Consider the following 72,089-nt stretch of genomic DNA (forward strand, 5'->3'; position numbering starts at 1 on the left):
AAATAATCTTAACATGTTACGATTTAGAAAATTTGTGTATAAGACAAAAATTATCATTCTATGAACCTTCGAGGAAAGCAAATTTAGTATTCATACTAATTTTCAATATTTATTTAATTAATTTAAATTTAGTTTAGCTAAATTTAATTTTGATGAAGAAAATTAGTTGGTTTGCCTGAGAGGTTCAAACCCCATAGCTAGCATTATAACAAAACACAAAACAAGTTGAAAATGTGTGTTATTTTAGTTTATAAAAAGTATTGATAAAGAGCCACAAGATGTGGTATCATAGTACCCTCTTGTGGTACTGGGGTTCCATTCAACCGATGTGCATTTTTCAAGCTAACCTCTAATAACTTAGATAAAATAAATGTTAGAAATATGTGGTTAAGTGCACTGAAACGAACCCTTAATGGGTGACTTACCCTCCTATAAGAACAGTGAAGAGACTTATGGACCTGATAGGGCTAGATTGTCCAAGCCATAGAATTGGCTAACTTTATGGTCCAACTAATTCACATCAAACGTCGTACCTGGATGTGCAAATCTAGTGTAGTGGTATCATAGTACCCTCCCACGGTACTGACCGGGGTCAATCTTCTAATGACTTACAGAAGAACCCCTAATGGGTGACTTACTCTTGTAATAGTTATGAAGAGGCTTAGACTTATGGGTTGTCTTCTAATGACTTACAGAAGAACCCCTAATGGGTGACGGGGTCAATCTTCTAATGACTTACAGAAGAATCCCTAATGGGTGACTTACTCTTGTAATAGTTGTGAAGAGGCTTAGACTTATGGGTTGTCTTCTAATGACTTACAGAAGAACCCCTAATGGGTGACGGGGTCAATCTTCTAATGACTTACAGAAGAATCCCTAATGGGTGACTTACTCTTGTAATAGTTGTGAAGAGGCTTAGACTTATGGGTTGTAATAGTTGTGAAGTAGGAGGTCTAATGGGTGACTTACTCTTGTAATAGTTGTGAAGAGGCTTAGACTTATGGGTTGTAATAGTTGTGAAGTAGGAGGTCAATCTTCTAATGACTTAAAGAAGACCCCCGAATCGGTGACTTAGTCTTGTAATAGTTGGGAAGAAGCTTAGACTTATGGGCTTGATAGGACTAGATTGACCAAGCCATAAAATTGGCTAACTTTATGGTGCAACTAAAACACACCGTACTTCCCCACATCTAGTGTAGTCATATCATAGTACCCTCCCACAGTATTGAATCGGCTAATTTTATGGTCCAACTAAAACACACCTACTTCTCGTGCAAATCTAGTCTAGTGGTATCATAGTACCCTCCCACGGTACTGAGGGGTTGGATTTCACGGATGTGCATTTTTCAAGCTTACTTGAAGGTGAATCGTACCTCTAATAGGTGCATTTTTCAAGCCCCTAACAAGTGCAATTTTTAAGCTTACTTGTAGGTGAATTGACTGTAATAGTAGTGAAGAGGCTTAGATTTATGGGTTAGTTTGACCAAGACATAGAATTGATAACTTTATGGTCCAACTAAGCACACATACTTCCCTCCTGGATATGCACATCTAGTGTAGTGGTATCATAGTACCCTCCCACGATACTGATCGGGCTTCGATTCCTCTAAATGGCTAAATTTATAGTCTAGATTGACATAGACATAAAATTGGCTAACTTTATGGTCAAACTGAAAGACACAGTACTTCCCTTCTAGATGTGCACATCTAGTGTAGTGGTATCATAGTACCCTCAAACTGAAAGACACAGTACTTCCCTTCTAGATGTGCACATCTAGTGTAGTGGTATCATAGTACCCTCGAACGATACTACACAGTACTTCCCTTCTAGATGTGCACATCTAGTGTAGTGGTATCATAGTACCCTCGAACGATACTTATAGGGCTTCAATTCCCCTAAATTGCTTAGTGCACCTAAAAGAACCCCTAACGAGTGACTTACTCCTTAGACTCATCGGCCTAATAGGGCTAGGTTGACCAAGACTTGGCTAACTTGGTCCAACTAAAACACACAATACTTCTCAACTGGATGTCCACATCTAGTGTAGTGGTATCATCGTACCTTCTCACGGTACTGACCGGGAAATTTTCCCAAAGAATCCCTAATGGGTGACTTACTCTCCTGTAATACTAGTGAAGAGGCTAAGACTTATGGGCCTAATATGGCTAGATTGACCGCCATAGAATTGGCTAACTTAGTGGACCAACACACAATACTTCCCTCCTTGATGAGCACATTTAGTGTAGTGGTATCATAGTACTCTCCCACAGTACTAACCGAGGTTCGATTTATTGGATGTGCATTTTTCAATCTTACTCGAAGGTCAATCGACTAATGACTTTTATAAAATAAAGAGATTACAAATAAGTGGCTAACGACACCTAGAAGAAACTATCATGGGTGACTTATGGGTCTTATAGGGAATTGGCTAACTTTATGGTCAAACTAAAACACACAGTACTTCCCTCCTAGATGTGCACATCTAGTGTAGTGGTATCGTAGTACCCTCCCACAGTACTAACCGGGATTGGATTCCCCTGTGCATTTTTCAAGCTTACTTGTAGGTAAATCTTCTAATAACTTAGATGAAATAAAGAGATCCTCTAATGACTTTGATGAAATGAAGAGATTAGAAATAAGTGGCTAAGTGCACTTAGAAGAACCCGAGTGACTTACTCTCTTGTAATAGTAGATAAGAGGCGTAGACTTATGGTGTTGATAGGGCTAGATTGACCAAGCTATAGAATATGCTAACTTTATGGTCCAACTAAATCAGACACTACTTCCCACTTGGATGTGCACATCTAGTGTAGTTGCGTCATATGAAGGGAATGAATTCTTCATCCACGTAGCGGAAGCATTGAGAACCGTTTTGATTTTTATTATGTATTAAAACAAAAGAAATAAATATGAGTATAAGAGCTTGAGGTTTCCTTATTTAGATTTACACGTTTTAATTAGTTAATATACACAGGTTTTATGAGAGATTTTTAAATAAAAGCTTGAGGTTTCCTTATGTAGATTTACACGTTTTAATTAGTTAATTAAATATCTTCCTTTGACCATTTTACAAACAGCAGGTCGAATGGATTAACAATTTAGTAGGTGGCTATTCTGAAGGAAATGACACATGTTTAGTTGGCCACTCTACAGTTATTTAAATAGGTGAAGGAAATGACTCATTTTAAGCAAAAGTCAAAATTGCAATTCTCTCTCTCTCTCTTCTTTTCGCATTTTTATTTTCTTCCAACAACTTCCGTCAAACGATTTCTTCTCACCGAAAAGGATTTGACTTGCCGATTATCCTTGCTGATTGTCTAAAAACAACAGAAAAACATTTTATTGGCAATGGTGAGAGTATGAGAAAAGAAATCACAAACAGTCTCACCTTCCTTCATATGAAGGGTCTCAAAGTCCTTGCGCAGAGCCTGTAGTTGTGCTCGTTTCACTATTGTATTTCCTTGGAATTTTTCTTCACTGAATCTCAAATTCCTTTCGAAGTTTCTTTATCCAAAATAGTCTCCAAAATTTAGTGATTGATGGCATGGAAAAGGTAGTTCTTAGCTCTTAAGTCTTTCAATTTTTGATCTACTACCTCCTTCTATTCATATGAGTAATCAGCATCATCTGCTACAGCAGAAATCCTAGACTCAACTATTTGCCAATATTCTATAGAGCGAAGAAAGTTCTCAATTAACATGCTCTAATGATCGTAGTGACCAACAAATTTTGGTATTGCTTGTCGAACAAAGCTACCTTCAGTAGTCATCTTTAACTGCAGCTGAAAGAGTCAAGGNGAATTGAATTTAATGAGTCATAATTATGTCATTGATTGTAGCATTATAGTTGACTTAATATCGCAATTATATACTTGCTATGATGTGTGATTATAATGCAGTGCGATATGATGTTATCTTGATTTCTAGAACCATGCCACCTAGAGGATGCAGAAGAGGAAGATGAGGAAGACGACAACCACCTAATAGAGGAATAGGAAGAGGTGGGAGTGAAGAGAGCCTACTTCGGGATTGTCGCCCCATTCCTCAATAATGCTCGACTTCACTATGACACATGTATATGCCACAGTGTAGCTTGCTTAGGCCACAGGGCCCAGGGGTTGTGGAGAACTAGTACCATTCCTTCCCATATAGTAGATTTTGAGAATATCCAATCTTTCTCGAGTAGACGTCATTTTGGCAAGCAGTTATACGTCTCCGTGAAGCGTCCGTTGATATAAAGACATGTGTCAGATATGGATACATCCAAACACATTCCTTTGGGAGCTACATCCTTTATTAAAACGAACATCTGGATCACTCTTGTCATTATAGAAACAAGGTAATTTAGGTTTAACTACCTAACATCTATGTCTAGCAAGATGTATTTGGGAAAAAAAAATTCAACAATGTCATTATTCTTTTTGTAAGTTATTAGTATTCGTTACATTAATTTTTTTTTTTTTAACAATTAAAGGCTGATATAACTCAACTAGTTAGAATATGTTGCTGTTAACCACAAGCTTGAACGTTACTTTCAACTTTTGACAATTCTAACCTCAAGGTTGTAGAGGTAGAGAAAACTCGTAGAGCATGTATGGACCTCCAAGTTTATGTCAATAATAAATCTTGAAACTCAATCATAACCTCAAAAAATTACACACAACAATGAATCTGCTTAATCTCGCTCTCATTTGAATCACAAAGAAACTATATATACAAAGATGCTATTATTTGAAACCTACTTGTAGAACTCTCATCAAATCTTATATCTTATTCAACCTTATCATGGTTGTGTTCTATGCGAGTCTAGAGATAGCTAATTTCATCATTGGGTAATCTAATCCTATTAGTTTAATTGAACCTCATCCCTCCTACTCAAATTGTGTAATTCACCCCCTCAAAGTTAGTTGGAGTTCTAGATGCACTCAGTTAATTGATCTCTAATCTTGAAACTCTAACAATAAATTATGAGCATACAAAATAATTCAACGGCGTGAACATGCACTCCAAAAAATAAAATTTGAAAAATTCTTCTAATAACATTTATATCTACGTGATAGAGTCATTTATACTTTGCCAAAAGTCTCAACTTCAATTAGAGCAACAAGATTCAAAATCAGAGTCGCGGGAGTCCTTAGACGTGTATTATCTCATAGTCATTTTTCTTGGAAGTTTTAGTTTATTCCTACAAGTATTTCTTCAAAAAATATTCAAATAGTTACTTAATTGCTCGGACTTGTTTGGGAACTTGGTTCCCTGTGAGAATATTTGCTAAAACCACCCCACCTAAATGGTACTATGACGGAAAATTTTGAGAAAATTTTGGGTTTGTTATTCGAAAAATTGTTGGTTCGTTCTTGAAATTTTTAATTTTTTATCCAAATTGCCCAAAGAAGTGGAGAACACCTAATTATACCGTTAAAAAATTAAATTTTAATATGAATTATAGAGTTACGAAAATGGAATAAAAATGTAGACAGAATCTTAATTTTAGAGCTCGAGAATCTGCGATGTGTGTTACAAGCTTGCTCAATCAAAGCATACAATTCCATCATGGCACCTACAAATAGGTCTTAGGGACAGGTTAGGGACAACGTTGAGCTTCCTACAATGTTTTTTGTGAGTTTTAGACTTTTGGTTACCATTTATCTTGAAATTCCATAAAATCAACGCTCTCTCGAAATTTTCAACTTTTAAAACTATCTTTTCTATTCTTTAGAACTATTTTTTCAATTATCAAACTATAAAGCTTATTTTTCTAATTTAATTTTTTAAATATTTTTTATTATTATTATTTTTTTCTTCCCAACATTGTGATTGAAAATTTAAAAATATTCTTTTATTCACTGTTTCAACTCCATGTCCTAATCCTTCACTCCTTCCTTCTTTCTACATATCCTTCTTTCTATGCTAGCTCTAGTGACATTTTTTTCTCCTCTTTTTGTCGTCGATGTCGATTTCTGTCCTTTTTCTTCCTCCCTGTTTGTCTTCCTTTCTTCCTCTCTGTTTGTCTTCCTTTCTTCCTTTCCCAGAGTTTTGTGGCTTAAATGTGTCTATAATCACAAATCTATGAACGTTTAGAAAACCCAAAATCTTGACCTCGTTTACCGACGACATATGAAAAGGGCACAAAATGTACCTTAGGTTGATGTGCAGTCGTTGAGGATCTCTTTAACTGTATAACTCGATTATTTTGACGTCGGGTTGATCGTCTTGTGTCTTTGAAAAAATTTGGATCTCTCTCTCTCCCTATGTTTCTTTCCTTTCTCTTTTCTCTTCTCTGCAGGTATTTTGGGTCGTGTGGCGATGGCTGAAGGTCAAGGGAAGCATCTGTGGTACACTAAGCTCACTTGTAGCTCGAAGTTTTCCTAGAAAGAATCCATTTAATATGACTTAAGTCGGAGTTACCTCATTCCTAACCAAGCTTAATATGACTTTAGTTCATTGCTAAAAGTAAAATTTAGTTCCTTTCTCATTGCTAGCAAAATTAATATTATTATATTTAATAGTTAAAATTTTAAATTACACTATAATTGATGAGTTTGTAAAGAAATTTACCGTAGGAATGTCATGACTTGAAATATACTATAAATTATATGGAATTAATATTAATATTCTTAAAAATATATAGATATCACCTCTCTTAATGAATAAAAATTGTATTACAACCTCTTTCATATGGATTTGCAGGAGTTAATTTAAAAAGTTCAGGATGTCTTGGGCTACATCCAGGATTAAAGTTGTCTTTCAAATGGTCATAACCGATGTATTGTGTTGCATTTGTTATCTCAATCATGTCAATGCTAACAAGGAGAACCACAATTAAAATAATCATGATTCCCTTCGACATGATGATTATCGATAACAAATACTAATACAAAAATAAATTTTGGAATGACTTGATCCGAGATATATAGAGTTGTATTTATATATACACAATTAGTTACTTTTAGTTTTTTATTTTTATCCCTTCAAAATCTAACCCAACAAAAACACGTTTAAATGGAATGGTTAAACAAGTTTTTAATGTTATTTTATTTCTTCAATATTGGAACACAAGAACTCATTTCCATTTTTAAGTAAATTATTTTCTAAAAAAGAAACTTAAAATAAATGCGATCTATCAAAGAAGTTCAAAGATACCACATTGATAATAAAATGAGAATGATGTGAATAATTTTTTGATATCCACGTAGAGATCTAGTGATATAATATTTTTTAAAATAATAAAATATAGTCAAGAATTACGAGAGCCAATACATGATTCAAACCTATTTCAAATTGGATACTCATATTCAAGAGCCAATAAAATATAGTCAAGATGCTTTGATACTCTCTTGCTAAAAGTCAGGTAAGTTTAGAAACAATAGCATAAGGTCAAAAAATTCTAACTAACTCTAAAAAAATATTTGTTACAATAGCTTACTAAAAACACTATCGTAGTCATTCTACGATGTTTTTCATACGTCATGACAGTCCATGTTATTAAAAGTCTAGAACTTTTTATCACGTGGGTTTTGGGCCTCAGGTCACCGATGGGGTTGACCCAAATATGACGGATCCTTTATTCTTGGCCCCATTCCTTGCGACATTTCTCTCTCCTCTATTTGTCATTTTGGATGCAAATTTTTGTCTTTTTTTTTTTTTTTCCTCTCTATTTGCCTTCCTTTCTTCCTTTCCTGGAGTTTCGCAGCTTAAAAGTACCTATAATCACATATCTATGAACGTTTAGGAAACCTAAAATCTCGACCTCGTTTACTGATAACGACTCGTATGAAAAGGGCACAAAACGTATCTTAAGTTGATGTGCGGTCGTCGAGAATCTCTTTAGCGATATATCTCGGGTGTTTTGACGTCGGTTTGATCATCTTGAAGTTGTTATCATGATCACTTGATAACTACTTTTCTTATTTTCATTTTTTCCCTTAATAGTGATTTAAAATTTAAAAATATTATTGTACTTACTTAAATATTTGAGTGTTACAACTCGTACTATATTATTTTGAATTTATCCTTCCCACCTTTTCATTTATACTAAAAATAAATAAATAAATATTTTTTTTAACTACTTCACTTTTTAAGTTTATTAAGTTTAAAAAACAACCACTTTTATCATTTAATATCATTTAAGGAACTTTATTTAACATTTATTAATTAAATAATTATAAATTCTATAGAATTCTAGGAGCTCACAAAAAAAAAATTGATGTGTTAAGAGTTTTAAGGTTTGTTTTAATTAAGCCAAAAAAAAAAAAAACAGCATCCAAACATGTAACTTTTCGTACGTTTGTTTTAAAAATTTAAAATAATCTTAACATGTTAGGATTTAGAAAATTTGTGTATAAGACAAATATTATCATTCTATGAACCTTCTAGGAAAGCAAAATTTAATTTCAATGAAGAAAATTAGCTGGTTTGCCCGAGAGATTCCGGGGGAAGACTTAAGATCTTTTGCACAGAATTACGCATGGGTTCGGAACCCCATAGCTAGCATCAGAAATATGTGGAGACCGTCTAATATTTTTTCAATTTCCACAATATATAATTGCTTTAAAAAACATCTAACTATTTATATTATCCGAATGTGTATATCTGTTGTTTAATGTTAGAAATATGTGGCTAAGTGCACTGAGAAGAACCCCTAATGGGTGACGAGGCTTAGATTTATGGACCTGATAGGGCTAGATTGACCAAGCCATAAAATTGGCTAACTTTATGGTCCAACTAATACACATTGTACGTCCCACCTGGATGTGCACATCTAGTGTAGTGGTATCATAGTACCCTCCCACGGTACTGACCGGGATTTGATTCCTCGGATGTGCAATTTTGAGTAGGTCAATCTTTTAATGACTTAAAGAAGAACTTCTAAACCTACTTGTAGGTCAATCTTCTAACGACTTAAAGAACCCATAATGGGTGACAGGTCAATCTTCTACTGACTAAAGAACCCATAATGGGTGACTTACTCTTGTTCTTGTAATAGTTGTGAAGAGCCTACAAGCATACTTGTAGGTCAATCTTCTAATGACTTAAAGAACCCCTAATGGGTGACTTACTCTTGTTCTTGTAATAGTTGTGAAGAGCCTACCAGCCTACATGCAGGTCAATCTTCTAATGACTTAAAGAATCTATAAGGGGTGACTTACTCTTGTAATAGTTGTGAAAAGGCTTAGACTTACAAGCTTGATAGGACTAGATTGACGAAGCCATAGAATTGACTAACTTTATGGTCCAACTAAAACACATAGTACTTCCCACTTAGATGTGCACATCTAGTGTAGTGGTATCATAGTACCCTCCCACGGTATTGATTAGGGTTTGATTTTCTAGATGTACATTTTTCAAGCTTACTTGTTGGTCAATCGCCTAATGACTACAGCTCACTCTGAAGAGGCTTAGACTTATGGGCTTGATAGGGCTAGATTGACCAAGCCATTGGATTGTCTAACTTTATGGTCAACTAAAACACACCTACTTCCCATGCAAATCTAGTGTAGTGGTATCATAGTACCCTCCCATGGTACTGAGGGGTTTGATTTCACAGATGTGCATTTTTCAAGCTTACTTGTAGGTGAATCGTACCCTAATAGGTGCATTTTTCAAGCTTACTTGTAGGTGAATTGTACTCCTAGTAGGTGACTGTAATAGTAGTGAAGAGGCTTAGATTTATGGGCTAAATTGATCCAGACATAGAATTGCTAACTTAATGGTCCAACTAAAACACACATACTTCCCTCCTGGATGTCACATCTAGTGTAGTAGTATCATACTACCCTCCCATGGTCCAGACTGGGGTTCGATCCCCGGATATGCATTTTCCAAACTTACTTGTAGGTCAACTAAGTACACTTAAAACAACCCCGAATGCGTGACCTACTCTTCTGTAATAGTAGTTTGGAGGCTTAGACTTAAGGGCTAGATTGGCCAAGAAATAGAATTGGTTAACTTTATGGTCAAACTAAAACACATAGTACTCCCCTCCTAGATGTGCACATATGGGCCTGATAGGGCTAGGTTGACCAAGCCAACTAACGGGTGACTTACTCTCCTGTAATAGTAGTGAAGAGGCTAAAACTTATGTGCCTAATATACTTTATGGACCAACACTCGGTACTTCCCTCCTGGATTAGCACATCTAGTGTAGTGGTATCCTTCGCTCTTGGATGAGCACATCTAATGTAGTGGTATCGTAGTACCCTCCCACGATACTAACCGAGGTTCGAGTTATTGGATGTGCATTTATCAAGCTACTTGAAGATCAATTGTCTAATGATTTTTATTAAATAAAGAGAATAGAAATAAGTGGCTAAGGGCACCTAGAAGAAACCATAATGGGTGACTTATGGGTCATACAGGGAATTGGCTAACCACCCATTATGGTTCATATAGGGAATTGGCTAACTTTATGGTCAAACTTAAACACATAGTACTTCCCTCTTGGATGTGCACATCTAGTGTGGTGGTATCATACTACCCTCCCACGGTACTGACCGGGATTGGATTTCCCAGATGTGCATTTTTCAAGCTTACTTGTAGGAAAATCTTCTAATAACTTAGATGAAATAAAGAGAAGAACCCGAAGGACTTACTCTCTTGTAATAGTAGATAAGAGGCCTAGACTTATGGGCCTGATAGGGCTAGATTGACCAAGCCATAGAATATGCTAACTTTATGGTCCAACCAAAACACACACTACTTCCCACTTGAATGTGCACATCTAGTGTACTAGTATCATATGAAGGGAATGAATTCTTCATCCACGTAGCGGAAGCATTGAGAACCGTTTTAATTTTTATTATGAATTAAAACAAAAGAAATAAATATGAGTATAAGAATTCTATTTTGTAGAAACCCTAGCTTGCAAGACTTTTTGAAGTAATCAAACCATGCAAACGTTCTTCCACATTCCACAAGATCTTCCTTGCTATGATTCGAACACAAAGCCAAGGCTTGTGGGAGCCTCTTGAAAGAAAATCCCAAAGGGATTGGAGAAGAAAAAGAGTTTCGAGAATTCTCTAGAGATGTAATTACATTCTCGAGAGAAAGTGGGAGAGATTGATGTGTCTTTTGCTCAACCCAAGGGTCCTATTTATCGGGACTTTGAGAATATTTGTCAAATAATATATTAGGATATAATACCTTATACAAATCATATTTAGATATTATATGATATCGTAATATTTAATTATTCGAATCTCATTCAAATTTAAAAAATATTTTTATTTAATATATCAAAATATATTAATTGGTTTAATATTTAATGGTATTAAATACAATAAATATATTTTTCCTTTAATATTTATAATATATTAAATATTAATTTGAACTCTTCAAATTAATATATTTTTCTTTATTTATATTTAACCTATCTAATATATTAAATATTAATTTCAACTCTTCAAATTAAAAATATTTGAAGAACGAAATGGAGAATGAAGAACGAAGCAATCAGGTGTTGAGAAACAACTATAGGGTGTGGACTATTGAGACGCAAGGTACAGACTTTAGAATTAAGTCCATGACATGGTTGTGGACTATTGAGACGCAAGATACAGGCTTTAGAATTAAGTCCATGACTCTATTGTGAGAAAAGGGTAAGAGAGAGAGGGTTCAATGGTAACTATGGAGAGATGAACAGTGGAGGAAGAAGATGTCAGAAACAAAGAATGCAAGTTTCTTTATACCAAGAAAAAAAGAGGGGCAGAGCGAAGACACTTGAGTTTGCCTATGTGTTCTAGTACCATTCGAATATTTTGAAATTCGAATGGGAAATAAGTTTCAAGAGACTACAAATATTTTGAAATTCGAATGGTAAATAAGTTGTCCTCCTCAAAGGATAACTCTATGTAGATTGGCTTATAATTCATGAAGATTGAATCTAGAGTTTCATGGATGTCAAATCAACAACTTTGATAAAGAAACCAGCTTGGATAGCCACTATAATTCATGAAGATTGAATCTAGAGGACAACCCCTTTGGGTTGAGCAAAAGACACATCAATCTCTTCCACTTTCTCTGGAGAATGTAATTACATCTCTAAAGAATTCTCGAAACTCTTTCTTCTTCTCTAAACCCTTCGGGATTTTCTTTCAAGAGGCTCCCACAAGCCTTAGCTTTGTGTTCGAGTCATAGCAAGGAAGATCTTGTGGAATGTGGAAGAATGTCTTGCAAACTAGGATTTCTAGAAAGGTAGAATTCTTAAACTCATATTTATTTCTTTTGTTTTAATTCATAATAAAAATTAAAACGGTTCTCAATGCTTCCTTACGTGGATGAAGAATTCATTCCCTTTATATGATACCCAAACACTAGATGTTCACATCCAGGTGGGAAGTAGTGTGTGTTAAAGTTGGACCATTAAGTTAGCATATTCTATGGCTTGGTCAATCTAGCCCTATCAGGCCCATAAGCTTAGGACTCTTATCTACTATTACAAGAGAGTAAGTCACTCAGGTTCTTCTAAGTGCACATAGACACTTATTTCTAATCTCTTCATTTCATCTAATCATTAGAAGATCTCTTTATTTCATCTAAGTTATTAGAAGATTTACCTACAAGCAAGCTTGAAAAATGTACATCTGGGAATCCAATCCCGGTCAGTACTGTGGGAGGGGTACTATGATACCACTACATTAGATGTTCACATCCAGGAGGGAAGTACTGTGTGTTTTAGTTTGACCATAAAGTTAGCCAATTCCCTATCAGACCCGTAAGTCACCAATTATGGTTTCTTCTAGGTGCCCTTAGCCACTTATTTCTAATCTCTTTATTTCATAAAAGTCATTAGACGATTGACCTTCAAGTAAGCTTGAAAAATTCACATCCAATAAATCGAACCTCGGTTAGTACCATGGGAGGGTACTATGATACCACTACACTAGATGTGCTCATCCAGGAGGGAAGTACTGTGTGTTGGTCCATAAATTTAGCCAATTCTATGGCGGTCAATCTAGCCATATCAGGCCCGTAGTCTTAGCCTCTTCACTACTATTACAGGAGAGTAAGTCACCCATTAGGGGTTCTCCAAGGAAATTTCCCGGACAGTACCGTGAGAGGGTACTATGATACCACTACACTAGATGTGGACATCCAGTTGAGAAGTATTGTGTGCTTTAGTTGGACGAAGTTAGCCAAGGCTTGGTCAACCTAGCCCTATCAGGCCCATAAGTCTAAGTAGAAAGTCACTCGTTAGGGGTTATTTTAGGTGTACTTAGCCATTCAGGGGAATCGAAGCCCGATTAGTATCGTGGGAGGAAACTATGATACCACTACACTAGATGTGCACATCCAGGAGGGAAGTATATGTGTTTTAGTTGGACCATAAAGTTAGCAATTCTATGTCTGGGTCAATTTAGCCCATAAATCTAAGCCTCTTCACTACTATTACAGTCACCTATTTGGGTTATTTGGGGTACAATTCACCTATAAGTAAGCTTGAAAAATGCACCTATTAGGGGTACGATTCACCTACAAGTAAGCTTAAAAAATGCACATCCGTAGAATCGAACCCCTCAGTACCATGGGAGGCCCATAATGCTGGCTATGGTGTTCGAACCCATGCGCACTTTCGTGTGGAAGATTTTAAGTCTTCCTCCTTAACCTCTCGGGCAAACCAGCTAATGGGCACACTTCTATGCAGAAGATCTAAATTTAAATTAATTAAATAAATATTGAATATTAGTATCAATACTAAATTTACTTTCCGAGAAGGTTCATTCAATGATAATTTTTGTCTTACTAATTTTCTAAATCGTAACATGTTAAGATTATTTTAACTTTTGTTTTTTGAAAGTAATTTATTATCTTAAACTAAGTCAGTTGTATCACTTAAAACCTACGAAAAGTTACATGTTTGAATGCTGTTTTTTTTTCGGCTTAATTAAAACAAACATTAAAACTACTAACACATCAATTTTTTCCTCCATTAATTATGTAGAATTTATAATTATTTAATTAATAAATGTTAAATACAGTTGCTTAAGTGATATTAAATGATAAAAGTGGTTATTTTTTTGAAACGACCCAAAATTTTCTACTTAATTTAGGTCGCTACTGTATACGTACTATAAACATTGAATGCGGAACACTTCATTTAAATTCCATAAAACATAACCTTTAACTTAAAACACAGCTATGGACTTACGTGTTTTGAAAACATCTTTAAAACGACACAACAAAAGATTCGAAATAAAATAAATAAGCGTTTAAGTTTAAAACATCCTATTCTATCCTAAGTCTAAGAATATAAATGTCACTATCCTATGCATGTGCCATGATCTTGAGTTGCGATGCCGTCGTCAGCCGTACAGAAATGCCTTGCCTTAACCCGAAAAATGTAGTAGCATATGGCTTGAGTATTTAAAGAAATACTCAATAAGTGACCCCACTATTGGGGTTAAATGCAACAATCACATGCAATGAAATGATGGGACCTATCTTTCATTTCGTTTCGTTTCATTTCGTTTTGTTTCGTTTCGTTTTCCCTATGGTGCAATCCTAACGATAATCGTGGACGTGTACCATATACTCTACACGCAGCCCATACGTGCGAGTATGGGCTCACCAGCTAGTTCGCACACCGCTGGGCCACTGTCCTTAGCCGGTGGGCATGCTCTGGGGGTTCACCGGGACCCGTTAAAACTAAAATCGTCACGGCAGCGCTATGTCCCATAACGATCGTTGTCCTGCCATTTGGATGTACGCGTCCGTACCCTCGTGATGGGATAGAGGTATCCCCCCAAATGCATGGTCACACAATATGCATGAGGTCCCACTAGTCCTACAGTCATCATTTAATGAACATAACCCCATGTCACGTTTTCATGCTTACATGCCATTCTCATTCTCATTTCGTTACACATCATTCATATTCCTAGCGGGGTTATGTATCATGCAATTTACCGTATTTCATGTCATACAATTCATTCAGTTACATTCCAATACTCATACAACAAGCCATAATCGTACAAAAGCCACACATCGTCACATGCATTCATATCACATCAACTAGACAGCATAAATAACATACATTCACGTTCACATGATTTCGTACTTAAGCACAATAATCTAGCATACAATGTATCATATCATAACCAAGTCATAACGTAAACACTTCATAGTCATATCGTTCTCTAACTTACCATAGCCTTAACGTTCTTATACCTATCACAGACATATCATTACGTGACGTACCTTAGTCATATCGTCATAAGAACGTACCCTAACGCTATCATTCTATCAATCTATCACAAATCTACCTTTCTACCCATAACCTCATCGTATTCTTTCATCAATCTCTCCTATCCATAGCACTCCAGTATGTAACCTAACTCTAACGTTTCATGAACGTTTCTTACTCCTATCGTTACATTTCGTTTTGTGCATCCTTCTCGTACCTTATCTCAAACATATCCTTGAGCACATCGTACCATAATTATTATCATACAAACCACATATTATAACATAACATAACATATAGGAAGCATATCGATTCACAGACAATTCACACATATTAATATATATGACACGTACAGAACCACAGGGCACGTGTCAACATCAAATATAACCATGCCGATAGTAAGGCCACTTACCTGGCTAACTTAAGTCGTTGTCACGTATATATCCTTACTGAAAGTTTGATTCCGTCCCTTGAAATCCAAGTCAACCTATGTGAGCCCATGACATCAGTTTCAAGTTTGAACTCTATACAATTATTTGTCTAATTTACCTTGTTAAAATTCTGATATTTACCGTTAGACAGAATTTAATGGAGTTTCATGCCCTCGATATCTCCTGTTATATTTTTAAATTCTGTTTAACAAATCTTCCCTCAATTTTCCCTCCTCCCTCTTTGTAATTATATTCATTCCCATCCTGTAAATAGATTCTCAGTTCTGTAAACATCTGTAAATAAGATATTACTCTAACTCTATATTTATTTTCATTCTGTAAACAAATATTATTGGTCAATTTTAATTTGGCTACAGATGGATGGATCTGCCAACTAAAATTTTATTGATAATAACCTTATTTCCTCTAACTTCCGATGCTAACGAAAATCTAATTAATTGAATATGAGATCTGATTATTAAGATCTGGTAAAATATGAAAGAAGATTTGACCTCAATTAATTTCTTATAACTGACAAAAATCTCTAAATCTACCATATGCTCAAGCCATTTTGCCTTCTTCTCAAATCTGATGTTCTGTTTCTTTCTTTCTTGGCAATTGGCGTAAGATGGGTGAGATAATTGTGGGAAGGGATGAGAGGTTAGTGGAGAGAGAGGTTGGGAAAGATTTTTTTTTAATAATCATAATCATAATAATTAATTAATTATTATTATTATTTTAACTATGTTTTTTTTATTTGTTTATTTATTTTTGGGCTATTACATTTTTTTTTTAAATTAATAAAATTAAAAGTGAAGTAGTTAAAAAAAAAAAAATTGGGAATATAAATGAGAAGGTGTGAAGGATTAGGACTAAGTGAGTAAAAGAATATTTTTAAATTTTGAATCACATATGTTAAGGGGAAAAAATGAAAATAAGAAAAGTCGAGTTATTAAGTGATCATGATAACAAATTCAAGATGATCAAATCGACGTCAAAACACCCGAGTTATACTGGTAAAGAGATTCTCGACGATCGCACATCAACCTAAGGTACATTTTGTGTCCTTTTCATACGCATCGTCGTCAGTAAACGAGGTCGAGATTTTAGGTTTCCTAAATGTTCATAGATATGTGACTATAGAAACTTTTAAGCCGCGAAACTATTGGAAAGGAAGGAAGGAAGGCAAACAAAGAGGCAAAAAAGGACAAAAATCGCATTGAAAATGACAAATAGAGGAGAGAGAAATGTTGCAAGAGAATCGCGCAAGTAATCGGGTGAAGAATAAAGGATCCGTCATATTTGGGTCGGCCCCATCTTTGACCCGAGGCTCAAAATCCGCGAGATAAAAAGTTCTAGACTTTTAATAACATGAACTGTCATCATGTATGAAAAACATTGTAGAATGACTAGGTTAGCATTTTTAGTAAGCTATTGTATCTAATATTCTTTCCGAGTGTTAGTAGAATTTTTATAATCCTTTATGCTATTGTTTCTAATAATTTTTGGAGTGTTAGTTAGAATTTTGAAGGAATAAAAATAAAATCTAAAAATAACTAATTGTGTATATATAAATGCATCTCCACCATTTTGATCAAGTCATTCTAAAATTTATTTTTGTATTAGTTTTTGTTATCGATAATCATCATGTCGAAAGGAACCATGATTATTTTAATTGTGGTTCTCTTTGTTAGGATTGACATGATTGAGATAACAAATGCAACACAATACATCGGTTACGACCCTTTGAAAGGCAACTTTAATCCTGGATGTAGCCCAAAACATCCTGAACTTTGTAAATTAACTCCTGCAAATCCATATGAAAGAGGTTGTAATACAATTGAACGTTGTAGAGGAGGTTATTCCAGCGATAATGATGAAAAAGTTGTTGTAGACGATAATGCATCGAGTAGCCCAGCAATGGATCGTGACGGAGAACCTAGTGTAATAAACTAAATTATTGTTCTTTTATTCAAATTTTTTATTCATATGGTATTTTAAAGAATATTAATATTAAATTCATATATTTTTAAGAATATTAATATTAATTCCATATAATTTCTATATTTCAAAGTCATGACATTCCGAAGGTAAATTTCCATCCATCATAGTGTAACTTAAAATTTTAATCATTAAATATAATAATATTAATTTTGCTAGCCTCAAATTAATAAATAATTCAAGGATTTATTTTGTGGACATTTAAATACTCTTCACTGAGAGAAGTACCTCCTCGACAATAGATGAACTAAATTTTACTTCAGCAATTAATAAGGTCGATTTCAGCTTGGTTAGGAATGAGGTGACTCCGACTTAAGTCATATATTAAATATATTCGTTCTAGGAAAACTTCGAGCTACAAGCGAGCTTAGTGTACCACATAAATATTTGGTTGACACACCACTAGATGCATACAAGAAACATGAATTCAGGTATTGAATGGTTAGGTCAATCTCTTCAATTTATGACTGTTTCTCAAAGATACCTGTTTCCATTACCGATTCATTTTATGGAGTATATTACATAAATTTTGTTGTCAAAGTCGCAATTATATATCGCTTCTACTTATATTTATTCGACCATTTGCCCAATTTAAAAGTGATTTTTAGTGGCTAACTAAGATGAATCAAGGCCAAAATTGTCCGTTTATATCTAAAATTGGAGAAATTATTTTTGAAAGCTACCACAAGGGTATAGACACCTCAAATTGTTGTACCATGAGATATATGAGAGAAAAATAATAAAAGTATTTTAATGATTTCTTAGGCATGTCATTTTTAAAATATAATGACATTGTTGTGTAGTAGTAGTTTCACAATTAATTTATTTTAAAATTGACACAAATGTACATGTATACATACATATATAACTTTAAGTTTATGTTGCTAGAAAATCTTTATTTTTGGTGCATTATTTCATGCATTTTTCATATTAGATTTGAGTATGTGGATCAGTATTAATATATTTACATCGATAATTTAGGTATGGAGTACGGCCACCATTAGAACGAAAGGATCTCTCGCATATCGGCGAGTATTACCTTAGGGCCCTTCTCATGTATCATAGTGACTTGAGGCGCCCCTCATGCAAGATCGATGAAGGATCGAGATATACATGAAACCTAGAGCCAAGAAAAAAAAAGTCCTTAAGTTTTGAACCTAAGAGGGATTGAGTACTCCTTAAAAGAAGTATACTGAGAGTAGTTGAACAATGACTTACCAAGTTGGTATAACCGTTTAGCCATGAGTGATCGTTAAAAATAGTTATGAGCACATAGCCTAAGTTTTTGTTCATAGGATTAAGTCGTACGAGACCTACAAGTAGATTGTTTGCTGAGTGATTCAGTGACTTACCAAGTTGGTATAGGTGTTTAGTCATGGGTGATCGTTAAAAATAGTTATGTGCACATAACCTAAGTTTTTGTTCATAGGATTAAGTCTGACGAGTCCTACAAGTAGGTTGTTTGCTGAGTGATTTATACTTATCCCATGTTATTCTTCTTTTTCTGAGATAGAGTATAAACCACTGTCGACGGTGGGAGCAAGCTGAGCCTGCTGCAAGGGTACTCTTTAGATCTAGCCATCTTCCTAAGCCATCTTCCTACTTGTCATTTTATTTATTACTTTTTGAAACTGATGTATTTTTAGAAAACTGTTTTTATTTGACTTTGCTTTGAGTATATTACCTTTGAACTATTTTTATGTCCCTTCTTGAACTATTTTTATGACCATTTTTTAATACATATTTAAATTTTAAATTCCTCCTGTCTCTTATCTTACAAAAGAAAATTGTACGGTCCTTTTTACCATGGAGTATACGTGGCTACCTGTGATTCGAGGTATTGAAAATCGGGCCTAGATAGTCAGTGTGTAGCCAGTGTGTAGTCAATGTGTCGCCTGCAATTTGGCTCATAGTGTACCGTCAATGTTTTTCGGCGATCGTCGAAGTTTTCCTCATGCAAAAACATGCTCCACGGCACGCCAAAATTGCCCAGCCATCGCCACACGACCCAAAATACCTGCAGATAAGAGAAAAGAGAAAGGAAAGAAATAGAGGGAGAGAGAGAAATCCGAACTTTTTCATCGAGACATAAGACGATCAACACGACGTCAAAATAATCGAGTTATACAGCTAAAGAGATCCCTGACGACCGCACATAAACCACGCATCGTCGTCGGTAAACGAGGTCGAGATTTTGGGTTTCCTAAACGTTCATAAATCAATCTCCTAATGGAGGAATGCTCAATTATTCTTTGTTGTAAGATTCGGCTATATCAATTTGAACAGCATCAGCCACAACTATAAATATTGAACACCACTTATTCATGAACAAAGTAAGTTTGATGAAACTATGTATCAAAGGTGTTCCGGAATGAGGTGTGGAGAAGTGTTTCCTTCAAATATAGTTCCAATTAAGAATGTCAATGAAGAAGAATTGCAAAAGGTTGGAAGGTTTGCTGTGGAAGTGTATAACAAGAATGGTGAACGTCTCATATACTTGTGTGTGGTGAATGGTCTGTCTTATACGATTAATGGAGGTAGAATAAGAATTTTTATTATTGTGATAGAAGCTATAAATGAAGATGATATTCCTTGGTCATATATTGCAAAGGTGGAGTACTATGTGTTTAATCCTATAATGTCCCGACTATCATTATTTGAAGATGTCCTCAAGGAGTTCAATAAGCATTAGACTGCTCTCCCTGCTTACACTAAGCCCTCTCTCTATTTATGGAGGTGTTAGTGTCTCTTAACTATTAAAATAGCATAGATCACAATAAAATAATCACATAATTTTATATATACACTTACCTTTTCATTTGGTCAAACTCAATTATGCATATTAAGGTGTTAGTGTCATACACTTACCTTACCTCAAAATAATCACATACTTCTCTATGTATGGAGGTGTTAGTGTCATACACTTACCTTGTGGCTAAGTGAATAGATCTACAACCGCGACCAACCTGCAAGCCAAGATCCACTACACAAAATAACCGAAATCTGCAACCTGCAAGCCAGCCCAAATCTGCAACCTGTAACCAACACGCCTGTAGCAAGCAACCCGTAATCAGCGCCTCATTGTGCCACATGTGGCGCTTGTAGCAAGAAACTCCCGTTTACGCGGCTCAGTTAGCTCGCTTGGCTTTTACTTGGCTCTGCAACTAAGAAATCAGTCCCTCAGCTCGATAGAGGAAATTTTGCTCAATTTTCATCGTTCCGACCATTTTCAAGATAAAATTGATCTTGTTTAAGAAAATTAAGGTAAATATGAGGTTCAATTTTACGATTCAAGTTAAATTGAGTTAAGGAATTTTAGTTACTAACGAAACAAGATAACATTATAATAAAAAATGACAACCGACAATACTTGGAGAAATTTCAAGGGACGAAAAGCAAACGTACTTGAATATTAGGGAAATGTCAGTTAAGGCCAACCAAGTAGGTGACACTTCTATTGATTTGGTTATAAATTGTATGTTTTATGATGACATGTGGACGTGGCTTCGCATGTGTCGTATACTCATATATTTGGATGATAATGAAATGATGTGTACGATATGATATGTGAATGTTATGTTATACGTGATCAAATGATATGTTTACAATATGATGTGTTAAGATATTATATGCTTGACGACATGCTCGTGATGTGATTTTTGAATGTTATGATATATGATGTGATATAATATGTACATAATATGATATGATATGTTAGAAGACATGATAGTTTATGATATGTTTGAAGACATGATAATGCATAACTTCGATAAATGCATGAGAAATTATGATAAAATGATATAATATAAAGAAAAATGTTAGAGTTGTTATACATGTAATGAAAGCCACAGATATAATATAAAGCCATGGATACCCCTTCTTCTTTTATGATGGTACAGACGCGTACACTACGAGGCAAGGAAACAATCATTATATTTATTATAATACTACAATGGTTGCTATTCCTAACAGGTGTCAGACATTAACAACTCCTAAGGAATGCTCACCCGACAAGAAAGAGGCCTAAGAGGCCTGCGAACCGACTGGTGGGTCCATACTCACATGTGTTGACCGTGTGTAGAACAGTAAATACACACCCAGTTAAATTGCTTAGGATAGCCGTGATAAATTTAATGAAGATAAGTTTGCAGAAGGAAGGAAACTTAGTAATTTATTAGGTGAAGAATGACTATATTTATCGCCAGTACAATGTTTAACCAAAGATAAAAATAAAATTCTGACTGAAATCAGAATATCATACCAAAACAAAGAATCTGACCTAAGATCATATCTATGATCTGATATCGGCATAAGATCGTATCAGTAATCTAATATTAAGAAACTAAAACATAAAAAGAGCAACTAAATCTTTTTCAACATTCCTTCCTAGACTGATGATGCACTCTTTAGATCAAACTTCAGGATCTTGATAGACACCAAGCAACATGTATAGCATCTCAAACACAACTCGAGTCAAAGGTTTTGTCATGATATCAAACTCTTGCTCTTTAGTATGACAATGTTGTAACATCACAGTTTCACCTTTACTAAATCACGGAGGAAGTGGAAACGATCATTAATGTGTTTGCTTCGATAGTGGAAGACTGAATTTCCGGTCAGCTTAATAGTGGAACTATTATCACAGTACACCATCGTAGCTCCAATTGGGATATGATAGAGCTTTTCCAGCATCCTTCTTAACCATATGGTTTGGCAAGCACAAGCTGCAGCAGCAATGATTTCAACTTCAGTAGTGAAGAGTGTGACTACGAGTTGCTTCTATGAGGACCATGAAACAGCTCCTGAACTTAGCAAAAATGAATAACCTGACACACACTCATCTCAAATCTTTTCTCTATTGACATGCTCTAGTCCAGCATCTGATACAACTTAAAAGCAAAATTCACTACTAGTGATTCATCTCCATCGCACCCAAGTGACTCGCACATCATCTCCGCTAGTTCCTGTTTCACCATGTTGAATTTGAACCCGACGTCGTGTTCTTTCGCCAGCTAACTCTGTGACTCGCCGACCTTTTTTAACCTCTCATCTCCACCGTTGTCCGCCACAACCGCCGTCAATTTCATGACAACCTTCTCTTCCTGATGACCTAAGAGAAGGGGAATTAGATTCATATGCTGACCTCCCTTCCTGATATTAAAATCCACACCGTGTAGTTTTCGATCATCTTCCTCTATCGCCTCAAGAATCGCAAGATTCATCGCAATGAAAGCAAGCTTAAAGCAACCAGAAACATCGTAAAGCGACTGAGTCGCTACCGAATGTTCATTGCCAAAAATCTACACCATAGGTGGCGAAAATTTTGTTAGATTTATCCACGATTTTAGAGCGAAAACCATATACTCTGCTAATCTCTACATAGAACTACCTCTCGCATTCGAAATCTTAACAACCGGTGCAAGAATCTCACCACAACCTCCAATTTACCCTTAGAAATGGTCGTTGCAACCTCGATTACAGACTGTTTTCAAGAATTGGAAGACGGAGAAGCCACATAGGACGACATAACGAAGAACAAGAAGATGAAGCAGAGGTAGTTGGTGAAGACAAAACTGGCTTCTGATTTGGCGGCGCTGTCAAACTAATTAGCTTATACATCGTCTCACACCAAGCACTAGTCGAACTCGTAATCACAGACGCAGCATCACTTCCATCATTGTCGTCGCTATCTTTAAGAAGCTATTTCTCCAACTCCTAAAGGAGTGATTCATCATCTTCTTCTTTGAGTCCAGAATCTACAAATCCGGAGGTCCACCGCCAGTGAAACCTAACTACATCTCTGCTAATCCTCTGTCTGATGTACTTTTTCAATCCTTCAAATCTCCCTTGATCACATAAGCAGAAGGTTGTGCCACATAAACCTCCTCATCCGAGCGGTTTTCTCTTTCTGCCACTCCGTTTTGCTGTGGTCTGCAAGTTGTAGTGAATTATCGATGTATTCCATGATTTGAGCACAACTCAATAAACTCAGTAGATGTGAACTCTCGACCTCTATCAATTCTCAAACCTAAAATATTTGTCCTAGTTTCTTTGTCCACCTTTCTTTTGAAAAGTTATAACATTCTGAAGGCTTTCTATTTCAAACAAACAATATGTTGAGTCCTCCTTTTGTTCTACCATCTCTTCAACAGATGACAACATATGACATGAGAAGCAATGGTATAGGAGTTTCAGTACATGAGCTTGTGATTCCTTTCCCTTACTCTTCTTGGGACATTCATACTTAAAATGACCAAGGTCATGATAGTTAAAACACTCAACATGAGTTTTGTTAAAACCTAGTCTCCCATATCCTCGTCCTCTACCTCGAATTGTGCCACCTCCACGATTTGTTCTCCCTGTATTGCTGTCAACAGTGATCTTCAATGTCTACTCTTCCACATTATGTCTTTGCAATTCATTAATGGTCATGATGTCCAAATCGTTGGATTCTCTATTGCAGCAAGCTATGTAATCTAACTTTGAAGTCATGGAGCGCAGGATTTTCTCAATAATGCTAACATCACTCATCTTTTCACCATGAAAACGCATTTTGTTGGCAATGGTGAGAGTATGAGAAAAGAAACCAGAAACAGTCTCACCTTCCTTTATATGAAGGGCCTTAAAGTCCTTGCGCAGAGCCTGTAGTTGTGCTCATTTCACCATTGTATTTCCTTAGAATTTTTCTTCATTGAATCCTAAATTCCTTTCCAAGTTTCTTTATCCAAAATAGTCTCCAGAATTTAGCGATTGATGGCATGGAAAAGGTAGTTCTTAGCTCTTAAGTCTTTAAATTTCTGATCTACAACCTCCTATTCATATGAGTATTCAGCATCAAGCAGAAATCCCAGACTCAACTACTTGCCAATATTCTATGGAGCGAAGAAAGTTCTCAATTAACGTGCTCCAATGATTGTAGTGACCAACAAATTTTGGTATTGCTAGTCGAAGTGCCTTCAGTAGTCATCTTTAGCTGCGGTTGAAAGAGTCAAGGCTCTGATACCAAATGATAAATTTAATGAAGATAAGAAAGAGACAAGACTCTGATACCAAATGATAAATTTAATAAAGGTAAGTTTGAAGAAGGACGGAAATTCGGTACTTTATCATGTGAAGAATGACTATATTTATAGTCAGTACAATGCTTAACAGAAGATAAAAATAAAATCCTAACAAAGAGCAGAATGTCATGCCAAAACAAAGAATTTAGCTTAAGATCAAATCTATGATCTGATACGGACATAAGATCATATTAGTGATCTAATATTTAGTAACTAAAATATAAATATAGCAACTTAATCTTTTTCAACAAGCCGCCTAAGGAATATAGACTGATATGATAAGTCCCGTTCATGATTGTATGTGCTTGCATCTAACCCTAATAGTGAGGTCACTTATTGAGTATTTCTTAAAATACTCAAGCCATGTGCTACAATTATTTTTCTAGGCAAGGGCAAGGCTCTTGTGTATGACTGATAGTGGCAACTCAAAATACCATGACACATGCATAGGTTAGTTTGCAATTTAAATTTCATAGACTATAGGTTAGAATAAGTTAATATGCACTTAATTTTGTAGCATATAGGTTAGTATAAAGCATTTCTACTTTATGTTATTTCTATTTTTGTTACTATATTTAAAGACCTTCTAGAAAACATGTAAGTCCATAACTATGTTTTTATGATAAAGTTTTAAGTGAAGTATTTTTGCATAACATGTTTATGATATGAATACAGTAGCAACTTTAGATTAATTAGAAATCAAGGGTCGTTACCATTGGTATCAAAACTCTAAGTAACAGATCCTTTAGACTAGCCTATGATGTAGGCTTGGCATGTTCCATGGTCCAACTGTTAATGCCCTGTCTCCGTCAATGTGTATACCATGCATAAGAAAAAGAAATATTTTAAATGACACTTAGTGTGATTGTTTCTTAGTATTAATTGTAATATAGAATTGAAGTTAATGAGGCATAATTATGTGATTGATTGTAGCATTATAGTTGACTTAATATCGCAATTATATGCTTGCGATGACGTGTGATTATAATATTGTGCGATATGATGTTATCTTCATGTCTAGAACCATGCCACCTAGAGGACGTAGAAGAGGATGACGAAAACCACCTATTAGAGGAAGAGGAAGAGGTGGGGGTGAAGAGAGCCTACTTCAGGAAGGTTTAGTCACTAGGACGAAAGCAACTGCACCGCCTCAAGTTGTACCAGCAACTGCGCCACCTCCAGCAACACCAGCAGCTGAGATAGACTTGTAAGGATCGGGCTGTCTCGATGACTCCAAAAAGGACGGGTAAATTTTTCTCAAAATAAAACAATTAAAGTTTAAAACATAATTTATATTATAATAAAATAGTGTGCACACATTAGTAATTTAAAGTACGGCATAAGGTTAAAAAAAATAAAGGAACGGACACAAAACATTTTAAAACAAAAGGGTTGAGAACAACGGGTGAGGCTTGTCTATGGCACTTGCTCCAGAATCCCCTATCGACCTCGACCAGCTCCTTATTATTTGAAAAAAAAAAGGAGATTAAGGAATGAGTACAAAGACTCAGTAAACAACCCAGTTGTAGGCTCTTAATCGTGTCCTTGATATGCAAGGGTATCACACTCTTTCTTGTCTTGTTTTTGTGTCTTGTTCTTATTGTAAGTACTTAGGCCCCCTAGTTCTTGTTCTTGACTTGGGGTTCTTATCACGATCTATTCTGAGGACCTTGGTCGTTGGATTCTGAAACCTTGGCTATCCTTTAAGGGCCTTAGTACTATGATTTTTGGTTCTTGTCCTTAGAACTAATGTCTTGATCCATGTTCTAGTCCTTTATATTTCTCTGGTTCTTGGTACTTTCTAGGTTCTTGTTCTGTTATTGGTTCTTTTCCCAAGACACTCCCCCTAGGATTTACGGCACTAGCCATGCACCTGACAACCTGTGCACAAGGCTTCATGTGTTCACAGCAACACAGTCTTAACCTATGTCCAAGGCTTTATGCATTCCAAGCGACGTAGTCTGAACCTGCATCTTAGGGATTGCCCTTCGATACGATCAGGATGCCATGTTCATGTATGTGCCCGCATCTTATGGTCGGTGCATACATGAACATGGCATCCTGAAAATTTTTGGGTACCCATAACATGGTGCAGGACATCTCATCTAGGTGAGGGAAATGAGGCCAAACATGACATCCTGCAAAGGAAACATGGTGTAGAGCATCCCATCTAGAAGAGGAAACTTGGGCCTCTGAAAGCACTGCATGGTCGGAGGTCATGACTCACTTTGGACATGATTAGAGTATTACCTATCATTCTTGAGTTTCTGAGTCTTAGGACCTTAGCCCCTTCTTCTTGAGTGGTACCTACCATTCATTTTACTTGGATAGTTGTAGAGCTTGTATGGTATTGTTCTTAGTTCTCAATCTTGTAGGTTTCTAAAATTCTTGATTCCTTGAGGCATAAGTGGTAACAAGCATTCCTAATCATATGAACCCATCATAATAACTAGCATCAGTTATTATAGAAAGTCATAGATTCATAGTGATATCCTTAGAGTGTTCTAGAAGGGTCTTGAGTCTTGAGGTGTTTCCTTCAGGCGTTTCTTGGGTCATAACTAGGTTTAAGTTTCAAACTTCCTCCAATCAACTTAAAATCTCAAACATATCTACATTTCCTTCAGCACAAACCTTTTAAAAAGTAGCAAATCATTTGGAGTACATATAGACCTTAAATTATCATGAATAGTCCTAGGGGCATTTTGGTCATTTTACCCCTAATTCTTGGTTTTGCTACTTAACGTGTCCCAATGGCTTTCAAACTTCACCACATCATGAAAAATCATAAAATAAGGTCTACTTCAGAGTTTCATAGCATTTGGAGGTCATCTAAGTCATGAACGGTAGGTAGATATCCTTAGGGGCATTATGGTCATTGTGTACCATTTCTTTGTTTACCTACTTATCCTTATCCATTGACCACTAAAATTTCATATACAACCTCAACATGCTGAAATATGCTTAGCATTAAATATTTCATAGGAAGCGGAGTTCATCTAGTGGGTTATTTTGACGTTACCTAAATCTCGAGCAATTTTATTTGTTTAGGGCCTTAACTCACGGTTCTTTGAGATTTTATTTCATTTTTACCCTTAATTCATAGTTTTTTTTTAGGGTTTTTATGGAAATCCAAGTGATTTTTACAAGTATTTCTTAAGAAAAGTCCAAGGTGGCTACTTACCTCGTTGTCGACGTTTAGGACTTTCGTTCTTGAACTTCCAGTATCCGAATTACCTCAAAGTTTCTTCCACAAACTCGAGCATCAATCCACAAAAAGGTTCATGGTGGGACGTAATCGAGCATAGTGATGTTGAAGAATGTAAGGATAAGATGACTCTTGCTACTATCAACCAAGTAGTCTCGAAGGACGTCCTTCTCATGTTGGTTGAGAAGGACTCGACTAAGGCAACGTGGGAGATGCTACAAATAATGCATGTGGGTATTGAACGTGTCAAGGAAGAACAGGTGCACATCTTGAAGAGTGAGCTCGAGGCTATCTACATGAAGGACGGTTGTGGGGAAGACTTAAGATCTTTTGCACATAGGTGTGCATGGGTTCGAACCCCATAGTCAAATTTGAATAAAATAAGTAGTAAAGATGTGTGTTGGTATGTGGAGACTGGTCTTTATTTAAAAACGTCTAACTAATGTGCACTAAGAAGAACCCCTAATGGGTGACTTAGATTTTTATGGGCATAGAATTGGCTAACTTTATTGCACACCGTACTTCCCACTTCATGTGCACATCTAGTGTAGTGGTATCATATTACCCTCCCATGGTACTAACTGGGGTTTCATTCCTCGGATGTGCATTTTTCAGGCTTAGTCTTATGGGCCTCATAGGGCTAGATTATCCATGCCAAACTTACTTTATGGGCCCTGCTTGGTACCCTCCCATGGTATTGACCGAGGTTTGATTTCCCGGATGTGCCTTTTTCAAGCTTACTTATATGTCAATCGAGTTATGGGCATAGCGCTAGATCAACCAAGCCAATGAATTGGCTAACTTTATGGTCCAATTAAAACACACCGTACTTCCCACCGTGCACATTTTGTTGTTATGAAGGTATAAAATAGAAATCATATTTAGTTTTAGATATACTTTAAGATTACCTGTTCAATCGAGCTCAATCTAAACTTCTACTCACAAATTTAAGTAACCTTAATTGTATCAAACAATTAATGTGTAATTTATTACTACAATAAGATTACATGTTCAATAAAGCTCAATCTATACTTCTACTCACAAATTTAAGTAACCTTAATTGTATCAAACTACTAATGTGTAATTTATTAGTAAAACTAAAAAATATACCTACAAAATGTTTGTTCCACTAGCAATAAATCAGTACTAATTGTTTCACTAAAACAATGTAACCATTATCCAAAGCTATCTCCTAATGGAGGAATGCTCAATTATTCTTTGTTGTAAGATTCGGCTATATCAATTTGAACAGCGTTCAGCCACAGCTATAAATATTGAACTCCACTTATTCATGAACAAAGTAAGTTCAATGAAACTATGTATCAAAGATGTTATCGAATGAGGTGTGGAGAAGTGTTTCTTTCAAATATAGTTCCAATTAAGAATGTCAATGAAGAAGAATTGCAAAAGGTTGGAAGGTTTGCAATGGAAGTGTATAACAAGAATGGCGAACGTCGCATTTACTTGCGTGTGGTGAATGGTCTATCTTATACGATCAATAGAGGTAGAATAAGAATTTTTATTATTGTGGTAGAAGCTATAACTGACGATGGCATTCCTTGGTCATATATTGCAAAGGTGGAGTACTATCATCATTTGAAGATGTCCTCAAGGAGTTCAACAAGCATTAGACTACTCTCCGTGCTTACACTAAGCCCCCCCTCTCTATGTATGGAGGTGTTACTGGCTCTTAACTACAAAAATGGGGTAGGCCATAATAAAATAATCACATAGTTCTATATATATATATACTTGCCTTTCTTTTTTCCTTTTTTTTTTCCTCAAATTTTGTCAAACTCAATTATGCATATTAAGGTACTACCAAGCTTCCTTCAGCGTACGGTTCAGTTAGCTCGCTCGACTTTTGCTTGGCTTTGCGACTAAGTAATCAATCCCTCAGCTCGGTAGAGGGAATTTTGCTAAATTTTCATTGTTCCAATCATCTTCAAGTTAAAATTGACCTTGTTTAAGACAATTAAGGTAAATATAAGGTTCAATTTCACGATTTAAGTTAAATTGAGTTAAGAAATTTTAGTTACTAACGAAACAAAATGAACGTTTTAATAGAAAATTACAATTGACAATACTTTGAGAAATTTCAAGGGACAAAAAGCAAACGTACTTGAATATTAGGGAAATGTCGGTTAAAGCCAACCAAGTAGGTGACACTTCTATTGATTTGGTTATAAATTTTATGTTTTATGATGACATGTGGTCGGGGCTTCGCATGTGTCGTATACACATATATTTGGATGATAATGAAATGATGTGTACGATATGATATGTGAATGTTATGTTATACGTGATCAAATGATATGTTTACAATATGATGTGTTAAGATATTATATGCTTGACGACCTACTCGTGATGTGATTTTTGAATGTTATGATATATGATATGATATGATACGTTAGAAGACATAGTTTTAAAATTTTAGTTTAATCGACTTAAAAGTACTTTTTTGACGACCACTTTTATCATTTAATATCATTTCACCAACTGTATTTAACATTTATTAGTTAAATAATTATAAATTCTATCAAAATTAAATTAATGGAGTGCATCTAGAGTAACAGCCCACGAAAAAATTGATGTGTTAGTAGTTTTAATGTTTGTTTGAATTAAGTCGAAAAAAACAGAATTCAAATATGTAACTTTTCGTAGATTTTAACTAATACAATCAACTTAGTTTAAGTGCATAAATTATTTTCAAAAAATAAAAGTTAAAATACTCTACATGTCCATGTCAATAATAAATCTTGAAACTCCACGATAATCTCAAAAAATAACACACAACAATGAGTCTGCTTAACCTCGCTCTCATTTGAATCACAAAGAAGCTATGCATACAAAAATGCTCTTATTTAAAACCTACTCGTAGAAATCTCATCAAATCTTATTTCTTATTCAACCTTATCAAGGTGATGTGTTCTATCTAGGTTGCATACATCTCTACTTATAAACACAATTGACGCTTCCTTAGTAGCACTCTCTAATATACCACGGACCTTAAATAGGTTAGTCGTATTCCTCTATACTTAGTAGACCCTCATTATTCAAGATAAATTCATAATCATATGTTGAAATCTAATGGTCCATACATAGTACTAGCAAGCCCATATGATCATAATCGACTACATTGTTTCAAAGATAAAAAAAAAAATATATATATATATATATAGTAAGGCAAAGGCTAAGGCGCACTAAACATGCAAATATTATTCTAGGTCATACTATAAAATCTAACAAATAAATTATGAGCATACAGGATAATTCAACCACGTGAACATGCTCTCCAAAAAATAAAAATTGGAAATTTTTTTGAATAACATTCATATCATCATGATAGAGTCATTTATACTTTGCCAGGAGTCTCAACTTCAATCAGAGCAATTAGATTCAAAATCAGAGTCGCAGAAGTCCTTAAACGTGGATATCAATTTGAGTAGCGCTCAACCACAACTATAAATATCGAACGCCAACTATTCATGAACAAAGTAAGTTTGTTGAAATTATGTGTCAAAGGTGTTCCAAAATGAGGTGTGGAGAAGTGTTTCCTTATAATCTAGTTCTAATTAAGAATGTCAATGAAGAAGAATTGCAAAAAGTTGGAAGGTTTGTGGTGGAAGTGTATAACAAGAATGGTGAACGTCTCATTTACTTGCATGTGGTGAATGGTTTGTCTTATACAATCAATGGAGGTAGAATAAGAATTTTTATTATTGTGATAGAAGCTATAAATGACGATGGTATTCCTTGGTTATATATTGCAAAGGTAGAGTACTATGTGTTTAACCTATGATGCCCAACTCTTATCAAATATATTTCTCTAGTATTCATACTTATTTTCAATATTCATTTACTTAATTTAAATTTAGTTTAGCTAAATTTAATTTTGATAAAAAAAAACGAGAGAGGTTAAGGGAGAAGACTTAAGATCTTGGGTACATGAGTGTGCATGGATTTGAACTCCATAGCCAGCATTGTAGATATAATATAGAAGTGATTGGCATAATCTACTAATATTTTTATGTTGTTTAATGACTTTTATGAAATAAAGATATTAGAAATATGTGACTAAGTGCACCTAGAAGAATCCCTAAGAAACCTTAATGGGTGACTTCCCATTTGGATGTGCACATCTAGTCATACTAGTACCCTTCCACGATACTGATTGGGGTTCGATTCCCTAGATGTTCATTTTTCAAGCTTATTTGTAGGTCAAATGTCTAATAACTTAGATGAAATAAAGAGTGCACCTAGAAGAATCCCTAATGGGATTGTAGGGAAGAGACTTAGATTTATGAGCTAGATTAACCAAGACATAGAATTGCTAACTTTATGGTACAACTAAAACACACACTACTTCTCACTTGTATGACACAACTAGTGTAGTGCTATCATAGTACCCTCCCACGGTGTTGATCGGGTTCGTTTCCTTAGATGTGCATTTTTCAAGCTTACTTGTTGGTCAATCTTCTAATGACTTAGATGAAATAAATAGATTAGAAATTAGTAGAGAAGTGCACCTAGAAGAAACCCCTAATGGGTGTCTTAATAGTAGTAAAGAGGCGGGTTAGATTGACCAAGCCATAGAATTGGCTAACTTTATGGTTCAACTAAAAGACACAGTACTCCCCTCTAGGATGTGCACATCTAGTGTAGTGGTATCATAGTACCCTCCCACGGTACTAATCGGGGTTCGATTCTCCAGGTCAATCTTCCCCGATGGGTATGTTACTCTCCTGTAATAGTAGTGAAGAGGTAGCCAAAAAGACATAGTACCCTCCGCCATACAATAACTTTATGGTCCAACTAAAAGACATAGTACCCTCCGCCATACAATAACTTTATGGTCCAACTAAAAGACACAGTACTTCCCTTCAAGATGTGCACATTTAGTGTAGTGGTATCATAGTACCCTCCCACGATATTGATTGGGGTTTGATTTCCCGATATGCCTTTTTCAAGCTTACTTGTAGGTCAATCTTCTAATGACTTTTATGAAATAAAGAGATTAGAAATTAGTGTGGTCCAACTCAAAGACACAATACTTTCCTTCAGGATGTGTACATCTAGTATAGTGGTATCATAGTACCCTCCGACGATACTGATCGGAGTTCAATTCCTCGGATGTGCATTTTATGAAATAAAGAGATTAGAAATTAGTGGAAAGTGCACTTAGGAGAAGAGAACTCCTAATGGGGGTGTCTTACTCTCCTATAATAGTAGCGAAGAGGCAGGCTAGATTGACCAAGCCATAAAATTGGCTAAATTTATGGTCCATCTAGTGTAGTGGTATCATAGTACCCTCCCACGGTACTGATTGGGGTTTAATTCTTGGGAAGTGCATTTTTCAAGCTTACTTGTAGGTACAATCTTGTAATGAAATAGAGAGGTTAGAAATTAGTGGAAAAGTGCACCTAGAAGAACTCGTAATGGGTGTCTTACTCTCCTCTAATAGTAGTGAAGAGGCGGGCTAGTTAGTTTGTTTTTCAAACTTACTTGTAGGTCAATCTTGTAATGAAATAGAGAGGTCAGAAATTAGTGGAAAAGTGCACCTAGAAGAACCCGTAATGGATGTCTTACTCTCCTCTAATAGTAGTGAAGAGGCGGGCTAGTTTGACCCTGAAATAGAGAGGTCAGAAATTAGTGGAAAAGTGCACCTAGAAGAACCCGTAATGGGTGTCTTACTCTCCTCTAATAGTAGTGAAGAGGTGGGCTAGTTTGGCCAAGCCATAGAATTGGCTAACTTTATAGTCTAACTAAAAGACACGTAGATGTGCACATCTAGTGTAGTGGCTAACTTTATAGTCTGTCTAAAAGACAGATGTGCACATAGTTTGACCAAGCCATAGAATTGGCTAACTTTATAGTCTAACTAAAAGACACATAGATGTGCACATCTAGTGTAGTGGTATCATAGATAGCCCTGATCGCTACATATGACTAACTTTATAGTTTAACTAAAAGACACAGATGTGCACATCTAGTGTAGCCTAACTAAAAGATACAGATGTGCAGATCTAGTGTAGTGGTATCATAGATAGCCCTAATCGCTACATCTTTGTAATACTAATGAAGAAGGCTAAGACTTAGACTTATAGCCCTAATGGCTATATCTACGTAATAATAGTGAAGAAGCCCGGATGGCTAGATATGGCTAGATCTCCGTAACAATAGTGAAGACGCCCTGATGGCTAGATCTCCATAATAATAGTGAGGCTAGATCTCCGTAATAATAGTGAGGACGCCTTGATGGCTAGATCTCCATAATAATAGTGAAGAAGCCCTGATGGCTAGATCTCACTAATAAAAGTGAAGAATGCTTAGACTTGAAGAAGAATGCTTAGACTTATAGCTCTGATGACTAGATCTCACTAATAATAGTGAAGAATGCTTAGACTTGTAGCCCTGATGGCTAGATCTCACTAATAATAGCCATGATGGCTAGATCTCACTAACAAGTGTGAAGAATGATTGGACTTATAGCCGCTCGGTCACACTACTTCCCACCTGGATGTTCACATTTATGGGCCTGAATTGGCTTGGCTTACTTTATGGTCCAACTAAAACATACAATACTTTATGGTCAACCTAAAACACACAGTACTTCCCTCCTACATGTGCACATTAGTGTAGTGATATCATAGTACCCTCCGCTAGTACTGAAATATGTTTATGTTCACTTTATCATAATTTTACTTAAATCTGCCATCTTAATAAATTTCTACTTGAATATTCGCTAGCAAGTTTTACATGTGAATCTTGCAAGATTTACCTCTCTAATAGTCGAGCAACCTTCTCCCTTGCGAACTACTAAAATACTATGTAGACTCTTATCAATTGAAGTAGGTTCACTATTAAATAGTAGTTTGTAGACCCTCTAACAGATCCCCTAATGTCATTGCATAACATATATATCTAGGGTAAAAAGACAAGAGTCAACAACAGTACATCTTCTAGTACCTCTACTACAACACAAAATTTGTCAAATTTATCAACTTCATTATCACCAAACAACAACTCTTTTCTTGAAGAATCTTCGGTTGATACACCACCAAGGAAGTATAAATCTTTAGTTGTCATATATGCATCATGTCAATGTTCTCTTACTCTTTTAAACTTTATAAGTTATGAGGAAGCAACTGAAAATAGAATTCAGAACGCAAAACACTAGCCTCTCGTTTTGGACTCTTATTGTAATTTTGATGATTTTGAAACATATTATTAGTAAAGATACAAAAAAAGAAAAAATAGAAAAAATAGAAATCACTGTTGAACCATTTTTGGGATATTGTTCATCATGTTACAAAACTTTGATATGATTTTAAGGACTCTAAGAGACTCTTGAAGCGTATCAAATACTCTTTGACTTACTTTAAGAGAATAAATTATTTTTAAAAAATAAAGGTTAAAATAATCTTAACATGTTATTATGATGGTATGAACCCTCATCAAAACTAATATATTTCTAAGAAAGCAAATTTAGTATTTATATTTATTTTCAATGTTTATTTAATTAATTTAAATTTTAGTTTAAATTAATGAAGAAAATTAGTTGGTTTGCCCAAGAGGTTAAGGGAAAGACTTGAGATCTTCTACACATAAGTGTGCATGGGTTTAAACCCGGTAGCCAGCAGGAGACTGCCTTAATTCAAAAACTATTGATTCTTTTATTTAATTTTAGGGCAATATCTTTAGTTTTTAATTTATAACAAGCTAATGAAAAGTGAAAAGTCAACGGCGCACAATTAGTGTAGTGGTATCATAGTACCCTCCCATAATACTAACTGGGGTTTAATTCTCTACATGTGCGTTTTTCAAACTTACTGGTAGGTCAATTGTCTTAAGTGCACTAAGAAGAACCCCTAATGGATGACTTACCCTCCTATAATAATAATGAAGAGGCTTAGACCTTTATGGGCATAGAATTGGCTAACTTTATTGTTGAACTAAAACACACCGTACTTCCCACTTAGATGTGCACATCTAGTGTAGTGGTATCATATTACCCTCCCATGGTACTAACCGGGGTTTGGTTCCTCGGATGTGCATTTTTCAAGCTTAGTCTTATGGGCTTGATAGGGCTAGATTATCCATGCCAAACTTACTTTATGGGCCCTGCTTGGTACCCTCCCACGGTATTGACCAGGGTTTGATTTCCCGGATGTGCATTTTTCAAGCTTACTTATAGGTCAATCGAGTTATGGGCATAGGGCTAGATCAACCAAGCCAACGAATTGGCTAACTTTACCGTCCAATTAAAACACACCATACTTCCCACCGTGCACATTTTGTTGTTATGAATGTATAAAAAAGGAAATCATATTTAGTTTTAGATATACTTTAAGATTACCTGTTCAACCGAGTTCATTCTAAATTTCTACTCACAAATTTAAGTAACCTTAATTGTATCAAACTATTAATGTGTAATTTATTACTATTTTAAGATTACATGTTCAACCAGTCTCAATCTAAACTTCTACTCACAAATTTAAGTAACTTAATTGTATCAAACTATTAATGTGTAATTTATTACTAAAACTAAAAAATATACCTAACAAATATTTGTTCTACTAGTAATACATCAATATTAATTGTTAGACTAAAACAATGCAACCATTATCCAAACCAATGAATTTGATACAAAGTTATCTCCTAATGGAGGAATGCTCAATTATTCTTTGTTGTAAGATTCGGCTATATCAATTTGAACAGCGTTCAGCCACAGCTAAAAATATTGAACTCCACTTATTCATGAACGAAGTAAGTTCAATGAAACTATGTATCAAAATGTTCCTGAATGAGGTGTGGAGAAGTGTTTCCTTCCTATATAGTTCTAATTAAGAATGTCAATGAAGAAGAACTGCAAAAGGTTGGAAGGTTTGCAGTGGAAGTGTATAAAAGGAATGGCGGACGTCTCATTTACTTGCGTGTAGTGAATGGCCTGTCTTATACGATCAATGGAGGTAGAATAAGAATTTTTATTATTGTGATAGAAGCTATAAATGATGATGGTATTCCTTGGTCATATATTGCAAAGGTGGAGTACTATGTGTTTAACCCTACGATGCCCCAACTATCATCATTTGAAGATGTCCTCAAGGAGTTCAACAAGCATTAGACTACTCTCCGTGTTTACACTAAGCCCCCTCTCTCTCTATGTATGGAGGTGTTACTGTCTCTTAACTATGAAAATGGCATCGGCCATAATAAAATAATCACATAGTTCTATATATATATATATACTTACCTTTTTCTTCCTTTTTTTTTTTTCCCTCAAATTTTGTCAACTCAATTATGCATATTAAGGTACTATCAAGCTTCCTTCAGCTTACGCGGCTCAGTTAGTTTGCTCGACTTTTGCTTGGCTTTGCGACTAAGAAATCAGTCCTTCAGCTCGGTAGAGGGAATTTTGCTCAATTTTCATCGTTCCGACCATCTTCAAGCTAAAATTGCCCTTGCTTAAGATAACTAAGGTAAATATAAGGTTCAATTTCACGATTCAAGTTAAATTATTTTTGTTACTAACGAAACAAGATGAACGTTTTAATAGAAAATTACAATCGACAATACTTTGAGAAATTTCAAGGGACGAAAAGCAAACGTACTTGAATATTAGGGAAAAGTCGGTTAAGACCAACCAAGTAGGTGACACTTCTATGATTTGGTTATAAATTGTATGTTGTATGATGACATGTGGTCGTGGCTTCACATGTGTCGTATACACATATATTTGGATGATAATGAAATGATGTGTACGATATGATATGTGAATGTTATGTTATACGTGATCAAGTGATATGTTTACAATATGATGTGTTAAGATATTATATGCTTGACGACCTGCTAGTGATGTGATTTTTGAATGTTATGATATATGATATGATATGATACATTAGAAGACATGATAAGTTTATGATATGTTAGAAGACATGATAATACATAACTCCGATAAATGCATGGGAAATTATGATAAAATGATATAATATAAAGAAAAATGTTAGAGGGGTTGTTATACATGTAATGAAAGCCACTAATATAATATAAAGCCACGGATACCCCCTTCTTCTTTTATAATGGTACAGACGCGTACACTACGAGGTAAGGAAACAATCATTATATTTATTAGAATGCTACAATGGTTGCTATTCCTAACGGGTTTCCGACATCTACAACTTCTAAGGAATGTCCACCCAACAAAAAAGAGGCCCAATAGGTGTGCGAACCGACTGGTGGGTCCATACTCTCACGTGTTGCCCGTGTGTAGAACAGTAAATACACACCCAATTAAATTGCTTACGATAGCCGTTATAAATTTAATAAAGATAAGTTTGCCGAAGGAAGGAAACTAGTATTTTATTCTATGGTGAATGACTATATTTATAGACAGTACAATGTTTAACCAAAGATAAAAATAAAATTCTAACAGAGACCAGAATATCATGCCAAAACAAAGGATCTGGCCTAAGATCATATTTACGATCTGGTATAAGATCGTATCAATGATCTAATATTAAGAAACTAAAACATAAAAATAGCAACTAAAATGCAGTGTTTAGATCAAACTTTAGGATCTTGACAGACACCAAGCAACACGCGCAGCATCTCAAACAAAACTCGAGTCAAAGGTTTTGTCATGATATCAAACATATGCTCTTTATTTTGACAATGTTGTAACATCACAGTTCCACCTTTACTTAATTCACGGAGGAAGTGGAAACGATCATCAATGTGTTTGCTTTGATCGTGGAAAACTGAATTTTCAGTCAGCTTAATAGTGGAACAATTATCACAGTACACCACTGTAGCTCCAATTGGAATATGATCGAGCTTTTCCAGCATCCTTCTTAACCATATAGTTTGGCAAGACAAGCTGCAGCAGCAATGATTTCATTTCAATTCTATGAAGTGCACAATGGCGGAAAATTTTAGGTTCTTATTCGAAAAAATTGTTGGTTCGTTCTTGAAACTTTGAACTTGTTATCCAAATTGCCCAAAGCAGTGAAGTGGAGAACACCTAACTATACCGCTCAAAAAATTAAAATTTAATATGAATTATAAAGTTACGAAAGTGGATTAAAAATGTAGGCAGAATCTTAATTTTAGAGCTCGAGAATGTGCTATGTTTGTTACAAATTTGCTCAATCAAAGCATACAATTCCATCATAGCACCTACACATCCGTTTTAGAGATAGATTAGGGACAAGGTTGAGCTTCCTACGATGTTCTTTGTGAGTTGTAGCTTTTAGGTTACCATTTATCTTGAAATTTGATAAAATCAAGGCTCTCTCAAATTTTCAAGGTTAAAGAAACTATCTTTGCTATTCTTTAGAATTGTTTTTTCAATTATCCAACTATAAAGCTTATTTTTCTATTTTAATTTTTTTAATTTTTTTTATTAGTTTTTTTTTATTAGTTTTTTTTCTTCTCCACACGATTAAAAATTTAAAAATATTCTTTTTATTCGCTTAAATATTTGAGTGTTTCAACTTCATATACTATATTGCCTTGTCCTAATCCTTGACGCCTTCTCATTTATACTCTAATCAATTGGGATCTCAAGAACATGTGGTTCCAACTCTCTTATGATGTGGAAGATTGACAACTCTAAACTATATAAGGCATCTGTCGTGTCTTCAAAAGGATCACTTGATAGCTAATCACGTTGGCTTTGTTAGATAAAACATGAGTTTTTCAGTTTTTCTTTATTTAGATTCACATGATTTCCGAATACCTACGTTTGACCATCTGACAAACACGTCCAATGGATCACCAAAATTTTAGACGGCAATTTTGTAGGGAGTGGCACAGATTTAGTTGGCCACTCTCCACCAATTTTTAGGATCATTTATATTTAAATAGGAAATCTGTTCAAAATATCAAATAACCTGATTTCGAGAGCAGACAAAATTTCAGCCATTCTCTCTCTTTGTTATTTTACGCATTTTATTTTTCTTCCAACCACCTCCCGTCGACGATTTCCTCTCACCGAAAAGAAAAGGATTTCCCTAGCCGATTATTGAAATCCAACAAGTGGTATCAGAGCCTAGTTGAAGCCATCAGTGTATATCATTGCGGAGGAGCCAACCTATCAACAATCAAGTTGAATAGCTCAAGTGGTTAGAGCGTTGACCTAACAACACACAGGTTTAAGGTTCGAGTAGAAAAAAATAGGCTTGCTCACTCCTCCACATTAGCTAAAAACGCTTGTGAGAGACTCTTGAAAGAAAATCCCCTTGCTCAACCTCTTTATTTATTTAATATATCTCATATATTAAATATTAATTTGACATTTCAAATTAATATTATTTTTAAATGTCAATTTGAACACTTCAAATTTTCTTTCAAATAAGTTGAACCTTTAAGCTTACTATGAGCTAGGGGGCTAACTACGGAACTTTAAGAACCTATCGATTGTAATCTCCAATAATACAAAATTAATTAATTAAACTATTTATTTAACCAATCTCTATTCATTAACTATAGGTCACTCCACTGTAGACCTAGAGTTGCACTCTTATGCACTGTAGGACAAGTTATGTCCATTGATATAACCATTTCAAGCAAGTCGATTCTTCACGGGTTGTTCATAATTACAGCTGGGTCAAAAGTGCGTTTTACCCCTGTAATTACATCTTTCACCTTAAGTACCACTGATTATCTAATGAACAATTTGTTTATGATCCAATCATAAACCAAGTCCCTCTCGAGCCAATGAGAGGGTGGGACCCCATTGTTCAAGTCCCGAAATTAGTACTTAAGAGAACAACTCACCTACTTTCCTTATATGCAAAGGAGTGAATTCCATCTCATGATATTATGTTCCCAACTCCCTATTTGGTGAAGTCCCCAAAATGGTAGGCATATTGAATCGACTAAAAGAGTCATTCTCACCCATGTAAATGAAAGGACAAGCCCTCATAGCAGGAGCTCATAACTCACTCAGAATTAAGATCGAGTTGCATTTGATCATCATGTGAAATATTAATCTTCTCAATTAATGGATTTATAAAGAGAGATTAAATATTTCTTAGTCTAGTCTTATACAAACTCATTGTATAGATACCCCCATTTACATGTCTCTACATGAATGATTTGGATCAAATCATTTGTAACGATTACAAAGTGGGTCGTACTAACAGTGTTACCAGGATAAGGCATCCAACCTTATCCATGTACTATAGACTCTTTAGGTTATTACTTGAACATGATGCTCTTGTATGTCAAACACATGCTGTTCAAGTACATTAATAACCTTGGATTTTCATACCATGGATAACCATTAATGTAACGACCCGAAAAGAAAAAAAAAGAGAAAAAGAAAGAAAAAAAAAATAATAATAATAATAAAAAAGTAAATTATGGACTCTCTCTCTCCACCTTCCCCAAATATCTCCCCAACCCCTCCTCCAACCGAAGAAAAAAAAAACGGCAGATCTTGGGAAGAGAAAAATCTGAGGAAAAAAGAAAGGAAAGATCACAGATTTTGTGAGAGAAGAATTGGAGACGGCCTTCACTTCAAGCAGATTTAATACGAATGGAAAGAGATAGAAAAGTTATCGGTAGGTTAGATCTCCTTTTCTTTTGTCTTTTTTGATAGAGATAGAAAAGTTATCTTAGATCTCTTTTTCAATTATTTAGATTTTTGGATATGTGATAGAAAATCAAAATTGATAGAAAATGGCTTTGTCAATTTCATCTCATCATATCTAGGAAAGAGAAGAAAACAGATTAGATTGAAAATTGTTAATAATAGTAGTTTTAGGAAAGAGGAGAAAACGTAATAGATTGAAAAAGGGAAGAGAAGAAAACAGAATAGATTCAAAATGTCTTCTGTTAATGATAATAGTTTTTAGGAAAGAGAAGAAAAAAAAATATTGAAAATGGTTTCTGTTAATTGATAGTCATACGGTGGAGGAGGAGAAAACAGAATTGGAGAAGAAAACAGAATTGATTGAATATTGTTTTATAATTGTATAGTCATTTATATGAAAAAAAAAAGAAGAAAAAGAAAGAGAGAATAGAAATAAAGTGGTACAACATGGAGAAGAAAATGGAAGATGTGAGAAATTATTAATATAATATTATAACAAACCATAGTTGGATTGAATGATTGAAGCAGCATGAAATAATATTGACAGCATGAAATAATATTGACATATTTTCAATTTAAGTTTTACTACCCAACCAAAATTTAGAAACAATGAAAACGTGGATTTTGATTTTTACTGAGACCGGTTTAGAGCTATATTTCACATTGTTAGTTGGATTATTAATTAAAATGTGAAATACTAACGAAAGGTGACGAACGGTTCGATATGAAGCGAACTCTAGCAACCTTTGGAGCAGCTCTCAAGGAACGGGAGCTTACGTTAATTAAATTAGGGAATCTTCGGCTAAGGCCAACTAGGTAAGTGGCCTTACTATAGGATAGGCTAAAAATTGTATGAGTTACGATGTTGTAAGAACTATGTCGTACGATGTGGTATATGAGTTATGATGATGTATGACTTATGATGATGTGTGGGTTATGATACCTGATGATGTGCTCAGTATATATATATTTTGATGAATGTCGTACTTGATATGTTTGATGCACTTTGTGGCAATATGATGAGTATGATGATTGCGTGACGTTTACCTTAATATGATGATGTTTTCCATATTGAGCATGCTATATGATGATGAGTGCCATATTGCATCATGTCGTTAGATCGACATACGACACAACCCTAAGAGCGTGAAAATGATATTAATATAAATATCCACGAGTATGTGTTACCTAGCGTAACAAAGAGATGAGACTAGAGGGTTGTATCAGAAGAGACATTATGATGGATTTAGAGGGACCTCATGCATATTGTATGTTCATAAGCATAGGGCTACTTCCCCTAGAGATGATGAGTGCGGATGCGCACTGTATGATGAGCGCGTATGCGCATAGGTGCGAAAGCACACAGATGAGGGTGTTCATGAGGTGCATGACACTATGGGGTTCCGTTGACCTCTGGACGTCGCTACAGGGTCCAGGGAGTGTACAAGCGCCCTGGGGATTCACACTCGCACGTGTGAGTCGTGTGTAGGGAAGTACTACACATCCAATTTGTTCGAGACTGGAGGCCACCCCTAAGATGATTAAAGATAAGTCCCTAAATCATGATTGCATGTGTTTGCATTTGCATGGCTCCCTATAGTGGGGCCACTTACTGAGTATTCTTTGAAATACTCAGGCCGTGTGCCACATCATTTTTCAGGTAAAGGTAAGGCGCACTTGTACGGAGGATGGCGGCATCGCGAGCAGAGACTGTGGCACGTGCATAGGGTAGACTCATATTTAAATTTCTAGTCTTAAGTTAGAATAGGTTGTTTTGTATTTCATTGTTTTAAATTATTTTGTATTTGTTTTTGTTTTCTCTAAATTTTAGTATTTCATATTTAAACACGTAAGACCATGGCTGTGTTTTCTAGAGAAGAAGTTGTTTTAAACGTTTTTTGAAATTTTCGTTATCAATTATGTTCATGTAAGAGTTATATTTCCGCATTATAGATGAGCATGAGACGTTACTAGCGACTCTGAGTATGTGGAAATTTAGGGTCATTACAATTAAATTATAAATAAAATAATAAAAAATATTGTTATAAACTAAATAATTAATTACGAGGCTTTAGGGCATAAATCCCAACATCATAGACTCTCCCACGGTACTAATCATGGTTCAATTCTTTGAATGTGCATTTTTTTTAAGCTTTCTTGTAGATCAATTGTCTAATTTCTTAGATGCAATCAAGAGATAATAGTAGTGAAGAGGCTTAGAATTATGGGCCTTATAGGGCTAGATTGACCGAGCCATAGAATTGGCTAACTTGATGGTCAAACTAAAACACAGTTCCCACTAGGAAGTGCAATGTAGTGTAGTGGTATCATAGTACCTTCCCATGGTACTGACCAGGTTTCGATTCCCTGGATGTACATTTTCATGATTTCTCGTAGATTATAGTCTAACTAAAACACATAGTAGCCTTAGAATCGGCTAACTTTATGGGTATTGACTGGGGTTCGATCTTGTAGGTCAATCATCTAATAGTAGTGAAGTTATAGGGCTAGATTAACCATGCCAACCTTACTTTATAGTCCAACTAAAACATATGATCATACGATCTAGTGTGTAGTGGGTACGCTCCAACGATACTGGGGTTCGATAAACAAAGTTTGTTTCCTAAATGAGGTGTGAAGAAGTGTTTCCTTCAAATCTAGTTCCAATTAACTCAATGAGTGTCCTTCAAATCTAGTTCCAATTAACTCAATGAGTGTCCTTCAAATCTAGTTCCAATTAAGTCAATGAAGAAGAATTGCAAAAAGTCGGAAGGTTTGCAATGGAAGTGTATAACAAGAATGGTGAACGTCTCATTGACTTGCGTGTGGTGAATGGTTTGTCTTATACAATCAATGAAGGTAGAATAATAATTTTTATTATTGTGAAAGAAGCTATAAATAACGATTGTATTCCTTGGTCATATAATGCAAAGGTAGAGTACTATGTGTTTAACCCTATCATCCAACTCTTATTATTTTCTAATATATTTCTCAAAAGCAAATTTATTATTCATACTTATTTTCAATATTTAATTAATTAATTTAAATTTAGTTTAGCTAAATTTAATTTTGGTAAACAAAATTAGCTGGTTTGCCCGAGAGGTTAAGGGGGAAGACTTAAGATCTTCTGCACACAAGTGCGCATGGGTTCGAACCCCATAGCCAGCATTATAGATATACAAGTGATCGATATCATCTACTAACATTTTTATGTTGTCTAATGACTTTTATGAAATAAAGAGATTAGAAATAAATGGCTATAAGTGCACCTAGAAGGGACAATAGTGAAGAGACTTAGATTTATGGGCTACAATAGTGAAGAGACTTAAAGTGCACCTAGAAGGGACAATAGTGAAGAGACTTAGATTTATGGGCTACAATAGTGAAGAGACTTAGATTGCACACAACTAGTGTAGTGTTGTCATAGCACCCTCCCATGGTGTTGATTGGGGTTCGATTCCCTAGATGTGCATTTTTCAAGCTCACTTGTTGGTCAATCTTTTAATGACTTAGATGAAATAAAGAAATTAGAAATCACTAGAAAAGTGCACCTACAAGAAATCCCTAGTGGGTGTCTTACCTGTGTAATAGTAGTAAAGAGGCATGCTACATTAACCAAGCCATAGAACTGGCTAAAACTTTATGGTCGTGCACATTTAGTGTAGTGGTATCATAGTACCCTCCCACGGTACTGACCGGGGTTCGATTCCCTGAATGTGCATTTTTCAAGCGTGGTATCATAGTACCCTCCCACGGTACTGACCGGGGTTCGATTCCCTGAATGTGCATTTTTCAAGCTTACCTTGTAGGTCAATCTTCCTCGATGGGTATCATACTCTCCTGTAATGGTAGGACTTTGTAGGTCAATCTTCAAATGACTTTTATGAAATAAAGAGATTAGAAATTAGTGAAAAAGTGCACCTACAGAACCCCTAATGGTGGGTGTCTCCTAGTGAAGAGGCAGGCTAGATTGATCAAGCCATAGAATTTGTTAACTTTATGGTCCAACTCTCTCCTAGTGAAGAGGCGGGCGAGATTGACCAAGCAGGCAGGCTAGATTGATCAAGCCATAGAATTTGTTAACTTTATGGTCCAACTCTCTCCTAGTGAAGAGGCGGGCGAGATTGACCAAGCCATAGAATTAGTTAACTTTATGGTCCAACTCAAAGACAGAGTACTTCCCTCCAGGATGTGCACATCTAGTGTAGTGGTATCATAGTACCCTCCCACGGTACTGGGGTTAAATTTCTCGAATGTGCATCTTTCAAGCTTACTTACTTGTAGGTCATTCTTCTAATAACTTTTATGAAATAAAGAGATTAGAAATGAGTGGAAAGTGCACCTAGGAGAAGAGAACCCCTAATGGTAGTGTCTTACTCTCTTATAACAGCAGTGAAGAGGCAGGCAAGATTGACCAAGTCAAAATTGGCTAACTTTATGGTCCAACTCAAAGACCTCCAGGATGTGCACATCTAATGTAGTGGTATCATGTACCCTCCCACGGTACTAAGCATTTTATGGTCCAACTAAAAGGCACAGTACTTCTCCAGGATGTGCACATCTAGTGTAATGGTATCATAGTACCATTTTTCAAGCTTACTGGTAGGTAGTTCTTCTAATGACTTAGATGAAATAAAGAATTAGAAATTAGTGGAAAAGTGAACCTTGAAGAATCCCTAGTGAAGAGGCGGGCTAGATTGACCAAGCCATAAAATTGGCAAAATTTATGGTCCAACTCAAAAGACATAATACTTTCCTCTAGGATGTGCACATCTAGTGTAGTGGTATCATAGTACCCTCCCACGGTACTGACCGGGGTTCGATTTTTGGGATGTGCATTTTTAAGGCTTACTTGTAGGTCAATCTTGTAATGAAAAAGAGAGGTTAGAAATTATTGGAAAAGTGCACCTAGAAGAACCCGTAATGGGTGTCTTACTCTCCTCTAATAGTAGTGAAGAGGCACTAAAAGACACAGATGTGCACATCATCTAGTGTAGTGGTATCATAGTACCCTTCCAAAAACCCCGGAGAAGGACCCTAATTTTATGGTCCTACTAAAAGACACAGATGTGCACATCTAGTGTAGTGGTATCATAGTACCCTTCCAAGAACCCAGGACGAGTGAAGGCTTAGACTTATAGCCCTGATGGCTAGATCTCCGTAGTAATAGTGAAGAAGGCTTAGACTTAGACTTATAGCTCTGATGGCTAGATCTCCGTAACAATAGTGAAGAAGGCTAAGATTTAGACTTATAGCCCTGATACTAGATCTTCGTACTAATGGTGAAGAAGGCTAAGACTTAGACTTATAGCTCTGATGGCTAGATCTCCGTAATAATAGTGAAGAAGCCCTGATGGCTAGATCTCACTAATAATAGTGAAGAAGGCTTAGACTTATAGTCTTGATGGCTAGATCTCCGTAAGAATAGTGGAGAAGGCTAAGACTTAGACTTATAGCTCTGATGGCTAGGTCTCCGTAATAATAGTTTAGAAGCCCTGATGGCTACTCACTAATAACAGTGAAGAAGGCTTAGACTTATAGCCCTGATGGCTAGATCTCCGTAATAATAGTGAAGAAGGCTTCGACACACTACTTCCCACCTGGATGTTCACATCTATGGGCCTGAATTGGCTTGACTTACTTTATGGTCCAACTAAAACAAAGGCTTAGACACACTACTTCCCACTTGGATGTTCACATCTATGGGCGTGAATTGGCTTACTTTATGGTCCAACCTGGATGTTTCAAATCTATGGGCGTGAATTGGCTTCGCTTACTTTATGGTCCAACTAAAACAAAGACTTAGACATACTACTTCCCACTTGGATGTTCACATCTATGGGCGTGAATTGTTTTGCCTTACTTTATGGTCCAACTAAAACATACAGTACTTTATGGTCCCTACGCCAGTACATGTGCACATTAGTGTAGTGATATCATAGTACTTCCCTAAAACATAGTACTTCCCTCCTACATGTGCACATTAGTGCAGTGATATCAGTACTGAACTATGTTTATGTTCAATTTATCCTAATTTTACTTAAATTTGCCATCTTAATAAATTTCTACTTGAATATTCGCTAGCAAGTTTTACATGTGAATCTAGCAAGATTTACCTCTCTTATAGTCTCAATATAATAGAGAGAAACCTTCTTCCTTGCAAACTACTAAAATACTATGTAGACTCTTGTCAAACGAGGTAGGTTCCCTAATAAATAATAGTTTGTACACCCTCTAACAGATCCCCTAATGGCACTGCATAACATATATCTCTAGGGTAAAAAGACAAGAGTCAACTCTAGTACATCTTCTAGTACCTCTACTACAACACAAAATTTGTCAAATTTATCAACTTCACTATCACCAAACAGCAACGCTTCTCTTGAAGAATCTTCGGTTGAGACACCACTAAGGAAGTATAAATCTTTAGTTGTTATATATGCATCATTTCAATGTGCTCTTATTCTTTTAAACTTTATAAGTTATGAGGAAGCAACTGAAAATAGAATTCAGAACGCAAAACACTAGCCTTTCGTTTTGGACTCTTATTGTAAATTTGATGATTTTGAAACATATGATAAGTAAAGATTGAAAAAAAAAAAATCACCGTCGAACCATTTTTGGTATATTGTTCATCATGTTACAGAACTTTGATATGATTTTAAGTACTTCCAGAAACCTCTTGAAGCATATCAAATACTCTTTGAGTTACTTTAAGAGAATAAATTATTTTTTTTTAAAAAAAGTTAAAATAATCCTAACATATTAGGATTTAGAAAATTTGTGTATAACACAAAAATTATGATTCTATGAACCCTCATCAAAACAAATATATTTCTAGGAAAGCAAATTTAGTATTTATACTTATTTCCAATATTTATTTAATTAATTTAAATTTAGTTTAGCTAAATTTAATTCTGATGAAGAAAATTAGTTGGTTTGCCCCAGAAGTTGAGGGGAAGACCTAAGATCTTTTGAACATAGGTGTGCATGGGTTCGAACCCCATAGCCAGCATTTGAATAAAATTAGTCTTAAAGAGTAAGTTTTGCACATAGGTGTGCAATCGTCTTAAGTGCACTAAGAAGAACTCCTAATGGGTGACTTGGCTAACTTTATTGCACACCGTACTTCCCACTTCATGTGCACATTTAGTGTAGTGGTATCATATTACTCTCCCATGGTACTAACCGGGGTTTCATTCTCAGATGTGCATTTTTCAAACTTAGTCTTATGGGCATGATAGGGCTAGATTATCCATGCCAAACTTACTTTATGGATTCTACTTGGTACTCAACCATGGTATTGACCGGGGTTTGATTTCCCGGATGTACCTTTTTCAAGCTTACTTATATGACAATCGAGTTATGGGCCTAGCGCTAGATCAACCAAGCCAACGAATTGGCTAACTTTATGGTCCAATTAAAACACAACGTACTTCCCACCATGCACATTTTGTTGTTATGAATGTATAAAAAGGAAATCATATTTAGTTTTAGATATAATTTAAGAGTACCTGTTCAACCAAGCTCAATCTAAACTTCTACTCACAAATTTAAGTAACCTTAATTGTATCAAACAATTAATGTGTAATTTATTAGTACAATAAGATTACATGTTCAACCAAGCTCAATCTATACTTCTACTCACAAATTTAAGTAACCTTAATTGTATCAAACAATTAATGTGTAATTTATTAGTACAATAAGATTACATGTTCAACCAAGCTCAATCTATACTTCTACTCACAAATTTAAGTAACCTTAATTGTATCAAACTATTAATGTGTAATTTATTAGTAAAACTAAAAAATATACCTACAAAATGTTTGTTCCACTAGTAATAAATCAAATATTAATTGTTTGACTAAAACAATGCAACCATTATCCAAAGCTATCTTCTAATGGAGGAATGCTCAATTATTGTTTGTTGTAAGATTCGGCTATATCAATTTGAACCGCGTTCAGCGACAGCTATAAATATTGAACTCCACTTATTCATGAACAAAATAAGTTAATGAAACTATGTATCAAAGATGTTATCGAATGAGGTGTGGAGAAGTGTTTCCTTCAAATATAGTTCCAATTAAGAATGTCAATGAAGAAGAATTGCAAAAGGTTGGAAGGTTTGAAATGGAAGTGTATAACAAGAATGGTGAATGTCTCATTTACTTGCGTGTGGTGAATGGTCTGTCTTATACGTTCAATGGAGGTAGAATAAGAATTTTTATTATTGTGGTAGAAGCTATAACTGACGATGGCATTCCTTGGTCATATATTGCAAAGGTGGAGTACTATCATCATTTGAAGATGTCCTCAAGGAGTTCAACAAGCATTAGACTACTCTCCGTGCTTACACTAAGCCCCCTCTCTCTATGTATGGAGGTGTTACTGTCTCTTAACTATAAAAATGGCATAGGCCACAATAAAATAATGACATAGTTCTATAATGACATAGTTTTTTTTACCTTTTTATTTTTCCTCAAATTTTGTCAAACTCAATTATGCATATTAAGATACTACCAAGCTTCCTTCAGCGTATGCAGTTCAGTTAGCTCGCTCGACTTTTTCTTGGCTTTGCGACTAAGAAATCAATCCCTCAGCTCGGTAGAGGGAATTTTGTTCAATTTTCATCGTTCTGATCATCTTCAAGCTAAAATTGACCTTGTTTAAGACAATTAAGGTAAATATAAGGTTCAATTTCACGATTTAAGTTAAATTGAGTTAAGGAATTTTACTTACTAACGAAACAAAATGAACGTTTTAATAGAAAATTACAATCGACAATACTTTGAGAAATTTCAAGGGACGAAAAGCAAACGTACTTGAATATTAGGGAAATGTCGGTTAAAGCCAACCAAGTAGGTGACACTTCTATTGATTTGGTTATAAATTGTATGTTGTATGATGACATGTGGTCGTGGCTTCGCATGTGCCGTATGCACATATATTTGGATGATAATGAAATGATGTGTACGATATGATATGTGATTTTTATGTTATACGTGATCAAATGATATGTTTACAATATGATGTGTTAAGATATTCTATGCTTGACGACCTGCTCGTGATGTGATTTTTGAATGTTATGATATATGATATGATATGATACGTTAGAAGACATGATAAGTTTATGATATGTTAGAAGACATGATAATGCATAACTCCGATAAATGCATGGAAAATTATGATAAAATGATATATTATAAAGAAAAATGTTAGAGGGGTTGTTATACATGTAATGAAAGCCACGAATATAATATAAAGTCACGGATACCCCTTCTTCTTTTATGATGGTACAGACGCGTACACTACGAGGCACGGAAACAATCATTATATTTATTAGAATGCTACAATGGTTGCTATTCCTAACGAGTGTCCGACATCAACAACTCATAAGGAATGCTCACCCAACAAGAAAAACGCCCAAGAGGTGTGCAAACCGAATGGTGGGTCCATACTCACTTGTGTTGACCGTGTGCAGAACAATAAATACACACCCAGTTAAATTGCTTAGGATAGCGATGATAAATTTAATGAAGATAGGTTTGCAAAAGGAAGGAAACTAGTACTTTATTTACTGAAGAATGAGTATATTTATAGCCAGTACAATGTGTAACAAAAGATAAAAATAAAATTCTAACAGAAACTAGAATATCATGCCAAAACAAAGAATATATCTACGACTGATATCAGCATAAATCTTATTAGTGATCTAATATTAAGAAACTAAAGCATAAAAATAGCTATCTGATATGGGCATAAAATTGTATCAGTGATCTAATATTAAGAAACTAAAACATAAAAATAGCAACTAAAATGCAGTGTTTAGATCAAACTTCACGATCTTGACAGACACCAAGCAACACGCATAGCATCTCAAACACAACTCGAGTCAAAGGTTTTGTTATGGTATCAAACACTTGCTCTTTAGTATGACAATGTTGTGACATCACAGTTCCACCTTTACTTAAATCACAGAGGAAGTAGAAACGATCATTAATGTGTTTGCTTCGATCGTGGAAAACTGGATTTTCGGTTAGCTTAATAACGGAACTATTATCACAGTACACCATTGTAGCTCCAATTGAGATATGATCGAGCTTTTCCAGCATCCTTCTCAACCATATGGTTTCGCAAGCACAAGCTGCAGTAGCAATGATTGCATAAGCTGCAGCAGCAATCATTGCACAAGCTACAGCAGCAATGATTTCAGCTTAAGTAGTGGACAGTGTGACTACCGGTTGCTTCTATGAGGACCATGAAACAGCTCCTAAACTTAGCAAAAAAGAATAATCTGACACGCACTCATCTCGGACCTTTTCTCTATTGACACGCTCTCGTCCAGCATATGATACAACTTAAAAGCAAAATTCACTACTAGTGATTCATCTCCGTTGCACCCGAGTGACTCGCACGTCAGCTCCTCCAGTTCCTGTGTAACGACCCGGAAAAGAAAGAAAGAAAGAAAAAATGTGTATATATATATATATATACACATATATATATAATAAATAAATAAATAAAAAAAGGAAAACGAGAAAACTAGAAAAAAAAACAAAAACAAAAACTCAGTCGCTGGAAAACCCGCGAGTTTTCCGGCGACCGCTGAGTTTTGCAGAACCCACGCGATACGACGACCACAACACGCCCAGCCCTCAGCCCACGACACCAGCACCATCAGGATACCTGCAAAGAGAGAAAAGACAGAAACTACGAGAAAGAGAGATTTCGGAAAAAAAAAAATTGGCGAGCGTCCAGTTTCTCCGACGAACCCTCAAACCACCCTCAAACTGACACCAAACGACCTGTTACCACCATGAGAACGGTCCCTAGCGAAAGCACGTTAACTCAAGGTGCGTTCTGCGTTTCTTCATAAACGCCGTCGTCGGTAACCGAGGTCGGAAAATTGGATTTTTCCTAATCGTCATAGATCTGTGATTTTAGGAACCTTTAGGCCGCAAGACTTCCAGAAAAGAAAGAAGGACGACAAATAAAGAAGAAGAGAAAGAGAGAGGACCGAAATCGGCAACGGAAACGTAGCGGGAAGGAGAGAGAGAAAGCTCGCCGGAAAATCGGCCGAAGTCGGGTAAGGAAGATGAGACCCACGGATCCGGGTCAACCCGAACCCAGAATCTGAGAGGGTCAGCCCATTCTTTCCTCGACCTCTGCCTTCGGCCCAGCCCAACTACTGCGGCCCAAACCTCAGACCAGCCCAGAAGTTACGGTTCAATTGAACCAACCTGAGACCAGACCCACGGTCCAAGCGAGCCGGCCTGCAATCCAAAAAAAAAAAAAAACTTTCGGCCTAGCCTAATAAGCGGAGGCCCAACTGTAGTCTTGGCCCCGTAGCCTCTGTAGCCCGCGACCCAGACCATGACCCGAACCGGACTGCGACCCGCGCTTCGACCCGACGCTACTACGCGACGTGGCTCGCTCTGCTGCTGCCATGTGTCACATAGCGGCGCAGGCGGTCCCTCAGCTCGGCTTGGCGCAAACGGCTCGGCTCACCTATTTTCAGCCCGGTTTCCACTGTTCCGACCCTCCCAGATCTGTTTTCAGCCCCGATTAAGGTATCCGAGGCCGTTTGAGAGCCATATTTCACATTTATTAAATTATTGTGAAATACTAACGGAAAGTGGGGAACGGTGTGATAGGAAACAAACCCTGACGACGTAGGAAGCAACTCTCACGGAACGGGAGCTTACGTTTAGCTACTTAGGGAGTACTTCGGCCAAGGCCAACGAAGTAAGTGGCCTTACTATAGGATAGGCTAAATAAATTGTATGAGTTATGATGATGTGTGGGTTATGATGTTTGATGATATGTGCAGTATATACATATTTTGTTGAATGACGCTTGATATTTTTGACCACGTTGTGGCATTATGATGAGCATGATGATTGCATGATTTTTTTACCTTAATATGATGATGTTTTCCATATTGAGCATGCTAGATGATGATGAGTGCCATATTGCATCATGTCGTTAGATCGACATAAGACACAACCCTAAGAGCATGAAAATGATATTAATATAAATATCCACGAGTATGCGTTACCTAGAGTAACAAAGAGATGAGACTAGAGGGTTGTGTCAGAAGAGACATTACGATAGATTTAGAGGGACCTCATGCATATTGTATGTTCATAAGCATAGGGCTACTTCCCCTAGAGATGATGAGTGCGAACGCGCACCTTATGATGAGCGCGAATGCACACAGGTGCGAAAGCACACAAATGAGGGTGTTCATGAGGTGCATGAACCTATGGGGTTCCGCTGACCTCCAGACGTCATTACAGATTAACTTGACCAGAGGGTCCAGGGGGTGTGCGAGCGCCCTGGGGACTCACACTCGCACGTGTGAGTCGTGTGTAGGGAAGTAATACACATCCAATTTGTCCGAGACTAGAGGCCACCCCTAAGATGATTAGAGATAGGTCCCTATTCATGATTGCATGTGTTTGCATTAGCATGACCCCTATAGTGGGGTCACTTACTGAGTATTTCTTCAGCCGTGTGCCATATTGTTTTTCAGGTAAAGGCAAGGCTCCCATGTACGGTTGACGGTGGCATCATGATCAAAGACTGTGGCACGTGCATAGGATAGTTGCATATTTAAAATTCCTAGTCTTGGTTACGATAGAGCGTTTGCATTTCGTTCATTTATATTAATTAATTTATAATCGTTTTATTTTATCTTTTGAACTCTAGCACGATGTTTGAAACATGTAAGTTCGGTATTGGTTTCCAATGTTTAAATGTATTCTGAAGTTTTAAATTTTTCCACTAATAAAGATGAGCATTCTTAGATTTTTATTCTGCATTAGGATGTGGCGACTCTAGATATGTAGAAATTTAGGGTCGTTACATCCTGTTTCACCATGTTGAATTTAAACAGGACGTCAAGTTCTTTCTCGAGTGACTCTGTAACTTAACTCAACTTTTCTTATTTATTTATTTATTTTCCTTATGATTCAAAATTTTAAAATATACTTTTATTCACTTAAAACATTTGAGTGTTACAACTTCATGTACTATATATTATTTTGTTATAATCCTTCACACCTTCTCATTTATACTCGAAACCAATTTAGATCTCAACAATCCGTGCTTTCCAACTTCCTCCTATGATGTTGAAGACCGACAATTCTAAACTATATAAGGCATCGGTCGTGTCTTCGAAATGATCACTTAATAGCTAATCACGTCGGCTTTTCTAAAATAATCGTTCTTACCATGACCCTTCATTGTCCTTCCGTCTATACTTCCACTTCTACTCCAGTAGACTCAATGGTTGCCCCATTCTTAAAAATTCCTATCTCGATAATCTAACTCGCTAACAAATTATGGTTTATTTAGAATGCTTTCTAGATTAAATACATTAAATAAAAAAATAAAAAAAACTTCCTTAAAAATATTATTTTGCCTTATATTTTTATAAATAACAAATATGTTTGGTTTATTCCATCTGTTTTTATTTCTTACCATATAGTTTTAAAATTTTAGGTTAATGGACTTAAAATTACTTTTTTGACCACCACTTTTATCATTTAATATCATTTAACCAACTGTATTTAATATTTATTAATTAAATAATAAATACAGTTTTAAAATTTCGTGGGCTGTTAGTCTAGATGCACTCCATTAATTTAATTTTGATAGAATTTATAATTATTTAATTAATAAATATTAAATACAGTTGGTTAAATGATATTAAATGATAAAAGTGGTTGTCAAAAAAGTAATTTTAAGTCCATTAACCTAAAATTTTAAAACTATATGGTAAGAAATAGAAACAGATGGAATAAACCAAACATATTTGTTATTTATAAAAATATAAGGCAAAATAATATTTTTAAGGAAGTTTTTTTTATTTTTTTATTTAATGTATTTAATCTAGAAAGCATTCTAAATAAACCATAATTTGTTAGCGAGTTAGATTATCGAGATAGGAATTTTTAAGAATGGGGCAACCATTGAGTCTACTGGAGTAGAAGTGGAAGTAAAGACGGAAGGACAATGAAGGGTCATGGTAAGAACGATTATTTTAGAAAAGCCGACGTGATTAGTTTTTAAGTGATCATTTCGAAGACACAACCGATGCCTTATATAGTTTAGAATTGTCGGTCTTCAACATCATAGGAGGAAGTTGGAAAGCACGGATTGTTGAGATCTAAATTGGTTTCGAGTATAAATGAGAAGGTGTGAAGGATTATAACAAAATAATATATAGTACATGAAGGTGTAACACTCAAATGTTTTAAGTGAATAAAAGTATATTTTAAAATTTTGAATCATAAGGAAAATAAATAAATAAATAAGAAAAGTTGAGTTAAGTTACAGAGTCACTCGAGAAAGAACTTGACGTCCTGTTTAAATTCAACATGGTGAAATAGGATGTAACGACCCTAAATTTCCACATATCTAGAGTCGCCACATCCTAATGCAGAATAAAAATCTAATAATGCTCATCTTTATTGGTGGAAAAATTTAAAACTTCAGAATACATTTAAACATTGGAAACCAATACCGAACTTACATGTTTCAAACATCGTGCTGGAGTTCAAAAGATAAAATAAAACGATTATAAATTAATTAATATAAATGAATGAAATGCAAACGCCCTATCGTAACCAAGACTAGGAATTTTAAATATGCAACTATCCTATGCACGTGCCACAGTCTCTGATCATGATGCCACCGTCAACCGTACATGGGAGCCTTGCCTTTACCTGAAAAACAATATGGCACACGGCTGAAGAAATACTCAGTAAGTGATCCCACTATAGGGGTCATGCTAATGCAAACACATGCAATCATGAATAGGGACCTATCTCTAATCATCTTAGGGGTGGCCTCTAGTCTCGGAAAAATTGGATGTGTAGTACTTCCCTACACACGACTCACACGTGCGAGTGTGAGTCCCCAGGGCGCTCGCACACCCCTTGGACCCTCTGGTCAAGTTAATCTGTAGTGACGTCCGGAGGTCAGCGGAACCCCATAGTTTCATGCACCTCATGAACACCCTCATTTGTGTGCTTTCGCACCTGTGCGCATTCGTGCTCATCATAAGGTGCGTGTCCGCACTCATCATCTCTAGGGGAAGTAGCCCTATGCTTATGAACATACAATATGCATGAGGTCCCTCTAAATCCATCGTAATGTCTCTTCTGACACAACCCTCTAGTCTCATCTCTTTGTTACTCTAGGTAACGCATACTCGTGGATATTTATATTAATATCATTTTCATGCTCTTAGGGTTGTGTCTTATGTCGATCTAACGACATGATGCAATATGGCACTCATCATCATCTAGCATGCTCAATATGGAAAACATCATCATATTAAGGTAAAAAATCATGCAATCATCATGCTCATCATAATGCCACAACGTGCGTCAAAAATATCAAGCGTCGTTCAACAAAATATGTATATACTGCACATATCATCAAGCATCATAACCCACACATCATCATAACTCATACAATTTATTTAGCCTATCCTATAGTAAGGCCACTTACTTCGTTGGCCTTGGCCGAAGTACTCCCTAAATAGCTAAACGTAAGCTCCCGTTCCGTGAGAGTTGCTTCCTACGTCGCCGGGGTTTGTTTCCTATCACACCGTTCCCCACTTTCCGTTAGTATTTCACAATTAATTTATCTATAATTTAATAAATGTGAAATATGGCTCTAAAACGGCCTCGGATACCTTAATCGGGGCCGAAAACAAATCTGGGAGGGTCGGAACAGTGGAAACCGGGCTGAAAACAGGTGAGCCAAGCCGTTTGCGCCAAGCCGAGCTGAGGGACCGCCTGCGCCGCTATGTGACACGTGACAGCAGCAGAGCGAGTCACGTCGCGCAGTAGCGTCGGGTCGAAGCGCGGGTCGTAGTCCAGTTCGGGTCATGGTCTGGGTCGCGGGCTGTAGAGGCTACGGGGCCAAGACTACAGTTGGGCCTCCGCTTATTAGGCTAGGCCGAAAGTTTTTTTTTTTTTTGGGTTCCAGGCCGGCTCGCTTTGACCGTGGGTCTGGTCTCGGGTTGGTTCAATTGAACCGTAACTTCTGGGCTGGTCTGAGGTTTGGGCCGCAGTAGTCGGGCTGGGCCGAAGGCAGAGGCCGAGGAAAGAATGGGCTGACCCTCTCATATTCTGGGTTCGGGTTGACCTGGATCCGTGGGTCTCATCTTCCTTACCTGACTTCGGCCGATTTTCCGGCGAGCTTTCTCTCTCTCCTTTCCGCTACGTTTCCGTTGCCGATTTCGGTCCTCTCTCTTTCTCTTCTTCTTTATTTGTCGTCCTTCTTTCTTTTCTGGAAGTCTTGCGGCCTAAAGGTTCCTAAAATCACAGATCTATGATGATTAGGGAAAGTCCAATTTTCCGACCTCGGTTACCGACGACGGCATTTATGAAGAAGCGCAGAACGCACCTTGAGTTAACGTGCTTTCGCTAGGGACCGTTCTCGTGGTGGTAACAGGTCGTTTGGTGTCGGTTTGAGGGTGGTTTGAGGGTTCGTCGGAGACATTGGACACTCGCCAATTTTTTTTTTCCCGAAATCTCTCTTTCTCGTAGTTTCTGTCTTTTCTCTCTTTGCAGGTATCCTGATGGTGCTGGTGTCGTGGGCTGAGGGCTGGGCGTGTTGTGGCCGTCGTATCGTGTGGGTTCCGCAAAACTCGACGGTCGCCGGAAAACTCGCAGGTTTTCCAGCGACTGAGTTTTTGTTTTTGTTTTTTTTTCTAGTTTTCTCGTTTTCCTTTTTTTATTTATTTATTTATTTTATATATATTTATACACATTTTTTTTTCTTTCTTTCTTTCCCGGGTCGTTACACAGGAACTGGCGGAGCTGACGTGCGAGTCACTCGGGTGCGACGGAGATGAATCACTAGTAGTGAATTTTGCTTTTAAGTTGTATCATATGCTGGACTCGCGTGTCAATAGAGAAAAGGTCCGAGATGAGTGCGTGTCAGATTATTCATTTTTGCTAAGTTTAGGAGCTGTTTCATGGTCCTCATAGAAGCAACCGGTAGTCACACTGTCCACTACTTAAGCTGAAATCATTGCTGTTGTAGCTTGTGCAATGATTGCTGCTGCAGCTTGTGCAATCATTGCAGCTGCAGCTTGTGCTTGCGAAACCATATGGTTGAGAAGGATGCTGGAAAAGCTCGATCATATCTCAATTGGAGCAACAATGGTATACTGTGATAATAGTTCCACTATTAAGCTAACCGAAAATCCAGTTTTCCATGATCGAAGCAAACACATTAATGATCGTTTCCACTTCCTCTGTGATTTAAGTAAAGGTGGAACTGTGATGTCACAACATTGTCATACTAAAGAGCAAGTGTTTGATACCATAACAAAACCTATGACTCGAGTTGTGTTTGAGATGCTATGCGTGTTGCCTGGTGTCTGTCAAGATTCTGAAGTTTGATCTAAACACTGCACTTTAGTTGCTATTTTTATGTTTTAGTTTCTTAATATTAGATCACTGATACAAGTTTATGCCCATATCAGATAGCTATTTTTATGCTTTAGTTTCTTAATATTAGATCAGTGATAAGATTTATGCCGATATCAGTCGTAGATATATTCTTTGTTTTGGCATGATATTCTAGTTTCTGTTAGAATTTTATTTTTATCTTTGGTTACACATTTACTGGCTATAAATATACTCATTCTTCAGAGAATAAAGTACTAGTTTCCTTCCTTTTGCAAACCTATCTTCATTAAATTTATCACCGCTATCCTAAGCAATTTAACTGGGTGTGTATTTATTGTCCTACACACGGTCAACACGTGTGAGTATGGACCCACCATTCGGTTTGCACACCTCTTGGGTGTCTTTCTTGTTGGGTGAGCATTCCTTAGGAGTTGTTGATGTCGGACACCCGTTAGGAATAGAAACCATTGTAGCATTCTAATAAATATAATGATTGTTTCCGTGCCTCGTAGTGTACGCGTCTGTACCATCATAAAAGAAGAAGGGGTATCCGTGACTTTATATTATATTCGTGGCTTTCATTACATGTATAACAACCCCTCTAACATTTTTCTTTATATTATATCATTTTATCATAATTTTCCATGCATTTATCGGAGTTATGCATTATCATGTCTTCTAACATATCATAAACTTATCATGTCTTCTAACGTATCATATCATATCATATATCATAACATTCAAAAATCACATCACGAGCAGGTCGTCAAGCATAGAATATCTTAACACATCATATTGTAAACATATCATTTGATCACGTATAACATAACATTCACATATCATATCGTACACATCATTTCATTATCATCCAAATATATGTGTATACGGCACATGCGAAGCCACGACCACATGTCATCATACAACATACAATTTATAACCAAATCAATAGAAGTGTCACCTACTAGGTTGGCTTTAACCGACATTTCCCTAATATTCAAGTACATTTGCTTTTCGTCCCTTGAAATTTCTCAAAGTACTGTCGATTGTAATTTTCTATTAAAACGTTCATTTTTTTTCGTTAGTAAGTAAAATTCCTTAACTCAATTTAACATAAATCATGAAATTGAACCTTATATTTACCTTAATTGTCTTAAACAAGGTCAATTTTAGCTTGAAGATGATCAGAACGATAAAAATTGAACAAAATTCCCTCTACCGAGCTGAGGGATTAATTTCTTAGTCGCAAAGCCAAGCAAAAGTCGAGCGAGCTAACTGAACCGCATACGCTGAAGGAAGCTTGGTAGTATCTTAATATGCATAATTGAGTTTGACAAAATTTGAGGAAAAATAAAAAGGTAAAAAAAACTATGTCATTATAGAACTATGTGATTATTTTATTGTGGCCTACCCCATTTTTGTAGTTAAGAGCCAGTAACACCTCCATACATAGAGAGGGGGGGCTTAGTGTAAGCACAGAGAGTAGTCTAATGCTTGTTGAACTCCTTGAGGACATCTTCAAAGGATGATAGTACTCCACCTTTGCAATATATGACCAAGGAATGCCATCGTCAGTTATAGCTTCTACCACAATAATAAAAATTCTTATTCTACCTCTATTGATCGTATAAGACAGACCATTCACCACACGCAAGTAAATGTGACGTTCACCATTCTTGTTATACACTTCCATTGCAAACCTTCCAACCTTTTGCAATTCTTCTTCATTGACATTCTTAATTGGAACTATATTTGAAAGAAACACTTCTCCACACCTCATTCGATAACATCTTTGATACATAGTTTCATTGAACTTACTTTGTTCATGAATAAGTGGAGTTCAATATTTATAGCTGTGGCTGAACGCTGTTCAAATTGATATAGCCGAATATTACAACAAAGAATAATTGAGTATTCCTCCATTAGGAGATAGCTTTGGATAATGGTTGCATTGTTTTAATCAAACAATTAGTACTGATTTATTACTAGTGGAACAAACATTTTGTAGGTATATTTTTTAGTTTTACTAATAAATTACACATTAATAGTTTGATACAATTAAGGTTACTTAAATTTGTGAGTATAAGTATAGATTGAGCTTGGTTGAACATGTAATCTTATTGTAGTAATAAATTACACATTAATTGTTTGATACAATTAAGGTTACTTAAATTTGTGAGTAGAAGTTTAGATTGAGCTCGATTGAACAGGTAATCTTAAAGTATATCTAAAACTAAATATGATTTCCTTTTTATACATTCATAACAACAAAATGTGCACGGGGGGAAGTACGGTGTGTTTTAATTGGACCATAAAGTTAGCCAATTCGTTGGCTTGGTTGATCTAGCGCTATGCCCATAACTCGATTGACATATAAGTAAGCTTGAAAAAGGCACATCCGGGAAATCAAACCTCGGTCAATACCATGGGAGGGTACCAAGCAGGGCCCATAAAGTAAGTTTGGCATGGATAATCTAGCCCTATGAGGCCCATAAGACTAAGCCTGAAAAATGCACATCCGAGGAATGAAACCCCAGTTAGTACCATGGGAGGGTAATATGATACCACTACACTAGATGTGCACATGAAGTGGGAAGTACGGTGTGCAATAAAGTTAGCCAATTCTATGCCCATAAAAGTCTAAGTCACCCATTAGGGGTTCTTCTTAGTGCACATTAGTTAGACGTTTTTAAATAAAGACCAGTCTCCACATACCAACACACATCTTTACTACTTATTTTATTCAAATTTGACTATGGGGTTCGAACCCATGCACACCTATGTGCAAAAGATCTTAAGTGATAAGATAAGGAATCAACTACAAGGGGAATAAGATTCGGATTACCTTGTCGATCGAATATCTCAAGCCAAGAACACTTTGTTTGAGATTCGAATCACTCCAGAAGCAAGATCGATCATGTCTAGCTTCAATGATTCTTGTTGATCAAATATCTCAAGACAAGAACACTTGATTGAGATTCGAATCACTCCACAAGCAAGATTGATCATGTCAAGCATGAATGATTCTACATGCAACCTAAACTACATAGAGTTGCAAATAAACTTAGCCATTGGCTAAAGAAAAGCACAAATGCTTCTTGTGATATATCTTCTAAGTCTCCCTTACAAATACAACAAACATGGCTTTATATAGCCTCAAAATGAAACTATTAAAGGCATTCCAAAAGTTGTAACATTCACACTTTATGGCCATAATTAGCCATTATGTAAATGTAATCGAAATTAAATAAAAAGTCTTAAAATACAATAACTCTAAATTACTCTAAATTATAACCCACCCAAAATTTACAACAATCAAACTTTATTCTTCTTCAATGTAGCATGAATTGAAACATCTTTTGATAATTTTGACAACCTTTTCTTCACATCTTCATTGAAGCATATTGTATGATTGATGTCTCTTGGTTCATATCATTCTCTACTTCTTCAAGAGGATTCGTCCTCGAATCTATTTGTGAAACTTTGCTGCAAAAAAATAAGTTATGGAAATACAAAGGACCTCACAACACTCTCTCACGTGTATATACTCAAGGAATTTTAGGCCACTCTGTTTGCACTCATTTACACAAATGAAGCTCTCATTCTCACCTCTTAAAATTTTAAATAGAGCAAAGATTGAATTTTGAACTTTGGGTCGATTAAAAACTAAAAAGATGAAAATAAATAAAAATTAAATTGAGAAGAAAGCAAAGGAAACATATATCCGATCTTGAGCCTGAAGCTCTGATACCAAATGATAAGATAAGGAATCAATACAAGGGGAATAAGATTCGGATTACCTTGTCGATCGAATATCTCAAGCCAAGAACACTTTGTTTGAGATTCGAATCACTCCAGAAGCAAGATCGATCATGTCTAGCTTCAATGATTCTTGTTGATCAAATATCTCAAGACAAGAACACTTGATTGAGATTCGAATCACTCCACAAGCAAGATTGATCATGTCGAGCTTGAATGATTCTACATGCAACCTAAACTACATAGAGTTGCAAAGAAACTTAGCCATTGGCTAAAGAAAAGCACAAATGCTTCTTTTGATATATCTTCTAAGTCTCTCTTACAAATACAACATAGATGGCTTTATATAGCCTCAAAATGAAACTATTAAAGGCATTCCAAAAGTTGTAACATTCACACTTTATGGCCATAATTAGCCATTATGTAAATGTAATCGAAATTAAATAAAAAGTCTTAAAATACAATAACTCTAAATTACTCTAAATTATAACCCACCCAAAATTTACAACAATCAAACTTTATTCTTCTTCAATGTAGCATGAATTGAAACATCTTTTGATAATTTTGACAACCTTTTCTTCACATCTTCATTGAAGCATATTGTATGATTGATGTCTCTTGGTTCATATCATTCTCTACTTCTTCAAGAGGATTCGTCCTCGAATCTATTTGTGAAACTTTGCTGCAAAAAAATAAGTTATGGAAATACAAAGGACCTCACAACACTCTCTCACGTGTATATACTCAAGGAATTTTAGGCCACTCTGTTTGCACTCATTTACACAAATGAAGCTCTCATTCTCACCTCTTAAAATTTTAAATAGAGCAAAGATTGAATTTTGAACTTTGGGTCGATTAAAAACTAAAAAGATGAAAATAAATAAAAATTAAATTGAGAAGAAAGCAGAGGAAACATATATCCGATCTTGAGCCTGAAGCTCTGATACCAAATGATATGGTAAGGAATCAATACAAGGGGAATAAGATTCGGATTACCTTGTCGATCGAATATCTCAAGCCAAGAACACTTTGTTTGAGATTCGAATCACTCCAAAAGCAAGATCGATCATGTCTAGCTTCAATGATTCTTGTTGATCAAATATCTCAAACAATTGTTTGAGATTCGAATCACTCCACAAGCAAGATTGATCATATCGAGCTTGAATGATTCTACATGCAACCTAAACTACATAGAGTTGCAAAGAAATTTAGCCATTGGCTAAAGAAAAGCACAAATGCTTCTTTTGATATATCTTCTAAGTCTCCCTTACAAATACAACAAACATGGCTTTATATAGCCTCAAAATGAAACTATTAAAGGCATTCCAAAAGTTGTAACATTCACACTTTATGGCCATAATTAGCCATTATGTAAATGTAACCGAAATTAAATAAAAAGTCTTAAAATACAATAACTCTAAATTACTCTAAATTATAACCCACCCAAAATTTACAACAATCAAACTTTATTCTTCTTCAATGTAGCATGAATTGAAACATCTTTTGATAATTTTGACAACCTTTTCTTCACATCTTCATTGAAGCATATTGTATGATTGATGTCTCTTGGTTCATATCATTAAGTCTTCCCCACAACCGTCCTTCATGTAGATAGCCTCGAGCTCACTCTTAAAGATGTGCACCTGTTCTTCCTTGACATGTTCAACACCCACATGCATTATTTGTAGCATCTCCCACGTTGCCTTAGTCGAGTCCTTCTCAACCAACATGAGAAGGACGTCCTTCGAGACTACTTGGTTGATAGTAGCAAGAGTCATCTTATCCTTACATTCTCATGAGAAGGACGTCCTTCGAGACTACTTGGTTGATAGTAGCAAGAGTCATCTTATCCTTACATTCTTCAACATCACTATGCTCGATTACGTCCCACCATGAACGTAGCAAGAGTCATCTTATCCTTACATTCTTCAACATCACTATGCTCGATTACGTCCCACCATGAACTTTTTTGTGGATTGATGCTCGAGTTTGTGGAAGAAACTTTGAGGTAATTCGGATACTGGAAGTTCAAGAACGAAAGTCCTAAACGTCGACAACGAGGTAAGTAGCCACCTTGGACTTTTCTTAAGAAAGTTCAAGAACGAAAGTCCTAAACGTCGACAACGAGGTAAGTAGCCACCTTGGACTTTTCTTAAGAAATACTTGTAACGAAAGTCCTAAACGTCGACAACGAGGTAAGTAGCCACCTTGGACTTTTCTTAAGAAATACTTGTAGAAATCACTTGGATTTCCATATAAACCCTAAAAACCCTAAAAAAAAAACTATGAATTAAGGGTAAAAATGAAATAAAATCTCAAAGAACCATGAGTTAAGGCCCTAAACAAATAAAATTGCTCGAGATTTAGGTAACGTCAAAATAACCCACTAGATGAACTCCGCTTCCTATGAAATATTTAATGCTAAGCATATTTCGGCATGTTGAGGTTGTATATGAAATTTTAGTGGTCAATGGATAAGGATAAGTAGGTAAACAAAGAAATGGTACACAATGACCATAATGCCCCTAAGGATATCTACCTACCGTTCATGACTTAGATGACCTCCAAATGCTATGAAACTCTGAAGTAGACNATAATGCCCCTAAGGATATCTACCTACCGTTCATGACTTAGATGACCTCCAAATGCTATGAAACTCTAAAGTAGACCTTATTTTATGATTTTTCATGATGTGGTGAAGTTTGAAAGCCATTGGGACACGTTAAGTAGCAAAACCAAGAATTAGGGGTAAAATGACCAAAATGCCCCTAGGACTATTCATGATAATTCAAGGTCTATATGTACTCCAAATGATTTGCTACTTTTTAAAAGGTTTGTGCTGAAGGAAATGTAGATATGTTTGAGATTTTAAGTTGATTGGAGGAAGTTTGAAACTTAAACCTAGTTATGACCCAAGAAACGCCTGAAGGAAACACCTCAAGACTCAAGACCTTTCTAGAACACTCTAAGGATATCACTATGAATCTATGACTTTCTATAATAACTGATGCTAGTTATTATGATGGGTTCATATGATTAGGAATGCTTGTTACCACTTATGCCTCAAGGAATCAAGAATTTTAGAAACCTACAAGATTGAGAACTAAGAACAATACCATACAAGCTCTACAACTATCCAAGTAAAATGAATGCTAGGTACCACTCAAGAAGAAGGGGCTAAGGTCCTAAAACTCAGAAACTCAAGAATGATAGGTAATACTCTAATCATGTCCAAAGTGAGTCATGACCTCCGACCATGCAGTGCTTTCAGAGGCCCAAGTTTCCTCTTCTAGATGGGATGCTCTACACCATGTTTCCTTTGCAGGATGTCATGTTTGGCCTCATTTCCCTCGCCTAGATGAGATGTCCTGCACCATGTTATGGGTACCCAAAAATTTTCAGGATGCCATGTTCATGTATGCACCGACCATAAGATGCGGGCACATACATGAACATGGCATCCTGATCGTATCGAAGGGCAATCCCTAAGATGCAGGTTCAGACTACGTCGCTTGAAATGCATAAAGCCTTGGACATAGGTTAAGACTGTGTTGCTGTGAACACATGAAGCCTTGTGCACAGGTTGTCAGGTGCATGGCTAGTGCCGTAAATCCTAGGGGGAGTGTCTTGGGAAAAGAACCAATAACAGAACAAGAACCTAGAAAGTACCAAGAACCAGAGAAATATAAAGGACTAGAACATGGATCAAGACATTAGTTCTAAGGACAAGAACCAAAAATCATAGTACTAAGGCCCTTAAAGGATAGCCAAGGTTTCAGAATCCAACGACCAAGGTCCTCAGAATAGATCGTGATAAGAACCCCAAGTCAAGAACAAGAACTAGGGGGCCTAAGTACTTACAACAAGAACAAGACACAAAAACAAGACAAGAAAGAGTGTGATACCCTAGCATATCAAGGACACGATTAAGAGCCTACAACTGGGTTGTTTACTGAGTCTTTGTACTCATTCCTTAATCTCCTTTTTTTTTTCAAATAATAAGGAGCTGGTCGAGGTCGATAGGGGATTCTGGAGCAAGTGCCATAGACAAGCCTCACCCGTTGTTCTCAACCCTTTTGTTTTAAAATGTTTTGTGTCCGTTCCTTTATTTTTTTTAACCTTATGCCGTACTTTAAATTACTAATGTGTGCACACTATTTTATTATAATATAAATTATGTTTTAAACTTTAATTGTTTTATTTTGAGAAAAATTTACCCGTCCTTTTTGGAGTCATCGAGACAGCCCGATCCTTACAAGTCTATCTCAGCTGCTGGTGTTGCTGGAGGTGGCGCAGTTGCTGGTACAACTTGAGGCGGCGCAGTTGCTTTCGTCCTAGTGACTAAACCTTCCTGAAGTAGGCTCTCTTCACCCCCACCTCTTCCTCTTCTTCTAATAGGTGGTTGTCGTCATCCTCTTCTACGTCCTCTAGGTGGCATGGTTCTAGACATGAAGATAACATCATATCGCACAATATTATAATCACACGTCATAGCAAGCATATAATTGTGATATTAAGTCAACTATAATGCTACAATCAATCACATAATTATGCCTCATTAACTTCAATTCTATATTACAATTAATACAAAGAAACAATCACACTAAGTGTCATTTAAAATATTTCTTTTTCTTATGCATGGTATACACATTGACGGCGACAGGGCATTAACGGTTGGACCATGGAACATGCCAAGCCTACATCATAGGCTAGTCTAAAGGATCTGTTACTTAGAGTTTTGATACCAATGGTAACGACCCTTGATTTCTAATTAATCTAAAGTTGCTACTGTATTCATATCATAAACATGTTATGCAAAAATACTTCACTTAAAACTTTATCATAAAAACATAGTTATGGACTTACATGTTTTCTAGAAGGTCTTTAAATATAGTAACAAAAATAGAAATAACATATAGTAGAAATGCTTTATACTAACCTATATGCTACAAAATTAAGTGCATATTAACTTATTCTAACCTATAGTCTATGAAATTTAAATTGCAAACTAACCTATGCATGTGTCATGGTATTTTGAGTTGCCACTATCAGTCATACACAGGAGCCTTGCCCTTGCCTAGAAAAATAATGGTAGCACATGGCTTGAGTATTTTAAGAAATACTCAATAAGTGACCTCACTATTAGGGTTAGATGCAAGCACATACAATCATGAACGGGACTTATCATATCAGTCTATATTCCTTAGGCGGCTTGTTGAAAAAGATTAAGTTGCTATATTTATATTTTAGTTACTAAATATTAGATCACTAATATGATCTTATGTCCATATCAGATCATAGATTTGATCTTAAGCTAAATTCTTTGTTTTGGCATGACATTCTGCTCTTTGTTAGGATTTTATTTTTATCTTCTGTTAAGCATTGTACTGACTATAAATATAGTCATTCTTCACATGATAAAGTACCGAATTTCCTTCCTTCTTCAAACTTACCTTTATTAAATTTATCATTTGGTATCAGAGTCTTGTCTCTTTCTTATCTTCATTAAATTTATCATTTGGTATCAGAGCCTTGACTCTTTCAGCCGCAGCTAAAAATGACTACTGAAGGCACTTCGACCAGCAATACCAAAATTTGTTGGTCACTACAATCATTGGAGCACGTTAATTGAGAACTTTCTTCGCTCCATAGAATATTGGCAAGTAGTTGAGTCTGGGATTTCTGCTTGATGCTGAATACTCATATGAATAAAAGGAGGTTGTAGATCAGAAATTTAAAGACTTAAGAGCTAAGAACTACCTTTTCCATGCCATCAATCGCTAAATTCTGGAGACTATTTTGGATAAAGAAACTTGGAAAGGAATTTAGGATTCAATGAAGAAAAATTCTAAGGAAATACAATGGTGAAATGAGCACAACTACAGGCTCTGCGCAAGGACTTTAAGGCCCTTCATATAGAGGAAGGTGAGACTATTTCTGGTTTCTTTTCTCTTACTCTCACCATTGCCAACAAAATGCGTTTTCATGGTGAAAAGATGAGTGATGTTAGCATTATTGAGAAAATCCTGCGCTCCATGACTTCAAAGTTAGATTACATAGCTTGCTGCAATAGAGAATCCAACGATTTGGACATCATGACCATTAATGAATTGCAAAGACATAATGTGGAAGAGTAGACATTATAGATCACTGTTGACAGCAATACATGGAGAACAAATCGTGGAGGTGGCACAATTCGAGGTAGAGGACGAGGATATGGGAGACTAGGTTTTAACAAAAATCATGTTGAGTGTTTTAACTATCATGACCTTGGCCATTTTAAGTATGAATGTCCCAAGAAGAGTAAGGGAAAGGAATCACAAGCCCATGTACTGAAACTCCTATACCATTGCTTCTGATGTCATATGTTGTCATCTGTTGAAGAGATGGTAGAACAAAAGGAGGACTAACATATTGTTTCTTTGAAATAGAAAGCCTTCAGAATGTTCTAACTTTTCAAAAGAAAGGTGGACAAAGAAACTGGGACAAATATTTTAGGTTTGAGAATTGATAGAGGTCGAGAGTTCACATCTATTGAGTTTATTGAGTTGTGCTCAAATCATGGAATACATCGATAATTCACTACAACTTGCAGACCACAGCAAAACGGAGTGGCAGAAAGAGAAAACCGCTCGGATGAGGAGGTTTATGTGGCACAACCTTCTGCTTATGTGATCAAGGGAGATTTGGAGGATTGAAAAAGTACATCAGACAGAGGATTAGCAGAGATGTAGTTAGGATTCACTGGCGATGGACCTCCAGATTTGTAGATTCTGGACTCAAAGAAGAAGATGATGAATCACTCCTTTAGGAGTTGGAGAAATAGCTTCTTAAAGATAGCGACGACAATGATGGAAGTGATGCTGCGTCTGTGATTACGAGTTCGACTAGTGCTTGGTGTGAGACGATGTATAAGCTAATTAGTTTGACAACGCCGCCAAATCAGAAGCCAGTTTCGTCTTCACCAACTACCTCTGCTTCATCTTCTTGTTCTTCGTTATGTCGTCCTATGTGGCTTCTCCGTCTTCCAATTCTTGAAAACAGTCTGCAATCGAGGTTGCAACGACCATTTCTAAGGGGAAATTGGAGGTTGTGGTGAGATTCTTGCACCGGTTGTTAAGATTTCGAATGCGAGAGGTAGTTCTATGTAGAGATTAGCAGAGTATATGGTTTTCGCTCTAAAATCGTGGATAAATCTAACGGAATTTTTGCCACCTATGGTGTAGATTTTTGGCAATGAACATTCGATAGCGACTCAGTCGCTTTACGATGTTTCTGGTTGCTTTAAGCTTGCTTTCATTGCGATGAATCTTGCGATTCTTGAGGCGATAGAGGAAGATGATCGAAAACTACACGGTGTGGATTTTAATATCAGGAAGGGAGGTCAGCATATGAATCTAATCCCCCTTCTCTTAGGTCATCAGGAAGAGAAGGTTGTCATGAAATTGACGGCGGTTGTGGCGGACAACGGTGGAGATGAGAGGTTAAAAAAGGTCGGCGAGTCACAGAGTTAGCTGGCGAAAGAACACGACGTCGGGTTCAAATTCAACATGGTGAAACAGGAACTAGCGGAGATGATGTGCGAGTCACTCGGGTGCGATGGAGATGAATCACTAGTAGTGAATTTTGCTTTTAAGTTGTATCAGATGCTGGACTAGAGCATGTCAATAGAGAAAAGATTTGAGATGAGTGTGTGTCAGGTTATTCATTTTTGCTAAGTTCAGGAGCTGTTTCATGGTCCTCATAGAAGCAACTCGTAGTCACACTCTTCACTACTGAAGTTGAAATCATTGCTGCTGCAGCTTGTGCTTGCCAAACCATATGGTTAAGAAGGATGTTGGAAAAGCTCTATCATATCCCAATTGGAGCTATGATGGTGTACTGTGATAATAGTTTCACTATTAAGCTGACCGAAAATTCAGTCTTCTACGATCGAAGCAAACACATTAATGATCATTTCCATTTCCTCCGTGATTTAGTAAAGGTGGAACTGTGATGTTACAACATTGTCATACTAAAGAGCAAGAGTTTGATATCATGACAAAACCTTTGACTCGAGTTGTGTTTGAGATGCTACACATGTTGCTTGGTGTCTATCAAGATCCTGAAGTTTGATCTAAAGAGTGCATCATCAGTCTAGGAAGGAATGTTGAAAAAGATTTAGTTGCTATTTTTATGTTTTAGTTTCTTAATATTAGATTACTGATACGATCTTATGCAGATCATAGATATGATCTTATGTCAGATTCTTTGTTTTGGTATGATATTCTAGTTTTCGTCAGAATTTTATTTTTATCTTTGGTTAAACATTGTACTGGCGATAAATATAGTCATTCTTCACTTAATAAATTACTAAGTTTCCTTCCTTCTGCAAACTTATCTTCATTAAATTTATCACTGCTATCCTAAGCAATTTAACTAGGTGTGTATTTACTGTTCTACACACGGTCACCACATGTGAGTATGGACCCACCAGTCGGTTCGCACGCCTCTTGGGCCTCTTTCTTGTCGGGTGAGCATTCCTTAGGTGTTGTTAATGTCGGACACCCGTTAGGAATAGCAACCATTGTATCATTATAATAAATATAATGATTGTTTCCTTGCCTCGTAGTGTACGCGTCTGTACCATCATAAAAGAAGAAGGGGTATCCATGGCTTTATATTATATCTGTGGCTTTCATTACATGTATAACAACTCCTCTAACATTTTTCTTTATATTATATCATTTTATCATAATTTCTCATGCATTTATCGAAGTTATGCATTATCATGTCTTCAAACATATCATAAACTATCATGTCTTCTAACATATCATATCATATTATGTACATATTATATCACATCATATATCATAACATTCAAAATTCACATCACGAGCATGTCGTCAAGAATATAATATCTTAACACATCATATTGTAAACATATCATTTGATCACATATAACATAACATTCACATATCATATCGTACACATCATTTCATTATCATCCAAATATATGAGTATACGACACATGCGAAGCCACGACCACATGTCATCATAAAACATACAATTTATAACCAAATCAATAGAAGTGTCACCTACTTGGTTGGCCTTAACCGACATTTCCCTAATATTCAAGTACGTTTGCTTTTCGTCCCTTGAAATTTCTCCAAGTATTGTCGGTTGTCATTTTCTATTATAATGTTATCTTGTTTCGTTAGTAACTAAAATTCCTTAACTCAATCTAACTTGAATCGTGAAATTGAACTCATATTTACCTTAATTTTCTTAAACAAGGTCAATTTTAACTTGAAGATGATCGGAACGATGAAAATTGAGCAAAATTCCCTCTATCGAGCTGAGGGACTGATTTCTTAGTTGCAGAGCCAAAGCCAAGCGAGCTAACTGAGCCTGTATACTGGAGTTTCTTGCTACAA

General features: G+C 36.0%; 2 non-coding genes across 2 annotated transcripts; both read left to right on the forward strand.

The window, feature by feature from the left end:
• The first annotated feature begins 44,564 nt into the window (after positions 1-44,564).
• Positions 44,565-44,647, forward strand: TRNAL-UAA. Its single transcript has one exon. It is a non-coding gene; the product is annotated as a tRNA-Leu (tRNA).
• Positions 44,648-45,129: 482 nt separating this feature from the next.
• On the forward strand, positions 45,130-45,200 carry TRNAG-CCC. The gene has a single exon. It is a non-coding gene; the product is annotated as a tRNA-Gly (tRNA).
• The last annotated feature ends 26,889 nt before the right edge of the window (positions 45,201-72,089 follow it).

This window comes from Cucurbita moschata, unplaced genomic scaffold, assembly GCF_002738365.1.
Source record: "Cucurbita moschata cultivar Rifu unplaced genomic scaffold, Cmos_1.0 Cmo_Scf00026, whole genome shotgun sequence".
NCBI lineage: Eukaryota > Viridiplantae > Streptophyta > Magnoliopsida > Cucurbitales > Cucurbitaceae > Cucurbita > Cucurbita moschata.